This window comes from Cervus elaphus, chromosome 17 (assembly GCF_910594005.1).
Source record: "Cervus elaphus chromosome 17, mCerEla1.1, whole genome shotgun sequence".
NCBI lineage: Eukaryota > Metazoa > Chordata > Mammalia > Artiodactyla > Cervidae > Cervus > Cervus elaphus.
This window is the reverse complement of record NC_057831.1, coordinates 26,106,520-26,167,467: the sequence shown is the minus strand read 5'-3', so window position 1 is coordinate 26,167,467 and position 60,948 is coordinate 26,106,520. Positions and strand designations below refer to the sequence as shown.

General features: G+C 35.4%; 3 protein-coding genes across 6 annotated transcripts in view; all 3 read right to left on the bottom strand.

Moving 5' to 3' along the window:
* Positions 1-391: 391 nt before the first annotated feature.
* On the bottom strand, positions 392-11,865 carry LAMTOR3 (late endosomal/lysosomal adaptor, MAPK and MTOR activator 3). The gene is made up of 7 exons (XM_043870950.1): positions 11,724-11,865; positions 11,368-11,413; positions 8,444-8,478; positions 6,184-6,242; positions 4,533-4,666; positions 3,112-3,175; positions 392-1,400 (listed from the first exon to the last, which is right to left on the bottom strand). Exons 2-7 carry the CDS (start codon positions 11,374-11,376, stop codon positions 1,327-1,329), a joined length of 375 nt encoding a protein of 124 aa, XP_043726885.1. The 5' UTR covers positions 11,377-11,413; positions 11,724-11,865; the 3' UTR covers positions 392-1,326.
* A 5,308-nt stretch (positions 11,866-17,173) lies between these two features.
* On the bottom strand, positions 17,174-59,468 carry DNAJB14 (DnaJ heat shock protein family (Hsp40) member B14). Of its 4 annotated transcripts, none has more exons than XM_043870946.1 (8): positions 59,093-59,445; positions 43,522-43,693; positions 38,345-38,490; positions 30,896-31,081; positions 29,278-29,372; positions 27,599-27,708; positions 26,584-26,760; positions 17,174-22,125 (listed from the first exon to the last, which is right to left on the bottom strand). In XM_043870946.1, exons 1-8 carry the CDS (start codon positions 59,223-59,225, stop codon positions 22,089-22,091), a joined length of 1,056 nt encoding a protein of 351 aa, XP_043726881.1. In that variant the 5' UTR covers positions 59,226-59,445; the 3' UTR covers positions 17,174-22,088. The 4 variants fall into 4 exon arrangements, with proteins under 4 accessions (XP_043726881.1, XP_043726880.1, XP_043726884.1 ...); XM_043870945.1 differs by having other exon boundaries at positions 26,588-26,760; positions 59,093-59,432; XM_043870949.1 differs by lacking the exon at positions 43,522-43,693 and having other exon boundaries at positions 26,588-26,760; positions 59,093-59,196.
* A 1,348-nt stretch (positions 59,469-60,816) lies between these two features.
* The window catches only part of LOC122673469 (histone H2A.Z), a 2,308-nt gene continuing 2,176 nt past the window's right edge, over positions 60,817-60,948 (bottom strand). The window contains exon 5 of the mRNA XM_043871271.1: positions 60,817-60,948. This exon is cut by the window's right edge and continues 308 nt beyond it. The gene's annotated coding sequence lies outside the window, so the exon portion shown is untranslated.

Genomic DNA, 60,948 nt, shown 5'->3' with positions numbered 1-60,948 from the left:
TACATTCTTTAACGACAGGTACCACAATTTAGTCTCTTATTTGTAGAGGATGGGAGGAGAGTGGAGGAAAGAAGGGAAGGAGGGAGGAAGAAGGAAGGAGGCAGGCCCAGCGCCCAGCCAATCTCATTGCACAACCTGAGGGACCGCATTCACTCATATGCCATGTAAAATGCATCCTTGGAGCAAGAAATATAATGTACACCTGTGCTCCTTAGAATTCTGCAGTGTGGTACGTCTAGTGATCAGTACACATTTGCTGCTCAATGCCAGGTACCAGTGATGAACTCTGTCAAAGAACCCAGGAGGAAATTAAAGCCTTGAATGATGGACTGCATTCCTAAAAATGAAAAGCACACGCTAGAACTGTGATACCAATTACACAGAGATTAAATTAAGCTCCTGGATGAGGTTTATTTTCCAACTGACAACTTATATTAGGTAAAACAGTCTCCAAACTAGACAAGAAACACTTATGTATGTGGTTGAAGGAGTGAATTAAATTACAGAGTTTAAACATTTGAAAACAGTCTGGGGGGGAAAACCTATATAGTGCTCAAACTGTACCTTTAAAAATACTATTTTATTTATCCTCATGTATGAAAAAAGGGGTATACTACCATGTGTACATACATACCAATATTGGAAACAGAATTCAATAATGAATCACACATAAATTTTACAAAGAATAAACAAACATTAAAAAAACACTGATTGGTTATAGAAAGCAGAGTGGAAGAAAAAACCATTAGCTGTCATCTTCATTTCCATTAAAGAGCAGCACCCTCTGAGAAGAAACAAATTAGTAAGACTCACCTACAGTGCACAATAATATATACAAACCCAAGTTAGTGATTGTACTGGTTTTATTCACTTTTCCTAAGCCACTTTATCTTCCTCACGCTCAATGCAAAGAAAATAATATGAAGAAAAATATGTCCTCATTATTCACAATAAAAAGAGTCTGCCTCATTCTGCAGGCCTGGCATATGGTATAAAAGGGAGCACTTCATGGCTCAAGGGGATCAAAGCATCATTGTGATTCTGAGCCACCAAACAGGATCTCATGCATATTTGGTGACTGGACTAACTCCACAGGAGCTGTGATAGACTGAACCATTTCTGTGGTATCCCCAAATCTCACTAAATAAGAAACAGCCTTACACAAAAAAAAGATAACCATCAACCTGTCCATAAATTCTATCTGTAAGGCTCTTTTTCTAGAGTAAGGTGGAAAAAGGGGTCCTTGAGTACATGGATACAAGTGTCACTGTGGCCTAAAGATTGCTGGATTGATACTGTGTCTGATATGATGAAGAAAATTCCAGATTAAGAAACTTCCACAACTTGTCTCAATTCTTCAAATAACGGAGCAAGTTCCTTTTCCAGGCTGACAATTAGTCCTAAAGCAAAGAGATTAAGAAATTTGAACATCAGAAAAATGCTTATCAAAATTTGTATACTAAAAAGTAAATGAGACATAGTTCATCCTCTATAACTACACTTAAAATACTGTAATTCTGAACAAAACAATTGAAAACCCACACTTATTATGAAGTTTACTTTCATCATCTATTATTAATGTAAATAAATAAAACTATTTATATGTATTAGAAGATGTAAAATGAATTATATATGTGCTATAATTTTGCTGGAGTTTTATGAAAAACTTTAATTCATTTAAACCTCATTTCAAAATTTGCACCAATTCAGGAATAATACACATGATTTTTACTAAAAAAGAAAAAAGACTTTTTTCCTGAGACAATTTTAATGAACTTTATCAAAGATAGATAGCAAAGAAATAATCATGATACTTATTATATAAATTCAGTAAAGCTAAGGCACAAATGGATATTTCAAAGGCAAAAATTTTTAAAGATGCCTCATAGGAGTATAAAACACACAGTGAAAGAAGCAAGCTAATCTGGTAATCAGCACATCCAGCTTGTTAGTTTCCTAGGGTAGAAGGCTGTATATCTTCAATACTGCTTGTTTGTTGCTCAACTAAAGATCTTCCTGTCTCACACAGCATTCAAAGCACCTGGGATTCACAAGGAATGTTCTACTACTAGAATACAATTCTGGAGATTATCATAATTTATAACAACTGATGATTTTATAGTATGATAGTGATTTACCACAACTGAGGTTTAACATATTTAAAATACCGACACCACTACTATCCTATTTACAAAGAGTTTTCACATACAATATTTTACAGCTTGAAAACATTCAGAAATGAAAAACACCCAACAGTTCATTAAATCTAAACCCCACATTTTAAAGATGAGCAATCTAAATATAGGTCTCAGTGACACAGCTGGAAACAAAACTGGCTCAAATATCTTGGGAAGAAGAAAACAGAAAAGGAGAGAAAAGCAGTTTTAACAGTGGTGAAATCTGGAGATAGACCTTTAAAAAATTCCACTTAAACTAAAACAGAGTAAAAAAATTGTAATTCAACTGAATACTGAATACTGTTATGATTTTACACAAAAATATCCAGTGAAGACCACTGGATATAATGAGATCTTACAATGCTCTCTAGAAAGTACCGCTTCCAAGTGTTTGTCCTCAAATTCTTCCACTTTGAAAAAGAATTGAGTATATTCATCCTAGTCACACTCTTTATATTCCCAAACACATTTACCTTGCCCACTATTGTTTAAGATTTTATAGATTGGTCCTTATGGAAATGAATTCATCCGTGATCATTTTTATGTTCTGTTTGGTTATATTCTCTACTGTTTTTTTCTTTTTGCTTTCTGAAACTGTTGTAATGTGAGCAAGATACTGTATTAAAGAGGTGAAAATAACATTTAATTTTCCTTTCTAGCTTAAATGATCACTTACCTATACATCATCTCATCTGAACTAAAAAATAATAGCACAAGATCAAGATCAAGAAAGCAGTTCTTAGCTCCATTATACAGATAAATATATATATAAACAATTCAGAGAAGTTATATTTCCAGAAAACAAGGAATAGATGGCAGAGCTGGGCCATGCATTAAGGTTTTCTTACTCTGAATCTGTATTTTTATCATATTAGACTGTTCAGATCTGGTATTATAAAGATTAAAAGCTGTATTTAAGGTAATTAAAACATACCTGTATTAGCACTGCTGCTGGCTATGAAACTCACTACCAAAGGTAAACGATTGAATTGAACCACCTAAAAAGAGAAAAAGATCTAAAGTATACTGTTGTATAGTGAAAAGGCAGTAGAATTCAAGTAAAATATCTTAATCTTTCTAAAAACTTTATATGTGTAAGATACTAGCTTGACATCATGGTATTATGTCATCAAAGAGCTGAAAATAATTATTTCCGTAAAACAGACATACTAATTATCTCTTAGAGACATTAATACCACTTAGCCTGGAAAGTTTCTAAGGTGGGGCTGTGTCTTCCTCATCTTTTTTATCTTCTAAAGCCCTGCAGAGTGTCAATTACATAGTAGGGCTCAATAAATATTTGATAATTAAGGAGCTAAAGGCATTATTTTTCAGTCATTCAAGTGGTTATAACATTATGATCTTTTGCCTCCTCTGTGCCACTATCATTTAATTTACATTTAAGTTAACTTTAAATCAGCTATCTTTTTAAAAAATTTAGCCTAAACCTAACCTTTACTGACTAAATTAAAGGTTAGATGAGCTAGTTATCTTCTGCCTAACAGACACTATATAACATTTAAAATATGTAACTTTTAAATTTTATATTTTATAAATATATAACTTTTAAAATGAAAGTATACATGTGTATATATTTATATATTTTATAAATACATATTAAGTATATATAACTTTTAATATAAAAAAATATCAACATGTATCACTTGTGGTGGATGACTTACACCCTGGGAAACACCGCTCTAAAGCAGTGCGTGCTCAGTCGCTCAGTACTGGAGTGGGTTGTCATGTCCTACTCCAGGGGATCTTCCCGACCCAGGGATCGAAACAGTGTCTCTTGTGTCTCCTGCATTGGCAGGCAGATTCTTTACTACTGCGAACAAGTTACTGATTTATTCTAAAGAAAATACAGCTGGAGATCAAGAGATCTGTAGCAACTAATTTCTTTCCCACAAATAATAACCTCATTTATTTTATATATTTATATATTTCAAGCCAAATGATGGGATTAGTAGCAATAACAAATAACTATCATTTGACTTTAAGGAAAATCCTGTATCTGTCACAACAACAGTGCGTCATTTGAGAAATCACAGCTGTTAAATAAGCTAAGGGCACCATCTACTGGAGGTATTAATAACAGTGACCTGACTTACCCTTTTCAGGATAACATATATTTTACTATTTAATCTTTTAATCTAATTACTCATATTAATTAATTCCTGAAGTAAAATGTGAAAAAAAATCACTACAGTTTAACATAACCAATCTGAAGGTTAAGGTGTTAAAATTCCATCACTTTGGAAACCAAAATTTAGAATTATAAAAACAAACTATTCTACACAGAAGAGATAATAATAGTTGAAATCATCAGCCATTTGATAATTATGAACTTACCTGGTAGGTGTTATAGTAACAGATGATACTTTTATTTTTTGAAAGTCCGAGTTTGCTCCCTTGGTCTGTTGCAAGGGCAAAAGTTGATAAGAAACCAGGTCTCAAAGCATGCTCTGGAGCGTTATCATTGGCCACTGGAAATACAAGTGATTTAAGTAAAAATTATGCAGGATATACAATGGGAAGAGATTTAAAAAAAAAAACAAAACATAAACTTGTAGGGAAAAAAACCAGCACAAGAGTTACGCTTCACAGCACTGAAGTTCATAACACTAATTGGGTCTTGTCAATTTAGGTGAGAAAAACCATTCAATCAGAAGTTGAGTAATCACAATTAAGGGAATAAATGCTGCTTCTCACAATTTTTCAAAAAATTTCAAATGAATACTAAATGTTTCTATTTTCTTAATATCTAACTTAAAACAGGTCATGATTATCAGCACAATTAATAAATTAAATATTCTGGTTAACTAGGAGCAAAGTGAGAATACTGAAAAAAAGCTTCAAAAACCTTTGCTCTTACAAAACCCACAGAAGCATCATTTGTAGATGATGATAATTCTACACCTGGCCACTGATTTAAGTTTTTTACACTCACTGAAAGGTCTAGATGGAGCTGGTTGTACCATATGTGCTGAGCTTAAGGTTTTAAACACTGAGATCCTCAAAAAGAACACTGGAGCTGGAAAATCTGAGATTATTTTGTTCTAAGTCCTCATTATGGGACTGAGAAAAGGAAGTGATTTGCCCATGGCTACATATGTTCTGTGCTGGGTTAGGAAGCACACTGGATCACATATCAGAAGATGATGGGTTCTATGACTATCTTGTCCCTGACTCATGAGCAACTTGGAGCTGACAATGTACTCTTTGCATCTGACCATTTTCATTAATAAAATGAAAAGAACTACATTAGCTCATTTCTAAACTTTGGTTGAATTCTAAAGTCTGAAATTATCTCACATATATGATAACCCCAGGTGGAGAATATATTGTAAACAAAATATGCAGAACATTATTTAACCTTTCTGTCATATCACACATACTTTTAAAAAAAAGAGCTAAACCTTAGGCAAAAGGAAACCTTTTCTTTCCTTTTTTTTTTAGGTCAGCCAACTTTTCTTTAGGCAAAAATTCTTGCTAGATTCTGGTTAACTAAAGTAACTGTGAGGTTAAAAGTTTTTCAAAATCCTATTTCCAATAAGGAAGAACAAGAAATAGTAAACAAAACAATAAATTTATGTTAATTCAAATGTATGGCTGGCTATCCTAAAACCACCAGCAATACTGATGAAAAATATATGCTGGGGGAGTCCGTGGGTATAATATGTCTAGCTGCATATATGCTCATTCTCATCACTCAGATTTACTAATCATTTATATTATACATAAAATGTCTTTAATGGGAAACTGGGCCTTCCATAAATCCTTGCTTACACTCTGCATGCTACCATGATATAGTTGATATATAATAAGTTAAGATTCCAACCTAACCTTCAACACACAAAATCAAACATTTTCTTCCAAACTAAGACTATGTCCTTAATGTTTTGAAATCGGTTATTTTTTGCTTGCTTTTTGTATTACTCAGATATAAATACATTTTTATTCAAAAGCAAACATGGCACTGACATGTAATGCGGCATTTTACCTTTAATGACAGGCACTCCATCTCTATCTGACACAACAATAGCATGGAGCCCCTCAACACTAGAAAGAAAAAGTTAATATATTATAAAACATTGTCTCAAAATATGTACCTTCAAAATCATAATGATAATTCTCATGCATATTTCTGAAAAACCATGAGAACTCAATCACTGACATAAGCTCCTAAAACATGTTTGCCAAACTCTTCGACCATAGGAAGCAAAAAGAGACCCAGTTGCTGCCTTCACACAACTTACAATCTAAAAGGAGAGTGGCTATCATTCAGATTACCTCACACAAATGTAAAACTACAACTGTGAGAACTGCCATTAAGAGATGTGTGAGGCTACAAGAGAGCTTATAAAAGGAGGGGTAGATTCAGTTGGTGGGTCAGGGAAAGCTTCCCGGAGGAAGTGGTACCTCAGCTGAGACGTTATGGTAATAAAAAAAGTGGAGTGAGGAGATCACTGAAAGCTGAGAGAACAGGACAGAAAGAATGGAGGTCACAGGGCAATCCTTTCAACCGCGCCTGCACAAGAAGTAAACAGAATGGTCAAGACCACAGCTCTGAAGTAAGACAGACCTGAGTTCCTGTTCAGGCTCTGCTGCTTACTGTTTATGCTACCTTGCATCAGTTACAAAACCTCGCTAAGCCTCAGTTAATATGAAAATGGGGATACTTATACTCATTTGTGTGTGTAAGTTGTTTCAGTCGTGTTCAACTCTCTGTGATCCCATGGATTGTAGCCCGCCAGGCTCCTCTGTCCATGGGATTCTCCTGGCAGGAATACTGGAGTGGGTTGCCATGCCCTCCTCCAGGGGATCTTCCTGACCCAGGGTCTCCTGCATTGCAGGCAGATTCTTTACTGCTGAGCCTTTGGCTGCTGTGAAATTTAATACAATGATGCATGCAAAGTGGAGGGTGGCTGGTACACAATTAATATTCAAAAATATGAATTAATCAATGTTGTCATCCATACACATTGAGAATAACATAATTTGTCCCTGCAATTTAAATATGAAGTTATTAGAATTCCTAGAGCCCCAAAATGTTAAAAATTATAATGGGGAAACATTCAAATCGTCATCATTTACACCGGGTTTCCACATGGTGGAAGAATCCACCTGCTATTGCAAGAGACATTGCCACAGTCACCCCAGTCTTTAGCAACCACTTCCCAGACTGGTCAGCAGCCATCAATACTGAGGCAAGATCCTCCACCAGCCAAAACATTAAGACTCATTAAAGGCTCAGATGATGGTTAGCACTTTTCAGCAATAAAGTATTTTTTACCTAACAATGTACATTGTTTTTTAAGACATCATGTTATTACACACTTAACAAACTACAGTAGAGTGTAAACATAACTTTTATATGCAACAGGAAACAAAAAAAATTGTGCCTCGCTTTATCTCAATATTCACTTTACTGCAGTGGTCTGGAAGCAAACCCACAATCTCTCTGAGGCATGCCTGTATCTTAAAATATCTGCAAACTGCAACGTTTGCTGTTCCTACTATATCCCCGAATAAACGGATGATTGTTACTAGCTTAAGAAAGAGAAGTATTAACTTAATATTTTAGCTTAGGAATGAGGAGTATTACTATTAACTTAATGTGCAGGTGCATAAAATATTTCTGAAGGTAACAATGGGTGTCTCAGACAGGGATTGTGTGGCTGGAGGACAGGGATAAGAAGCTCCTCACTCCGTGTCCTTCAATTAACGTTTGAATCTTGAACTTTATAAATATATTGCCTACTCAAAACGTGGTAGTGTATCCAACTTTCTGTGACTCCATGGAGTGGGTAGGCATTTCCTTCTCCAAAGGAACTTTCTGACCCAGGGATTGAACTTGGGTCTCCTGCATTGCAAAAAATTGTGAATCACTATACTGTATATCCCCATGCAGACACAGCAATTAGGCTTAAAAACAGTATTAAAAATAAAGGCAAGTTCTTAGGTTTTTTAATCCAGTAAACTGCTATGAAAGAACTCTAAAGTGGCAAGAAACTGGGTTCTAGCACTTCACGTTCACTAGCTGTTTAATTTGAGACAAGTCATATAATTTCTCTGGGGTTCATGTTGTTATCTGTAAACTCAAACTGTATCACTTGTGCTACCTAAGATTATGTTTGGTATTTGAAAGTGCTAAATAACAGCATAACATAATATTAGTCTAAGATAAACAGAAACAAAATACTAAACAAAATCAACACGTTAAGCAGAATTTATTTAATAACAAATGAGTAATTTTTTACCTTGGTAATTTTTTATACAGGAATCGTTTTAGATCCTGAAAGAGAGTATAAAAATTATATTATAATAATATGCCTGGAACTGGTTCTCTAGACACTGTCCTATCCACATCTCAGATACCTTAAGTATTCATTCACAACCATTCTTGCTTATGCTTTCTCATTCTGCTTTTGATGCTTTAAGGAGTGGTGTAACTTGCAACGACTAATTTTTTTCTCTAAGCCTCAGTTTCATTATGTGTTGAGTAAGCATAATTAAAGAACCTACATTATAAGACTGTTACTAAAGTTTATTGAGAACACTCATGTCAAGTGATTAGCATATCCAGCAGCAGAAACACAAATACATATTAGCTATGATATTAGATCATACGTCTCATACTACTGTACATCTTGTTGCTAACTTTGAGTTCACTTGAGAATATATTATATTTTTCCACATGCACAGACTTTTTAGATCTGAGCTAAGTTGACTAACTTCGTGAAACTCAGTTTTCTTACATGACTAAAGACAAATGACAATGTGTGTCAAGTATTCAGCATGGAACATAATTATGACTTAAAAAAAAAATAGAAGACTACTTTGTCTCATTACACTCTCTCATCTGGGGAATTTCACTGACAATCCAGGTAGCAATCATGAGCTCTACATAGACAAATCAGATACACGTTGTTTTGACCCTCTAATTCCTACTACTCTCCAAACCTGAATGTTCATTTTATTTCATGGTATCACCACCAGCTTACCTTTGCTCTCATCTTAAACACAAAATCACAAAACTCAGCTCATCATTTTTCATCCAAAATCTAGATTTCCCCAATCTCTTCCTGTGTCCACTAATGGCACCACTATTCCCTGTTACTTAGCTTTGAAACTTAAGGCAATATAATAACCCTAAACTCATATGTGTCACTTTAAAAACCACTTGTGAAGTCAAGTATTTTTAAACTGATGTTCTTCTCTCCTTTTCGGATGACATTACAATTTAGGTTCATTTTAATACTTATGACTTACACCAGCCTCCCAGTTGGTATGACAGTCTACCACTTCTATCTCACACATTTCTACACAATGCTAATAATCATATAATTCTCCTTCTCTAAATGGACAGTTGCAGTGACTCTCAACCCTGGCTATGGAAAACACCAGCAGAGTATAAAAAGAACTCTGACGCCTGTATTGGAAATGCTCCCCAGAGGATTCCCCATGCAGCCAAGATCAAGAACCAATGTTTGAATGGCTCTCCACTGTTTACCGAATTATGTACAAATCCTGTAGATATCTGAGGCTCTCTACAATATGGATAGTCTACAACTCATTTTATAGTCCTGCTTCCTACCACTCCCTCATACATTTCCTCAGCCCCAGATGAAATGGACTATTCACAGCTCTGTGACACACATCTTTCTGTTTCCTATCTTTAACTTTGCTAGTGCTTTCATTCCAACTATTAATAGTAATACCCTCTGGATCTTACTTAAAAAAAATTGCTATTCATCAATTAGAGCTAATCTCAACCACCAAACACTCCAAACAGGCTTCCCTGATAAAGACAAACTGATGTAATCCTTCTCTTCTCTGAGTTTTCATGCAATAATGTATGCATATCTATGATCACTTGCCTACTGTACTTTTTTTTTAACCTTTAAAAATCCTTAAGGGGAGAAATTATACCTTAGTTATCTTTATTTCTACCACAGCCCTTATTAGAACAATCTTTTCAAGCGAGATGCTCAAAAGAATTTAGTGATTTGGTTATGCCTGGAGAATAAGGCCTCAAAAATATACTGGAAGACATCCAAAAATGGAGGGATAAAGACATAAAAAATTGCTAAATGTTGAAATACATAATCCTGCAACCTAAAAGAAAAATCAGATTCATACTGTTGAATAATCATTTAGTGTAGTTAAGAGCATGGATTCTGGAGTCTGCCTCGGTTGGTATCCTGACTCAGCAACAAACTAGCTGTGTAATCTGAGGAAGTTACTTGATCCTTCTGTGACTTAGCATCATCTATTAACACAGTGATAATAACAACAGTGCATATCTCATGAAAGTTATTGTAATAATTAAATGAGCATATGTTCAATGTTCCAAAGAATATTTAGCATGTATGTAAGCAAAATGTTTGTGTGTTAGTTGCTTAGTCGTGTCTGACTCTTTGCAACCCCACAGACCGCAGCCCACCAGGTTCCTCTGTTCATGGGGTTCTCCAGGCAAGAACACTCGAGTGGGTTGCCATTTCCTTCTCCAAAAGGAACTATAGAAAGAAAGTGAAGTCGCTCAGTCCTGTCTGACTCTTTGTGACCCCATGGACTGTAGCCTATCAGGCTCCCCCACCCATGGAATTTTCCAGGCAAGAATACTGGAGCGGGTTGCCATTTCCTTCTCCAATATAAGCAAAATAACAGTATGTAAAAATATAACAGCATGTAAAATACAAACAAATATAAATATTAATAACATTAATTCCCTGTTTTCAGAAACTAGTACAATTAAGTTTCCTAAATGTAGAATTTTAGTTGTATTGCTGTGTTAAAAAGGCAATGGTTATAAATCATCTGAAATTGCTACAGTGAACCAAACAGACATAACTGGAAAAAGATTCAGAGCAGCAAACCATCATTTAGAAACTGAAATGGTAAATATGCAGAACCTGTCTTATGCCCGCAGAACTGGGGCGTGGGAAAAATAAAACTGTCTCAACCTCAGGCACCTTTAGTGTCTTCTACCCCCATTCCAGGCAGAAACTCAGGGCCCCGAGAATTACTCCTTTAGTCTCTGACTTCAGATCCTAGACAAAGTAATTGGAGGGAGCGGTAAAATGAAACAAATTTCTATTTGGGAAGCGCTACCTCTCCCCACCCAGTAGTCTCAACCTACTCTCCACTCTCCCCTTCCTATTATGTGGGGGTGTTAACTCACATCCGCCATGATGAACCCCTTTCTCCCGCAGGATCAATCTCCACGCCTGAAAGAGAAACTCCAGGTGACTCTCCCCTCAAGACTTCCTCTCCCACCCCACCCCCAACCTAATAAACAATGTCAGCTCTCCGCTGGGTCAGGCAAGGATCCACGGCTCCAGGGCTCCAGCCAGGGAGGCTGATTAGAGTCAGAGTTCCCAAATACTCAGGCGGGTAATCGAGATGCCTGACAGCCCACTCCACCCTCTAACCCCTCAAATCCAAGCTCAACCAGGAGGCGAAAGCGGCGTCTTTTCTTACGTCTCACCGCCCTCACCACTTGCGGCCTAAGCCACCGGGCAAAGTGGCTGCAGTTACCTGGGTTTCTGGGCTGCCTGGTTCTCTGAACTGTCAGGGACAGTTGTTCAGGGACAACTTCTGGGACAGGTTCCTCTAAAAGCCGCAGTCACATGATTTGTGACCTCTTCTGTGCTCCCGGAAGCACTTCCCAAGGCTCCGACGCTAGGTGACGCGAGATTTCCGGGGAGGTACTTCGACAAGGGAGCGCGCATTTGCGCTATAATCCCCGGCCCACTCCCCGCGGGTGCTTTTTGCGTCTGTGCGGAGTTCCAGCTGTCCTGGACCTCTGCACTTGAATAGAGATTGCTTTGAGATCGCGGAACCCTGAAGATTCCCAGAATACGCAAGCAAGAAAACGTATTTGTTTGGGGAGGGTGCATAAATTTCATTATTTTTTTTTAAGGGCCCGTTATCTTAAAACCTCTTCTTGTAGATGAATAAATTTAAAGGGGGTGGTGTTACATACTGAACAGCAAGCTCCAGATTGCCCGTGGTTAGAAGCCCAGGTCCGTCGGTCTCTGATCGTAATTTAATCATCTTTCGGCTTTCCCATGCGAGCTACCCTCGGACTGTGACTTGTCTGGATTGAATCAAGGATCCTTGAGCTTTCTGGAGATCTCATTTATGTGTGTACATCAAGCTTCTACATATGCAGACATGGAGCAACCTTCTGTCATTGGCTCTTGATTCAGAAGACCGTACTTTTAAGGACTGTCTATAATTTTTTATTTGGTGCATTGCTTGTTTGCACATTGAAGGAAAACCTACAGTAAGTGGTAGGAGAATGAGGTCTCGGGGAACTTCTTTTCCACAGATGACCAAGTTCAGTTCAATTGCTCAGTCCTGTCCTTTTTTGCGACCCCATGGACTGCAGCTCGCCAGGCTTCCCTGTCCTTCACCAGTTCCCAGAACTTACTCAAACTCCTGTCCATCTCATCCTCTGTCGTCCCCTTCTCCTCCTGCCTTCAGTCTTTCCCAGCATCAGAGTCTTTTCTAATAAGTCACCTTCGCATCAGGTGGCCAAATATTGGAGCTTCAGCAACAGCGTCAACCTTTCCAATGAAAATTCAGGGTTGATTTCCTTTAGGATTGACTGGTTTGAGCTCCTTGAAACCCAAGGGATCCTTGAAAATAGAAGTGCAAAAGGAACCAGCTACAGACCAAGGTGTGGAAAGATACTAATTTGCTAGTTACCCTTAGGAGGATGAAATGGTAAGTTGCAAAGCACCTAGATATTACAAATGATCTTTGTCATTATAAGAGAACTTGACAGTTCCATAGCAACTGACATTGAATACCACTTCCTTTTGCTTCCTTTGATTTCTTAGCCTCTAGAACACTGCACTTATTTTACTCACCCAGTCTCCTCACTCTTACAGGTTGTCTTTGATTCTTTTGCTGTTTTTCTTTCCACAGTATCCTGAGAATGTTATTCCTAAATCTGCACCTTTCCTGTGAGTTCGAGGTTCACATTTTCAGCTGCTTGTTGGATATTGGATATCTGTACATACCTCTGTCAGTTCTAACCCAAAGGTACTAAAAACTCCAGTAATCCTGTTTCCTGATCTGTGTCCTTGTTGGTTCCATGATTCTGTCAGGTATCATGTTTGCTCTTTCCTTTCTCATGTCCTTTTCTCACTTAACAAAGATTTTTTACATCTATATTTTTTTCAGCTCTTCATTCAACCCTTAGTGTATTCAGAAAGACTATATCAATAGACACTTAAGGAAGCCCAGTTAAACCTTTCTAAAACACTGTACATTACTGCCGACCAAACAAATCTTTAGTGACATACTACTGCAGACAATAGTTGACATAGTCTTTAATAATTTTATTTTACTTGTAAATGCAATCTAATGTGAATCCTGTTTTTTCAGCCAAATTGATTATCTCACCCTTCCATCAAAATGACTCACTATCCCAGGCAGTTGTGGAGGTTTCTGAATTTGAAATGTTTATTTCTCCTGTAGGAGAGGAAAAACTTCCTTATACCTTATTAGATTTTGTGGCTGGGGCTAACAATGAAATTAACAGACAGATTGACAGGAGCAAAACATACAAATTCATTTACTATTTTTACATGTACATGAGAGTCTTCAGAAGAAAAATGAAGATCCAAAACTTCATTAGGCCCGAAAATTTATATGTCATTTTACACAAAGAACAATAAACTGTGAGGATGAGACAAAACAAGGGGCTTAGGCTAAGAGCAGTAAATTGTATGACGGTGACTATTAAACATATGGAATAAACTAATGGAAAATAAGGGTTATTTTAGTGGGTTTGTCTATAGAGGTCCATTTGTGTCAGTCCCATCTCTGGTAATAAGAATGTTCTTCTCTTTCTGGTAGAAGGAGGGCACATTTCTCACGGGAAGTTTTACAACAAACCTTTAAGTGAAGGTGGGAGGTCAGGGAGCCTTTCATGTATTTGCTGTGGCATATTTCAGGGTGGCATGTTCTAAACCCCTTCATTTTCTACCTTAGCTATTTAAATCTTGTTTCCTTATAACACCTTCTATCACATTCTCTTGAATGCTCCTATATATTACCAAGAATAACTGACATTTATTTGTGCATAATTATGTGTCATAGCTTTAATTTGCTTACCCAATGAGACCATAGGAGGGGTCATGGTTTCAATTTTTTTTTCAGTTCCTTACAATGCCTGTTTCTTGTACTCTGTAGGTAGGCATTCAACATTTGTAGAATGAAAGTGATTATGAGAAGTCATGAGTCTTGACCCTGACTAAAACTCATTTCTCATTTCCCCCCCGTTTCTCCCCTCCATTTGCCCCTAAGTTTGGAGGCAAATAAAAATATGAACTCTAGCAAGACTTCTAATTTCTGGAAGCATTACTTTTCATTTTAACAAAATCATCCATCTTAATGACATTATTACATAGTAGTTGACCTGGAAAACATTGCTGATTTCTTTCTTCCTCTTGAGTGGCAAAAAGGGAGAGCACAGCTTTCCAAGATCTTCAGATACCAAATACCACCACTAATGTCTGCAAATTGAAAAATCTAGGAAGATTTTTAATTTCCAAGCATGGTGGTTTCTAAATTATGGCACGTCAGTAGAGTTCCTTATGTACTCAGACTGATCTGTTTGCATTTACCCACCAGTAACACTGCTGTTGGTCCAGGACTAAGGGAAATATTTACTGACCTAAAGGATTATCAGCACGATGTGCCAATTCTCCAAAGTGGGATGTAACAGATGATTGCTGAGGTTCAGAAAGAAACAGACATTGTATGCATGCCTATGCACATAAAATTTTTCTCATTATACAAATTTGCTGTTTTGCATAATAGTACATTATATAGTTAACATACACATGCTCTGACTTTGTTATATCAGAGCCTTTGTTTCTGCTTCTCTTTAGCGTAAATTTCTCTCAGCTGTTGAATACAGTCTTAAAAAAAATTTTTTTTTTAAAATTCTCAATTTTAAAAAAAATTCTGGTTTCCTATCAGAAGATAAACAGTCATCTGAATTTAGGCTGGTTCCACTGTCTGTGTAAAAATTCTAGCTGGTATGCAAACTCAAATGGGAAGGAGAGGCTTGCCGATTCTCCAACATACAAAAATGAAAATTTTATAACTTACACTGGCCGAGTTGTTAAATGTCTTATAAATTTTGATTCTGCCTGTGGTCTGGAATTTGGTCCGTGGAAAATACAGTTTAAGATCTATACAAAACTTTCTCTTCTTCTGTACTATCATCCATTGTTGTCACACACCAGTCACTTCAGAAATCACTAATTCCCTTGATCTCTAGCTTCCATCTAATAGTGAAATTACTCACTTGTCAACATCTTAGACACCCCTGCCATCTTTCCTGCCTGACATAACCTCAAATTTGGATGAACTAAATAAGTGTATTCTCCATGTCTATGCCAAGGCTGCTGAGTTAAGCTGGAAAAAATATACAACATTTAACGGACTGTAAATTCTGTCACTAGTGTGGTAGCCACAGAAATCCTCCTTTTCACTAGTCAGCTGACTCAGTGAGAATGATTCCTTCAAACTGTCTTCATTCTAAGCATCTGCTTATCATCCTTTCCATTCCCCAATTTTACATAAATTGCTTATTTCATTAAGAAAATACAAGCCATAATACTGAACCACTAATGCTACAAATCTGCTTTTGTACTCATCCTCTGTATATTCCTTTCTGAAAGAATGCTGGTGGTGTCACATAGCTAAAGTAATTATTCCATCTTTGCAATGGCTCCAACATCCTCTGGAGTATCAGGTACTTAATGCTATTCTTCTTCTTTTTCTCTATCTTTATTCTTTCACTTTATACTTGCCCCTTTCCATCAGAATACAAAGAATTAGTAAGGTCGCTCATGTAATAGTAAGTCTTCGTGTAATAAATAGTAATTGAAAAAATAAAAGCCTTCTTAGAAACCACATCTTCTTCCAGCTACCACCCTTTTTCTCTACTTCTGTTCACAGCCAGATTTTTACAAAGTTTTTTAATTGCTGCCTCCATTTATCCCAAATCTAATCAATCAAATAATTCTCTTGATTCTACATCCTATCTCAAAATCAATCACTATATCTATTTCTACTCTGGTGCAAGCCATTGTCATCTCTCCCGGACAATACTTCCTATCATTCCTACATTAATTTTTGCCCTCCAGTCTTCTTTGCACAGCAACTAAAATGTTATTTTAAAAACGCAAATCTCATCAGATTAACTCCTTCATTAAAAGTCTCAAAGATTTTCTTTGAACACACATCCTCATATATATATAGTTGCTCTGGTAGCTCAGACGGTAAAGCATCTGCCTGCAATGCAGGAGAACCAGGTTCGATCCGTGGGTCGGGAAGATCCCCTGGAGAAGGAAATGGCAATCCATTCCAGTACTCTTGCCTGGAAAATCCCATGGACAGAAGAGCCTGGTAGGCTACAGTCCATGGGGTCGCAAAGAGATGGACACAACTGAGCGACTTCACTTTCTTCACTTTCTTATATATATATAGCCTCATGGGATTTGGCCCTGAATTCTCTAACTTAGTCTTACTCCCCATGTCATAATCTTACAAGTTTGTTTTCACTTCTGTAAAGTTTCTATGACCTTATCGACTTAGCACACTCTGCCTGAAATACTTATCTAGCATTCACCTCACTCTGACTTATCTCATCTTATGGGTTTCAGCTTAAACTCACTTTCTCAGAGAAAACTTCCCTAACCTCCCAGAGTAAAGTTTTCTAGATAAATGCTTTCATTGTACCTTGTAATTTTCTTTGTAGCATTTATCATAAGCAGTTGTTTACTTGACATTTATTTCCCTTGCTAGATGTAAACTTCATGAGGATTTTTGTATTGTTCAGTGATTATTTCCCACATTACTTCCTGGGTCATAGCAAATAATACCGTTTGTTTGTTGACTAGTTGAATGAATGAAAGAAAAGAAATAGTAAGAATATAAAACATGCTAAGAACAAATCCTTTACAGTGAGAACAGATCTTCTTTTATTCATATATTGAGATAAACTGCAAAGACTGAAAGACAAAAATTCATCATAAATCATTCAGCAGAACATTGATTAAAAATCAAATGCATTTTCTTTAGTGGAGTTCTCACACAGAAAATTTCATTTTATGTAAGTCTGATACAACATTAAATATTTTACAAATCAGACATTTTGTTTTTAAATCTAACTGTATAATCTTGAATGCACTATAGACAAATAAAATAAGATCTTTACCAATTTCACTTCATTTAACTTATATAAGGCTTCCATTCCATTAAAATTTCATCACGCCTTGAAAATTACCTGCAGCTTTTAAAAAACACATGATCTAAACTTTATATGGAAAGAAAAGTCTTATGTAGCAATCCAAAAACTGAAAAAAAAAAACAAAAAAGGTAAGAAGCATTTCTTAATACAAATAAATTACAAAAGTACCATTTATGTGTGAGTTTCTTTCTTTTCACTGATACAGTCATCCACCCAGAGTCCAAAACAATTCACTTTAAAGTCAATGCTTAAAATACTCCAATGTCACTGAAAAATCTATTATTTTAGTGGTACAATTAAATGGCAAGTCGAATATCAGATTAGAATGTCCCAACTCCTGTACTGAAGTGAATGAGACATTCACATTCATGCCAGATGTCATCTGTTATGCATTACCAGACAGTTTGGCAATCAATAATCCCAATTTTTTTTTTTTAATAATCCCAATTTTTAATGAAAACTTACTAAAACATTGCAAGAAACACTTCTTACCCCTACATATTTCCAGACTGCTATAGAAAATACAATTATATTTGAAGTATGGGCCTTATAGTAGGAATCTCTGTTAAAATATGGAAAAGATCAACAAAAAGAACCCACACCAATGAAATTCTATGGACTGATTTTCAAAGTTAGAAATAAGAAAATCCACTGCTAATGGAAGCCCTGCACTGTGCAAATATAGTGTGGTATATATTAAACAATCACACATTTGAGGTATTAGCTGGAAAATATATATGTATTTATCTATATATATACACCTATACATGGACACATCCACAGAATATCCACAAATCTATTGGCCCCCAAACCAGCAGATAATAAAATTAAATGAAAAGAAATGACATACCAACAGGAAAGTTACACACAAGGAATTTACAAAAGATGCGGTTACATAATCCTTAATATAAGGAATATGATCTGAACTAGTGTTTTGAGGGAAAATGTTTCCATTTATATGAAACTGTCTATTTAATAGTAATAAAACCAAAAAGGAAGCCTGAATTCAAGGACTGTATTGCCTGCCAGATTATTAAAGGGCTGTACAAGAGTTCTTGAAGATGCTCATTCTATGCACTTTTTCTTTAAAAATTAAATGAAAAAACCAAACAAACCAAAAACCTTTGAAGTTATTATGAGACTATATAGAGAATTTTATGAACTTTAAGCAGTAGTCCAATGTGGCCAAGAGAAAAGGTCTTTCAGCTATTTAGTACAGATTAAAATTAAGATCTATTGTTCATTTTCAGAAGGTTTTCTGTTTAAAAAAAAAAAGATTATAAATGCCCTTTCAGTTGGTTCACTCAGTACGAGGACAGAGTATAGCCTTCAACAACAGTAATATATTACAACAGTATAGTAATACTGAACACAAGCTATGGGTAAGCTAAGTAAGTGCACAAATTCTCCTTTTGAATCTTTTGGCCTTTTGACATAATTCTTACTTAACTAAAAAGACGACTTATTGGTCCTCAGGCCAACATCATGGAATATTTCACTGCCTTCACACAGGTGGGAGATTTTTTTTAAATGAAATCTGTTGAATGCATTATTAAGTAATATTAACATGTCACATCTGTTAAATAACACTGGCATTTAAAACTATTACAGATCAACAAAGGGAAGTCAAGAGGTTAATCATTTCTCTCAGTATCTATTTTACATACTAGTGTAACTAAAGATGCAACAGGAAGAACACTTAAGCATGAAAGTGCAATTAAAATAAAGGGCTGGAATTCTATCTTCCTGTTCTTAACAATAAAACCTGAGGTGACATAGAAGCAGAGAGGCCTAATGCACTGGCACACGTGTACCTTAAAGATTCACTTTTCTCTACCAAATCTTTGTAGATCATAAATAAGAATGGAATGATTATGAAAGAAATACTTATTTAACCATTCAAATGCAGTCTGTTCCCAAAACATAGTTTCACTTATTATTTCTCATTGTTGAGAATTAAATTCTCAGATTTGCTCACAATAAATCCCAAAACTTACAAAGGACTAGCACCTATTGGGAAACAAAAAAATCAAAAGAGGAGCAGAAAAGGTACTATTTTCTTTCCCCTAAATTCCTGCAAGAACACTGATGTCTGTGTGTGTTTAAGAGGGATAAAAATGTAAAGCATTAATAAATATAATTGCTTCCAAACTTCTAAAATACCAGTCAGAGAAGCTAGTAAAGCAATATTCAAAGACTGACAGCATTTATGCAATGATTAAAATGAAGAGGAGAAGTTATCACATTACTGGAGAGCTCAGGTAGCTAAAAATATGATGGTAAAACATTGGGATTTTTGTTAGAAGAGCAGAAAAAAAGTCTTACATTTCAAGATAGCTGACACTGAAAATCAACTATACTTTGATTACAGAAACAAACAAACATAGATTAGGTCATTTTACTTCGTAGAATTAACCCAAAATTCTAAGACACTTACTTGGACCGTTACATCATGACATAGGTGACATTAAGGACTTACTCTTTACTTGCATACTTTACATGTAGCTTAAATTGTTAGGCACTCGATCAGTCCTTTACCAAAGTCATTTGAACATTTTATCAAACACATTTTATGAAATTTAATGTAATGCAACTGAAATATAATACTGTCCAAAAGTCATGTATGACTTCATAATATGTAACTTCACTTAACATGATAACTTCACCTGTTCCTTTAAAATCAGGATTAAGGGAAAAACAATTGGTCAACAAGAGTTCAATTCACATAAACATCAATCACAATAGTGTAAATTTCCCATTAAAGCCAGAAAATTAATGGATGGAATTTTTTCATTTAAATTTTTATAAGTTTTTTGGTGAATATAAACTTTCAGTTACTTAGAATGCTATTATTTTATTTTTTTAGAAACTAATTCTATAGGCTGAAGAAAACATTTTAGATTATATTTTCTTTTAGGCACGCTAATTTAAGGTTACATTTCTAAAGAGAGTTGGTTAAGCTGTCCAGTTTTTCTAGGACAGTATCTTGTTTAGTTAAATGACTAATTCAATCAAGGCATTTCTACTGATAAGAGAACATTTAAAAAAGAATGGTCTTTTCAGAAGCTCTATTCAACAGACGCTATATAAATTATACTCAGGAAAAAAACTTTAAAAGAACACCACACTGTAACTAGCATTCTCCCACACACAGAAAAAACCAAAGATGTGTTTATGTTCTGTTAAATGAGTATGAAAGCAAAATCATTAGAATACTACAACTTGTTAAAACATAGAAGACTAGAAATCAAATAGCTTCATATCCAATATATAGGCATCAAAAACTTCAATTTCCAGCTGATTTTTCTAATTTACATTTTTGGATGTAACTGTAAGGAGCTTATTCCTATAGGATTAATTGAATTACTAATGGTGAATAAATTTGAGCTCAAATTTTTGTAAAGATAACCTGCTATAAATCACTATTCTACCTGCTGCTATATTTCTGCTCACTGTTGCGTATGGCCAAACAGATCATGCTCTGATCAAGTAAGTGTGCTGTAATCTACGTAAATGTTTAAGAGTTGGCAATCAGGTTAAAAGGCACAAGCTTCATTTTAGTAGTAATTTTTCTTATTACTTAGACAATAGTAAAAACCCATTTACTTTTGGATCCTGCTTAAATGATCACTACTGCAGATTTCCATGGGGCAAGGGGTAAAACAGGTAGGTCCTTTTCTTCATAAATTTTAACAGCCTTCAAAGATGTACGTATGAACATTTGGGGGCCTTTTAGTTATTGGAATTGCAAATGACGTAACTGCAATTTACTGTTGAAGACCCTTTTTGGTTAATATTTATATAGCCATTTCCTCATATTTTCTTTAAAATCTATCGGTATAGCATTTCATGTCTATGCATGGCTTAGCAATTCATAAAACTAAATAAATAGCAAACTGATACTTTACACCAGTTCATTTATCTCAATATACTTTAGAATATAATGGCAATATTAAAAATATCAGTTTTCTCTAAGCTGATAACGCTATAAGATTTTACACAAGTTAAACAGCTTTTGTTTTTTTCTTCTCTTTTTGATAAAGTTTCATTGTAAACTCCACACATTTGACATCTGACAAGAAAAATGTAATTTTGTCATAAAACATTTATTCCATCAATTTAAACTAAAGTGTCTCATGGAGTTAAACCCAAAAGAATTTAAATAAAAAGGCAATAAACTGTATATACACAAAATGATCATTCCATAAATATTTACATGACAAGAGGAAAAAATGGAGGATCTAAAAACCAGAAATTGCTACAGGTATGATAATCCTTTCTCAAGACATTTTTAGTTAGGAATCATAGAAGCTTTTAAAGTAAAAATAATTACAGAAGCATAACTAAAATAATAATTTTAGTTTTCAGTTTCTTACTATTTAACGGAGCCAGAAGACCATAAACAGTCCAAGATTTCAGGATCAACTATTCAGTTTAGTTTTCAATATCAAATCTTTTTCTTTAGCTCTCATGATGAAACTAAACTTACAGAAAAAATAGAAAGTACTCTAAAAGGTATAAATAAAATTCCCATTCATCCTCCTTTATAAATACTGGTCAGTCGCTCCAACTCTTTACAGTTGTCCATGCTTAAGGCTTCTGCCTTCCTTCGGAGTCGTTCATCATGGTAAACTTTTGCTGCATACTGCATATCTGTTTCTGTTAACAAACAAAAATATTTTGCTAAGTAAATAATTTAGATCAACCAGTTGTTTAAACTCATGATGCTTCATAGAAGCCCTTCAATATATTTCTATTAATTGTTTTTTATTTTAAAATTTATTTGGCTAGGCCAGGTCTTAGTTGCAGCACACAGGATCTTCAACCTTCACTGTAGCATGTGGAATCTTTAATTTTGGCATGTGAACTCTTAGTTGCTGCATGTAGGATCTAATTTCCTGACCAAGGATCGAACTGGGGACGCCTGCCTTAGGACCTCAGAGTCCCAGCCACTGGACCACCAGGGAAGTCTCTTATTATGTTTTTTTTTTTTTTTAAAAAACCCAAGTACTAGACCTAAAAGCCATGTGGAGTCCTACCATGTAAAAATAAATACAAGTTGCTCTAGAAAAGAAATAAGGATAGTATCATATCAACCCTTTCCCTCCTCCACTCCTGTCCCCAAAGGTTTAAAAACAACTGCCCTAAAGCATCCTCTTGATCTCTTTCCCCAAAGATATCATATGCTATTCAATACTGTCAGTGGTTGTTTTTGCTGTGACCTTTATTGAAGTTCCAGATTAATTAATTATGCTGAGATCTGAGAAGAAAAATTTACAATCTTGTTCTGAGTTTATTTGAATTAATGCAGGGGCCCAGGTTCCATCCTTTCATGCCACAGCTAAAGATCCAAGTGCTACAACTAAGATCTGGCACAGCCAAATAAACCAGTAATTTTTAAAAACCATATATACTAAATTTATTGAAGGAACACAAAAAAGAAAAAAACATTGCTATACAATCGGAGTAGTGGTATTTAGCAAATAAGTACTTTTGAGCCTTCCTTCAATATGTAGGTAACATTAGTAAAGAAATATAGACTAGAAGTCAAACATTCTTCAGGGAACATATTCCTTGTCATTTTCTTGGTAGTCTCAGCCATTTTACTATTAGCACTTCTAAAGGGTGGGAGCAGTTTAGATAAGATGTAACCAAAAACAGTGACTAAATTAGAAGACATCAATCAGGACCATATTCAAAATAAACTCATAGATAAGAGTATAATCTATTTGTAAAAATCTTCAGAAACAGAAATGATCAGTTAGGTTAGGATTTAACCAATCAATCGAAATCATTCCACTGCTTTTATTTATAAGTGAGGCACTTGTAAAATCCATCTGCAGATGATTCTTTTCAAGTGAGGTAGATAAACCAAAGTTCACAGAGCTAGTAAATGGCAGAATCTAGATGCCAATTCAAATCTTTACCTCCTAGCCTAATATTCTTTCCATTACCTCAAATTACTGCTTGTATTTTATAAAACACCCATTTTACCAATCTAGACCTCTGACAGTATTAGAAGTGACTTCAAAACAGAAAAATGCTAGTAAAAGAGTATCCAAGCCTTTAACCTATAGATATGCTGAATTTTAAAAATTTCAAACATATACAAGTTAAAGAGTACCACAATAAACACGCTAAAGCCCTTTACCTTGACTGACTAATTTTTCACATTCTGTCAAATCTGCTTTAGCATTCTACAATAAAAGCTGCTGTTACTGTTGTGGTGGCGATTATTTGGAAGAACTTTTTGAGAGTAAGTTACAGGCATCATGACCTTTCATTCCTAATACTTCAGCAAGTTTCTCCTAAGAACAAGGGCATTCTCTTATATAACCACATTACAATTTTCAAATCCATAAATTTAACAATGACATAATACTATTAGACATAATACTATTATCTAATACATAGTCCATATTCAAATTTCACCAATTGTCCCAATGATGTCCCAATTTATAATTGTTTCCTCTCACCCAGGATTCAATTTAGGATCACATACTATATTCAATTGTCATGTCTCTTTGTCTTTAAGAGCTTTGTCTTGTTTCATTGATATTTTTTAACACAAGCAAGTTGTTTTACAAATAATGATATTAAAACTGATTTACCAAAAAATAAATAAATAAATAAAATAAAACAGATTTAGCTAAAACTTCTGATAGTAACTTTAAAAGACACATGTAAATGTGTACAATATAGCTATAGACAATGTGATATAGTGGGCAGGAGATGGACTGAAGGGTCCATGAAACCAATTGATAGCAATCTTGTTGAACTGTTAAGAGATTAAATTATGCCAAGAAAAACCACATGGCTCATGCTAGGGAAGGAGTAAAACAAAATGATAATAAATAATAATATAGAATACATATGGATACAAGGCATTATGCTAAGTGTTAACAAATATTATCTGTTCTGGTCCATATTTTAATGATGAGATAACTGAGATTTAGAGAGGTTACGTAACTTGGCCTAGGTAACTGTGTTGCTGAAGCCAGGATCTCACAAGGGATTCCCAGAGCCAACACTTAAAACATAACATTACACTTTCATCCATAAATGTGAGTATCTTTCCTTCTTTCTATTTTTGCAGTCACTTCCCTATTATTTAAGGTAATAGAATATAAGCATGCAAAACTCAAAAATCACCCGTTTTTAGCTGGGGACTAGAACTTGTATTTGAAAGTGATATATCTAATGTGCTCATTTTTCTTTTAGCAACAAAATACGTAGGCCTTTCACTCATTCATTCATTCATTCATCATGTGTGTGTGAGTATTAGTTGCTCAGTTGTGTCTGACTCTTTGCAACCCTGTGGACTGTAGCTCATCAGGCTCCTCTGTCCATGGAATTCTCAGGGCAAGAATACTGGAGTGGGTTGCCATTCCCTTCTCCAGGGGATCATTCTAACCCAGAGAGTGAACCTGGGTCTCCCACATTGCAGGGAGATTCTTCACCATCTGAGACACCAGAGCCCTGTCATTCATTCATACGAATCCATTACTCATTCATTCAATAATTGTGCGTGGTACTACAGATAAAAAAATTAAGTAAAATAAAATTAAATAAAGTTTGATAAATACTTCTCTTAAGACATTTGGCTAAAGCAGTTTCTCAGCCTCAACAATACTGGCGTTTAGGGCCAGATAATTTTTGTTGTGGAGGCTGTCGTGTGCACTGCAGCATGTTTCAGCAGCACCCCTGGCCTTAACCCATTCAGATGCTAGAAGCGATCTCTTCTACTCCAACCCCATGCTGATGCACATCAAGTTTCCACATATCATCAAATGTCCACTGGGAAGTGGGAGCAAATCATTCCCAGTTGAAAACCACTAGTCTAAGGTAACCTTCTCCACATTGAGAACATACTGACTCACAGACTCAGAAACCAGGGAGGTTTCTACTCTAACTATCAGTATATAGATGAAGAAACCAAGGCTAGAGAGAAGAACTCTCTGAGAAGTATATAAAGGTAATGTTTTATCAAATTTTCCCCAGTAGATAAGAGATAATGTTAACTGCTACCATTTTCTGAGTATTTACTGCATGTGAAACACTTCAGCTATTCCCTGATTTAATTTTCATAACAAATCCATAAAGTTAGGTATTAATGAGAAGACTGTAGAGCACACTGCCTAGATTCTGAAAGGAAATAGGTTTTGAATCACAGATTACCTTAATGACCTTGGCAAGTTATTAATTAATCTCTCTTTGGCACAGTTTCCTCATATGCAAATTGGGTATAATAACCTCACAGTGTTGTTGTAGATTTTAAATAAGTTAATATATATAAAGTGTTTGGGACAATGACTGAGAAAATAGGTATTATATAAACTATAGTTATTTCTCTTCCCACTCATCATTATCATCCATCTTATACATGAGGTTAGAATATCTGGTACTAATCACTCAGCTAAAAATTTCAGAGCTAGGATTCAATTTCAGTCTATTTAATCCCAAAGTCTATACTATATAATCTATGTTATGACTTGGAACAGCAAGAAAAATAAAAAACTATAATAAACAGTTCACAAGGAACATCTCAGCATATTCTTATGGTCAATCTTTTTATAGATACAACTACTTAAATTAAGGAAGCTGAGGCTGGAAGACGCTAAACAATTAAGTGTTCACAAGAACTTCTCTACATACAAAATAAGTAACGGAAAATGAATTGTCAACAAAACTCATTGTACACTGACACTGCTACGTGTTGAAGCTAAATTAATGAGTTTCAAAGTTAATTCTGAAACAGGATGCATATTAAAACTGATGACATTACATTGTTTATGCCAGGACCTTCTTTCTTAGTGGTCATAAAATAATGATGCATATTACAACCATCAACATCTTAAATACAATGAAATTTGACACTATCTACTTATTCCACCTATAGTTACTAAGAACAACAATAACACAAATACCATTGTCTTTGCCATGTGCCAAATATTGTTATAAGGCTGCAAGTACATTAAAACACATTGTCTCACTTAAGTACCAGGCTCCGGGTAGGTGCCAGGCAATTTTAGAACATCTCTTGAGTAAGGAAATCTTCAGTAATCAATTCCAAGACTCTGAATAAGTTTTTAAATGTTAAACATTTAAAATGTAAACTTACTTTGTTGTCTTTCTTTCCAGCAATTATTTCGAATATTAGTCACATAATCTTCTTCCACACTCTTTTCTACCTTTTGTAGTAACATTCCTTTGTATTCATTTTTAAAGTCCTTGTTGACATAATAAACAACACCCAAGTTTTCCGTCTGCATTTTAATTGTTTGTCCTGATCCACTGTAAAAGAAATGTTTGATCATTATTTTTTAATTAAAAGTGTACATTCTGATCTGCTTCTACAAACCAAGCTAACAAAAACAATTAAAAATAATTTAAAAATTACTATTGGTAATCAAGTAGTTATATAATTTCAAATTGCCTAAAGCTACTTTTTAATGTCATAAAAAAGTAATCATATTTTAATACATTATGTTCTTATAAGTTCTCTCAATTTTTAGTTAGCAAAAATCTTATTTGGAAGAAATAAATTATTTGTAGACCAATCATTGTAATACTATAAAAGAACTAGTAATATGGTTTTACAAGGTTTCCTTTATCTTCATTGTATTACACTAAAGTTTTTTAGAATGTATACTGCATTAAATTTGCTTTGTCCTGATCGCTTATAGAGTACAATATATTGTGGAAAAATACATAAAAAGTAATATTTGCTTGTATTTAATCAATATTTTATAAAGAGAAGAGTAACATCATTTCCACTTTAATGACACAAATCTATATAGCATCAATCACAATTCTACTTTTGTCTTTAAACTATTTTTGTCTTCTGAAGGTTTTTGTCTTTGATGTCAACCCATTACCTATTATATTAAATTGCTATCAAGTTTGAATATAGCACTTCTGTCCTTATCCACAATAGAACAGAAATGTAAACTAACATAATACAAACTTACTGCTTAGGTAAATTCTTTAAAATTAAAGATTTTTAAATGGTACACATAAAATAACAGAAGATTTGTCACTTAAAAGTTTAAAAGTGCACAGGGCCCTTTAAAGTTATCCAAGTTAAAAAACAATTTTTGGGGGGGAGGTAAAACTTCACTTAGCTACTTACGATCTGGGATATAAGGAATAAGGAGGATTAGAGACCATCAACTGGCTTAATAATGAAACGAGGATCAATACGATAATGGGCATCAGCTGGATAAACACAGAAAAACCTCCCTGTAAAAAATCATCAAAAAATAACAAATTTCAATATAACTGTAGTTGTCAATAATCCAACAGTTGTCAAATATTTTTAGAGGCAGAAATGACATTTGAGATCATCTGATTCAGTGCTTCCAAATCTGCCTGATCAAACCAACTTCCTGGGATGATTCTTAAAAATACAACTTTTTAGGTGCTTCACCTAGAGATCCTGACACTGATCTGGAAAACACTGATATAACCTGTTCATGGGGTTCTCAAGGCAAGAGTACTAAAGTGGTTTGCCATTCCCTTCTCCAGTGGACCACGTTTTATCAGAACTCTCCACATGACCCGTCCATCTTGGGGGGCCGTACATGGCATGGCTCATAGTTTCAATGAATTAGACAAAGCTGTGGTCCATGTGATCAGTTCGGTTAGTTTTCCATAATTGTGGTTTTCATTGTTTTTTCTACCTTGGAAGAAAAGCTATGACCAACCTAGACAGCATATTAAAAAGCAGAGACATTACTTTGCCAACAAAGGTCTGTCTAGTCAAAGCTATGGTTTTTCCAGTAGTCATGTATGTGAGAGTTGGGCTATAAAGAAAGCTGAGCGCCAAAGAACTGATGCTTTTGAACTGTGGTATTGGAGAAGACTCTTAAGAGTCCCTTGGACTGCAAGGAGATCCAACCAGTCCATCCTAAAGGAAATCAACCCTGAATATTCATTAGAAGGACTGATGCTGAAGCTGAAACTCCAGTACTTTGGCCACCTGACGTGAAGAACTAGCTCATTTGAAAAGACCCTGATGCTGGGAAAGATTGAAGGTGGGAGGAGAAGGGGACAACAGAGGATGAGATGGTTGGATGGCATCACTGACTCGATGGACATGAGTTTGACTATGCTCTGGGAGCTGGTGATGGACAGGGAAGCCTGGCGTGCTGCAGTCCATGGGGTCACAGAGTCGGACACAAATGAGCGACTGAACTGAACTGAACTGATATAACCTGATCTCATTTTACAGATGAGGAAGTTCTCTGTCTCCCTCTTTTTTTTTTTTTTTTCCATACATAGACTCTATCAATACGCAGCAGGTTGCAAAACTATTTTTACCTTGGATTTGAGGGTGGAACGTGGACACTGATGAAAATGGCAGAGCTGGGGCCCAGACCTTTTAATTTCTAGTCTAGAGCTCTTTCCATTTACCTTTCTCCATGTAATTTAACTGCTATACGCAATGAAGTATAACTGCATTAGAACAAGGAAAGTTACTTCTAATTTAAGTTGTTCAGTATTAATCCTAAATTCTTTGACCCAACAATAAGAATTTGCCTTAGGGACATGGACATTTGAGGTTTATCTTCATTCAGACCATAGAATATCAAATGTGAAGGTGTCATATTGCCCAACAGCCTGCCACCCTGACTTCTTCTCCTGGCCCCCAATATCCCTAGGGGGTTCTCTGGTCTATACTGAACACCTCTGGCAAAAGAAAACTCATTACTTCCTTTTAAAACAACGTAATCTATTTTCAGACAACTCTATCCTTTCCCTGAGCTGAAATTTGCCATTTTCTGATTTCTAATCATATCATAAACATACATCTCCTCTTTCTTCTTCTCTTTCATGTCCACTATGTCGATGCTGATGTTGATTGCTATAACCAGCTCGTCCATTTGAAAATGAATGTACACTACCTAGAAAATTAAAAGCAAGGTTAAATTAGGGAGAAAAGTTATGATCAGAAAAATTATATTTTCCTTTATATTTTTTTTAATTACTAAAATAATGCACATTTGACTAATGAACTTTTATTGCCCTCCTGTGTATGAAGAGTGGACAAAACCTGGAATGATTCTTCTTTGTTTCCCTTAAAGTAAAGGAGAAACTCTTCTTTGATGAAAACTTGAGTAAGAATTCCTCTCTAATACTGCATACAAACAGGACTTTTGTTGTGGTTGGTTGATTTTACAAACCTGGGATCATTAATCTGAAACTCTGCCTTCTGCATTTATCAATGAAACACAAGTACCTCTAGAAATCAAATGATACTACTTTCATTCATTAAAGAAAAAACAGCTGTATAATATACTATGGTACAGGTGGACTACAACTTTCCAACATTTTCTTGTTGATGACATTCAAGTTGTTTACAAAAAAAGGTGACCAATGAGCAATGGCTATCACTGATAAAGTAAACTATGTTAAGACAAGCAAAAAAACTGCAGATCAACTATCAGAAAGTCACTATTTCCTAAAAGATTTCTAATTGTTCCTAGCATATTTTTAGTCAAAATTATCAGCCTGAATAATTTTTCTATGAGAGGGAATTATATATCATAATATGTCAAGGTTGTATTTTCAGTCATTAATTTGTTTTACATATCCTCTTTCTTTCAAGGATGTTTTACAAAATACCTTATCAATGACCACAATGTTTCTCAATAATATCAGACAGTGCTACCATGCCAAATTATACTGCTACATTCATAAAGACTCTCCTAATTTTGAATGGGATGTTTAACTCAGCACCTTTTTAAACTGTGGTAAACAAGACTAGAGCTACAATTTTAAACACTTTAGAGAAGCTACTCTTAGAAAAAATTAATTTCCACACAAGCAACTCACAGTAAATGTAAGTAAAACTCAATACTACATATGCTGTCTATTTATTTAGTAATACTTCTACAGTACTTTACTTTGATAGCCTAGTTCAAGTAATTATTTCTATCTTAATGTAATGTAAGTTGTTAAAACCCACTTACTTTATATAGAACCAATGTTTCAGACATTTTAATATTTCAATGGAAAGTATCTCCACATGTATTCATAATATATCTATAATGCTATTAATGAAATATCTATGAAGATCTTCAAAGAACCCACGTCAAATAGTCCTCCAACAGACAGATTACTTCCTATAGTTGTAACAGCATTTAACTAAGACGTTGCCACTGGATTTCCAACTTATAGATCCTTTCTTCAGCTTTATGTAAAATACAGAACATCTTTTTAAAATTAAAATATATTATGGGAAAAAGACAGACTTACAATAAAGTTAATAAGTCTACATTTTTCTCCTATTTTATGAAGAACTATCACAGGATCATAATACTATAAGAAATGTCAGAGAGAGGTACATAAATCTCTAAACAGCCTAATTGGTGGTGAGGATCTCTAGCTTCATAAAATATAATATTTATAATTAATACTAAAATACCTGAAGGAAATCCTCCACCAAAGAATATATTAAACAAATCTTCTGGAGTTATATCAGCTTCACAACCTCTATGGAAATTAAATCTACCATTGTTCTGCTGATTACATGCTTGTTCTTCATTGCCTGTGAGGTCATACTGCTTTCGTTTTTCTGGATTGCTTAAAACAGCATAAGCATTTCCAATCTCTGAAAAAGTAATGAGAAGTTGATAAGCAAAGTTTTTACGTTAAAAAAGACTGTACCATATAAAAGCTACTTGTCAAACAACAACAAAAAATACTTGAGGCTAATCAGAAAACAAAACACAACAGTAACAATTTCTTTTAAAGGTATTATATACATTGCTTGTAATTATATGTATTACCTTCCAATACAATTTTTTATACAGTAGTCTCCCTACTGCCTTGAACATAAAGGAATGCCCATCTTGCTTTCTTACTATTGTGCTCTATCCCCTAATAGCCTGCTGTTATTTCCTGTTTGAGTATCCTAATCTAGTCACTCACTAGTGCCCTTCAAACCAATAATAACAGCAATAGCTACCAACTGCCAGGCTCTGAACCCAAATATCTTATTACATTATCCATTATTATCCCCACTTTACAGATGAAGTTCCCAAGTTTCAAAAAGGTTACAAAACTTGTTTAAGATCAAATTTATTTTAGCATAGTAAGCTAACTCTCTGCAACCTACACCATAAAATTTTTCTTGCACATGCCAGCCCAGAGTGAGCTATTCTCCATTCTAATCCTGAACAATTTATTTCTCTTAAACTGTCAACTCCATGAAGGTAGGAATTGTGTGTTTCATTGCAATATCCCCATAGTTTAGCACAAAGTCTGAATTTTTAAAAAAATGAATCCATATAGTCTCTAGTTTTCCTATCTTACTTTGCTACTTTTGTGATATTCATAAAAAGTTTGATTTCCTATATCGCATTTCCATGTCCAAAAGAGCACATTAATTACCAAAATGTCTTCTTGAGGTAATTCACAAAAATTGTACTGCTTTAATCTAACAGCAGGAATTACCCTATTCTTATTCTGAAACTTCTAATAACTAATCATTTTATAAATACAACTTGCTTCTCAAACTAGATCATAAGCCTCTTACATATGGGATTATTTTTAAATACTTTATGGATCCCATGTGGTGGTTGTCATAGGTACTGAGCAAGCAAATAGATGCTCATTAGGTAGTTGTTTCTGGATGACTACATATCACATTGAAATTAATTATATGCAGATACTCTGGAACTTTTTTCTGATTCAGAGATAGCTTTCCAGTCATCTGTGAACACTATGGAATGAAAATTTAGGTGAATAGTCCATTTATCTTGAGGAGATGGCCCAAAACTTTCCTTAGATTTCCAAACAGATCTATGACTCAGAAATATAGCAATCATTTATAATGTTGATCCAATGGGAAACCATAATCAGAGATCCAAGTAATGTACTTATAAACACCACCAAGGTACATACCCAAAAAAGAAGCATATCTATCAATATCTGCCAAAGTTGTACTTCCAGTATTAGCAAACAGTTTTAGGATTCTTAACCTCTATACACTGAACCTATTTCAGGTTCATAATGCTATTACTTTTTAAACTATATATTGGCAACTCAATTCCACTTCTAAGGCTTTGCTATAAAAATAACTTCCAAATGCTATGATATTTCAAAAGATATTTGTGAACAATTGTCATAATTCATAATTGTGTATGTAAGACAATTTAGTCTATCTACTGTGACTAATTTTCTATTTATTTACCTTGTGCTATACCTATAATCAAGACTTTTTTCAGATCTTTATTATCTTAATAATTAAAATCAAAATTCATTTTGGTATTCAAAGCCTCACAAAATACATTTCCAACTCAGTGTTGTTTACTTCACAAAAAGATACATTCTACTTTATTCATTTTCCTTTAGTTACACTGTTTATTTTGAGGTTAACTTTAGATTCATATGAAGTTGTAAAGAATAATATAGGTAGACTCTTCTACCCATTACCTAATTTCCCCCATGGTAATACCTTACAAAATTATTATATCAAGGATACTGACATTGATAACAATCAGGATATAAAACATTTGCAGCACCATCTCAGGCTGCCCTTTTATACGCACACCTACTTCCTTCTCCTCCTTCCCCCTTTAACTCCCCACAACTACTGACTTGTCTTCTCTATTTCTATAATTTTGACATTACAAGAATGTTAAATCAATGAAATAACACAGTATGTAAATGGAATGAAATCTCCTGGACTGACTTGTTTCAATCAGCTTAATTCTTTGGAGATTGAACCAAGCTGTTATGTAAGTCATTCATTCCTTTTATTGCTGATTAGTTCTCCATGGTATGGATGTATCACTGTTTCACTAATCACCCAATGAACAACATCTGAGTTGTTTCTAGGTTTCGGTTATTACAAATAAAACTGCTATGTACATTCATGACCAGGTTTGTGTATAAATATATATTTTTATTTCTAGGATAAATTCCTAGAAATGCAATTGCTGGGTTGTCTATTAGTTAAATACTTAGTTTTGTGAGAAACTGCCAAACTGTTTTACAGAGTGACTGTGTCATCTCATAACCCATCAGCAATGTGTAAGTGATCCAGGTACTCTGCATTTGTACCAGTATTTGGTGTTCCTACTTTTTAAAATTTTAACCATTCTGATAGGTGTGCAGTAGAATCTCATTTTGGTCTTACTTTGCAATATCTCTAATGGCTAATGAATGATGTTAAAAACTTTTTCACATGCATACTTGCCATGTGTATAAAATCTTTAGCAGGATGTCTCTTCCTGTCGCATATCCATTTTCTAATAGGGTTGTCTATTTTTTTAAATTGGGAGTTTGGGGGAGTTCTTTATATATTCTGGACATTAGTCCTTTGTCAGATAGGTATGTGCTTGGCAAATATTTTCTCCTTCCTTGTTGCTTTTCTTCTACTTCATAGCATCTTTGCAAAGCAAACAAAAAAAATTTTTGATCAAGTTCAACTTATCTACTTTTTGTGTTATAAACTATCTAGTGTTAAGTCTTAAGAAGTCATTGCATAGCCTAAGAGCCTAAAAATTTGCTCCCATGATTTTTTGCTAAAAGTTGAAGTGTTGTTTTAGACTTTATAAGATTCATGTTGAACTCATATAAAGCATGGGACTTATTTCAAGGTTAAATTTTGTTGTTTGTTTTGCCTATGAATCTCCAGCTGCTCTAAAACTATTTTGTTGAAAAGGCTATCTTTCCTCCACTGAATTGATTTTGCATCTCTGTCATCTGTCATCACAGGAACCCATCTCTATGGGTTCCCATCCTGTTCCACTGATCTGTGTGTCTCTCCTTCTGCCAATTCTATACTATTTTGCTAACCACAGCTATAAAGTAAGTCCTGAAATCAGGTACACTTATTACTCCTACTCCTTTAATGAATCATTTATTCAGGTTCTTTGTATTTTCCATATGACTTTTAGAATAAACTTCCTTTTGTCTACAAAGAAGTCTGTTAAGATTTTGACAGGAACTGTATTAAATGTGTGTATCAACTTGGGGAGTCTTGACATCTTTACTATTATGTCTTTCAATCTATGAACATGATATATCATTCCATTTATTTAGATCCTCTCTGATTTCTTTCATTAATATTATATAGTTTTCAGCAATACAAATCTTATACAAGTTTTGTTAAATTTACACCGAAGTATTTCTTGTGTGTGATTATAAATGGTAATGCATTTTTTAATTTCAGTGTCTACATGCTAGTGTGCAGAAATATACTAAATAGTATATATTAGTATGCAGAAATATACTAAATAGTAATTGATCTTTTTATGTTTATCTTATACCCTGAAATCTTGCAGGATTCACTTATTGGTTCTAGGATTTTTTTTCTTTTCGATACATTCCTTAGGTATTTTATACATGATCATATTATTTGCAAATAGGGACAGTTCATGTGCCTTTCATTTCTTTCTCTCACCTAAATGTAGAATTTTCAACACTATGTTGAACAACTTATATTTGATTTGTTTTATAACTAATTTTCAGTTGTACTTTAGTGTGAATAACAGGGAAAAGTCCTCCTGAAAGTGGAAGTCCTCATTGACTTTTAAATCACTTCCCTCATTCTCATACCCAAGTTTCTGCCATCTTCTCTAACCAAAGAAATCATACTCATCTTGAAAATACTTCATTCTCACCTATAATATGAAGGCTGCTTCAATTACTCTGATTATAACTCTACTGTATCTTTCTGACTTTTCTTTGGATATTTTTATTCTATGTTTTGAATTTTAATTACATTCAGTCTTCTGGGAGATCCTGGGTAAATCAGTTAATCTCTTTGAGACTCAAATTTTCTTACTTGCAAAGGGATGACACTGGTCCCTGTTTACTTCAGAAGATTTTTAATAGCATTAAAGTTTTAAAAATGGGAATGACCAGAAGTGGGATTGCTGGGTCATATGGCTATTATTCCAAATGTTCTGTGTGAGATTTGTCTCCTCTTCATAAATTACAAATTCATTTAATAAGAGGATATCTCATATTTTCTTCTTGTATTTCTCTAGAAGAACTAGCCCATAAGGTAGACTGACTTCTCTACTCTTAGAAATTCACTCTAAATGTTAAGAATACTGAGGGGCTTCCTTTGTGGCTCAGTGGTAAAGAATCCGCCTGCCAATGCAGATGACACAGGTTCAATCCCTGGTCCAGGAAGATCCCACCACATGCCTCGTATCAACTAAGCCCATGAGCCACAGCTATTGAGCCTGTGCTCGAGAGCCTGGGAACCACAACTACTGAAGCTCATGTGCCCTAGAGCCTGGCTCTGCAACGGGAGAAGCCACCGCAATGAGAAGCCTACTCAACATTACTAGAGAGTAGCCCTTGCTTGCCACAACTAGAGAAAAGCCCATGCAACAATGAAGACCTAGCACAGTCAAAAAGAAAGAAAGAAAAAAAAGAATACTGAACTACCAAACCTGACATAGACAGTAGCATCTGATCCATTGTTATTTAACAAGCAAACATACAAACAGCTAATCAATGCCCTTTGTAATCAGATTCACGTGTATGTCAACAGGCACCTGTATTATTCAAACAGTCTATGAAATACTTGGAGTCTTTGAAGATAATGCAGACAGGGCATGTTTTGAAAATATCCACATCAGAGAGAAGGAAAGGGATCCATTTCAAATATTTTTAAAGGTGTGTTTATATGTATTATGCAAGTTATTGTCTAGATGTAAATAAAATATTCCCTGCCTTGAGAAATTCACAAACCTAGTTAAAGGACAAAGAGTTACATGAACTTAAGAGTTCATTTAATCTACCCTCTTTGATGGTAAGCTTTTGTTTTTAAAGTTTTACAAAACACACAATGAAAATATCTCTTCTATCTAATCTCATTCCTTAACTAATTGTCTTTTTCTATTCTAGAAGGAAATTAAAAAAAAAATGGTTTCCATCTTCTGTAAAAAAGTATTTTAGCAATCACAGAGCAATAAATCTATACTTATCTCTTATACAAACAAAAAACTATTAGACTGAATAGCTTGGTACCCCAGACACAGAAGTTAAGATCAATTGATTAAAGAGAAAATAAGATGATTCAGAAGGTCATGAAAAGATCCTATGTGCTGAATGAAGGAAACTTGCCACTTCTCTGTGATGAAATACTAGCAATGATACTGTCTAATTAACTACCTCTGTTCACCAATCTTCTGCGGCTTACAGTCTGGGTTTTTTTTTATTTCTTTATAGCTGTACCATGAGGCATGCAGGATTCCCCATCCAGGGATTGAACCTATGCCCCTTGAAATGGAAGCAGAGAGTCATAACCACTGGATCACCAGGGAAGTTCCAACAATCTGGTTTTCTGTGTAGTTTTACTCAATGAAAAATGGGCTCATCAACCCCCACCCTATTATGATCCTCTTTGGGATTAATAAATCAGCATTCTGATTTACAAATAACCTTCTGTGTATTGAATAATGTGCACCTTTCCTCTACAGATGAGTCACCACCCAGCATGTTGATAAATATTGCTTCTAGTTTTGCAAATCAGAGCATTAGACTCTACACATCAAAGTAGTATCACCTTTGTAAAACTTCTCTGAGTGTCTGTGTGGGGTGACATTTATGTTGCTCATCTCTTCAAAACACAACACAAGCTGTAAAAATATTGGTAGATCCACTCACTGTTATTCTAAGACCAATAATGCTATTAATAACACAACTTCAATACAGAAATGGGAGAAAGAAGCATGTTCTTAGCATTAATGAAGAATTAATACTGAAATCATTAATTCACTGCCAAACACTTTAAACATCTTAAAAACACAACAAAATTTAAATTAAATGATTTTAATTCAGAATGTGAAAAAAAGTTTTTTAACTTTGTGGGGGGAATATGTGGTAAAAGTTAGTGTTTTTGAGTAAATAAGCCTTTTCTATACTTTCAATATGCTACTTTTAATTTAAGGAAACAATCAGAGAAGGTTCTTACTGTCACAGTGATATTTTAATTTCACCAGTACCACTTTGGCAGCTGCTTTTATTGAACTATATTAATAATCCTCAAATGTATGTTGATTGGCAACTTCCTTTAAGAAATAAAACCGTTCTGGAAACAATTTTAATGGGATTTTATTGAATCACCAATTGAGTCATCTATTTTTTTTAGGAAAATTTAAAAAATTAGTATCTCCTTTCTGTTATTCCAAGACCCCAGCACTTCACCGTAAAGATCATACATTGGCTCTATGAATGCCAAATTCGCAAAAACAAATAATTGCAAATTTAAGGATTTTCTTATTAACCAGAAAATAACTCTTATGAATAAATTATAATAAACATGAAATTATAAAATCAGTTCTCTCACGCTTGTTTACTAAATTGACAAAAAAACTGAAATAACAAAGAAAAATGAATAGTAGTCAAGAGGAAAGAAACATTCTTGGAGAAAAAAAAGTCATGTTAGAACTACATATGAAAAATGCAAAAAATTGTCTGGAGTTAACAGAAATAGAAGAACACTGGACAAACAGTGATCCTAAGTAATTTTCCAATTCTAGATAGTCTGTAATATTTTAAAAACTCACAGAAAATATATTTTGCTTTTAATTCCTTTAGAACCAGCTGGTAATATGCTAGAAGCTCATGCATAGTCATCATACTACTTGTATGGTAAACAAGAAAGCATGCTTGTGTATCTAGAAAAGTTACTTTGAAATTTGCCAAAACTGACATGATGCTTTTGTGAAGCCAAACATTATATGTTTGGCTCTTGGTGTAACAAGTTAAGTTTTAAAGGCTTTTGAGGACCCATGCTTATGCTGGTCTTAAATGCACCAGTCTAAAGGTAGGACTTAGTATCTGAAATACTGTAAAGTAAATTCTAAAAAGAGCTGAGAAAATTGCTTTAAAAGGTTTACTTTACTTTTAAAAGCATCTGTTGCTCCAGGTGCATGGTTTTTGTCTGGATGAAACTTCAAAGCAAGCTTTCTATAAGCTTTTTTCAAATCTTCATCACCAGCATCTTTGGTTACTCCAAGTACTTCATAGTAATTTTTACATTTGTTTATGCTGTGAACAAGAGAGTGTGTTATAAGTAAATTTCAAGGAAGAACTTTGAGTAATACTAATTTTTTATTGGTTAGAATAGTATAAAGAACTATTTGTGGATTCTTTCCTCAATATCAAATGATCGTTTATCCATCAAGGGTCACTGCTCCATTCTCTTCAAGCACAGACCATCTTTCCAACCTCTCTCTAACTCTAAGAAGAATTGGCCGTGAGAATGTCCTTGTACAATTTATCACAACCACAGAGAAGTAAAGCAGAGCTCATAACAAATATGGATGGAGGACAGAGCACATACTAAAAACGAGAGAGTAAGAACAATTTCATAGCACTCTTAAATACCTAAGAAATCCCAAAACTCCTCTCAGGATGTCACAGCTAAGGATTAACAGACATTGCATTTCAAGAGTTTTGTTGTTGCATAATGCAAACCTAACCAAATATCAAAGCAACAGTTTGGTGCATGTAAAACAACTACTGTATCCTATGGCTTACATGTCAAAGCAAGTGAATTCAGCTAGGCAATGTTAAAGAGAGTTCACGTGTATCACTCTCTATGAAAGATAAAATCTCATAATAAAATACATTATGGGACTCAAAAACATTTGTTACACCTGATTTTCATTTTGATGAACACACTCTTAAAAGACTACTTACATAGTTTATAACCCTAAATATGCAAAATTTAAGCCCAGAGTCTCTGAAGTAGGTTAGAAAGGAAGTACTGCGAATGGAGCAAAGAACATTAATCCTTTTGGATGCTTACATTTTCTCATGACCTAATAATTTTCCTTCACTAAAACACAGATATATTTTACATATTTTTTGGTGTGTACTTTATGACTTTAAATGTGTTCCATGTATGAGTGGCTTGATGACAGGGTAGTAAGAGGTTAATGGATCTGAGGCACAATTGTTCACTGACAGCTAGAGGACTGCAAAGACTGACTCTAAGTGTTCAAAGAAAAGAGAAAAGATTGACCTTCTTTCACTACTAAACCTATCAATCATCACTGTGCTTGGTAAATATTTATGGAATAAATGAACTTCAGCTTTCCTTTCATAATGAAAGCATTCATCATTTGTCATATGAACAAGGGTAAAAAGAGAACACACTGAAAAGATTATAGAATTCTTTTCTAATCACATCAACAAAAATCTGTCAGGCAGTCTTCTTCATAATAGTAACAATTAAAATTAGACTTTTCTACTTTTGATAATAAATACTGACACAAGTCAATTTTATTTCATAAGCATGGCATTTCCTTTATTTAGGAAATAATATTTATTGAGCAATAAATAATTAATATTTATCAATTCATTATTGAGTCAATAATATTTATATCCCAGGGCTTTTGAGATCAGTTAGTGAACAAAACAGAAGATGATTACTCTACCTTTGTAGAGACTCATTTTCCTAGATAAGTTAAGAAAGTATGTGACAGAAATAAAGGGAAGAAGGACATGTACAGAACACCTACTGTGTGTCCAGAAGAGGAGAAATTCTTTGAGAAGCCAGTAGAGAGGTATAAAGCCAATGTCACCAATGGACAAACTGTAGACTACATATTTCAAGTAATGCTAAAAATACACTCATTTACTTAAATTTTCACACCTAAATAAGAAATTACCATTCACGTATCACTTTTAATCCACATATTGTTTATCATACTCCTTTTCACCAGCTAAATGCATTTATCACACTTTTTATAGTTTGCTCCTTCTTCGCCATCCTCATCGAAGAATTAAAAAAGAAGGAAAGGAAGGATGGAAAAGAAAATAAATTAAAAAGAGGTAAACTGTTACCTGCGCTGGAAGGAAATATTGTGGACAAAGGCCAGAAAGATTTGTCTAGGAGCTCAACAAGGGAGAAGTATGAATGGCTCAACTTTTATGTTTTCCTTTACGTGCTAGAAAGCATATTGGCTGGGGCAGGGAGGCCTTGTTCTATTCTTTTTTCATATGTTTTAGATGACTTTTTGTTATTGTTATTATAGATGATTTTTAAATATACTCCAAATTTAATTGGTATTTAGGAAAATAATTCTTTGTTCCTGAGACAAAAGATTATTGATTTTATAAATTTAGCAAAATGACTCGTTTCCATTCAAAGAACTATAGCTTAAAATCAATCCTAATGAAATCCCCATAATTCAGATAATTTTAACAGTTATACGAAAGTGTTCCTAACTGATAAAATGATGGCCAGTTAATGATTTCACACTGATCTTATATTTTTAAAACAAAAAGATGGGCTTTTTTCCCAATGAGATATTAAAAATCTCTTCAAATAAGATCTATGACACCTTTTGCACTGTGATTTTTCAACACATTTCAACACTCAGAGACAATAAACAGTGCTTAGTTTCACAGAATATGAATTTTACAAAGTTACACACTTTTTGTTCAGTCTTACTGTATGCTAGCTCTTACTTATGCAATGGATACAGTATTATTGCATGGCTTCTCCCTTTGAGCCATAATGTCACTGAGCAACTTGTTTGCATAATCATGCTAACCAACAAGATAACATGGCTTTCTTCAGAAAAATCCCCTGTGTATAGGTAAAACAAAAACACACAGCATGTGTTTGCTGGTGATCTGTTACCTCACTAAAGCAACACTTATGAAGGCTAATATGATGAATAAGTGTTACATGATTAGCTAAAGCTAAGCAACTCTTATATAAGGCAGCAAATGAAATACTCTGAATAACTCAGGGATTCTATTAAAGAATGTTCTGATCATATTAATCCCCCCAAAAACTACATTTATGTAATACAATAAAAAGGTATGCTAAAATTGACCAGAGAAACAATCTCTAAACACAGGCATAAAACTAAGCTAATTCTTGTAACTCACTAAGAATTCAATCTGAAACTTGGCTGGCTCCTCAGTGCTAGCCAGCAATCCTCCCTTCCTGTCTGCCTTTCTGTCTGCAAGTATTCCATACTTTCACCATTCTTCTCAAGCTTTCAAACTCATATCTTTCTTCTAACCTCAGAGGATAACTTCATCTCCAATTTCAAAGAGAATACAGACCCAACAGACAGGATCTCTCTCAACATTTTATTTCCATCTGCCCAATTCTGGCCACATACAAAAGTGGATCTGCACCCATCATCATCTTTCATTCTTCCATTCTCAAAATGTCCCCCTGCCTAGCTACTAAAAAAGAGAGGAAAACAAAACATTGCTCTTCTTTCTTTATTTCTACCATACCTTGAGCTACTCCTCTTTTCCTTTCAAGGCTGGAGTAGAAGAAATGAAGAAAAGAGATTTTTAAAAAATAATATCAGATTTAGGAGATTCCTATTCTCCAAAATTTCAATTATTTGGGGGAGGGGGTATATTTTCCAATATATAGGTGATTCTATAGTCTTTCTTTAAAAACAAATTATAAAATAATTCTAAATGAAAATCACATATAACAAAATTCACTCTAGGTCTTTTACTGAGAATATGTTCTCCTGGTAAAAAGTAATTTCTACCAGAAAATACAATTTGGTTTTTGGAGAGATATGGCTTCCTGGAACACATTTTAGCACACTGTTTAGTAGAAGCTTTTTCTTAAAGGAATTCAAAAGCAAGTCTCTCATTTATTCACTTATCTCACCTATTCAGCCTCTGACGCAACACCACAGTTATAAAAGTGGTCACCAACATTATTTATAATTCTTAAAGGACTTCACTACCATTCAGGCCAATTGAATACCTTTATATCATGACTTTATCATAATTAGGGAGTCTTTGTTCTTATTGTGGTCACATACAGATAAAATGTTACATTTAAACTTTAGCATAGGTATGAAAAAAAGTAAAATATAAATACATTGATACTTAATTTTAAAATAACTTCAATTCCAAATAATGCTGAGTTAAAAAGAACTAACTAAAAATAAGAATGGAGTAAAAAAGGAAAAAAAAAAAAAAAGGAAGTCAGGTTAAAAGAGGATAAGAAAGGGCAAAAGAGAAAGAAAACTAGCTTTGCCTACTCTTCACTTAAGCTGGTTCACTGCTATTCACTCTCCAAGTTGAATTATCTGATTAATCACTGTTCAGAGTCCTTCACCCTTATACTTTAGACTTCCTAGAGAGCAATTTCAGTACAACATCAATACAGCCTCCGTAAGCTGTACAAGGGAATAACAGTATTTTTTCTAGTGTTTCATAGTCAGTTCATTTTCTTTCCAGAAGATATTTTCTTAATTACAAAATTAATAAAGTTAAATCTCCAAAACCCAGTTCATAATTTACCAATTCTACCTAATTTTTTTGCTTTAAGTAGAGGTGTATCATGAAGTAAAAATAAAACACTGAAGCAGAATAATGAGAATAAGAAAAAATACTAAAAGGAGAAGACATTGTAGTACTTGCTATATATAAAGACAGCGTTAAAGAAAGAATATAAATAGAAAAAAAAATTATCCTTCATTTATATAAGTAGAAAATTGAAAATGCTTTGCAATTACCCACAATATGCTCCTCATATGAAATTATCCTTCATACATACATACATACACATTTGCTGTTGTTGTTTGTTTTGTTTTTTGCTTAGTTGCTAAGTCATGTCTGTCTCTTTTGCGACCCCCTGGACTATAGCCCACCAGGCTCCTCTGTCCATGGGATTTCCCAGGCAAGTATACTGGAGTTGAGTTGCCATTCCCTTCTCCAGGGGCTCTTCCAGACCCAGGGATAAAACCCATGTATCCTGCATTGGCAAGGGGATTCTTTACCACTGAGCCATCAGGAAAGGTTTCATTGTACTGTGTCAAAAAACTGAAGCAATTTTCCTAAAAAAATTTTTTTTTGTAATTGGTTTTGTGCCTTATATTTAAAAGATGGAAATTTCAATAGAATTGGTAATTTACACTACTTTATAAAGAATATAAAGCATAAGACACCAAGAGTTTAACTCCTCAATGTCTGTTCTTCTATTGAATTGTAATTAAAACCCATTTTTTAGGTGTTACAACATTAAACTTACATTAGTATCAACTACAGCTGACACATATAAATCATATTCATTCCTACCTGAGAACTCCATCTACTTGGTCTTTGGTGTAGCCTTTTCCACTTTCACCACTACCAGATGAGCTGTCCTTTGTGCAATTAGGTTTGCTTTGATCACCACTACCTGATGGTTTTCGGCAACGAGGGCTATTTCCAGCAGTGCTTCCATTTTTCATGATTATTTCCAACAGTGCTGTAGAAAGATATGGAAAGCATACTCCATCTGTTTACATCAAGGTACATACACATAGTCTTAAGAAGAAAGTTATAAAGCTGACAAAATGTGTACTCCAGAAAGATATACCACAGGGCCTTTTTAAATAGATAGTAAGCACTCTCTTATGTACTTAGCTGTTCACAGATCACTAACCACTATTTAGAAGTAGAATAGTAAGTTTAATGTTAATAACTCAAAATTACTATCACCTAATTTCTTATGACATACTTTATTTGTAATAAAATGGTGAAACTGCCAAATACCAAGGAAAACAATAATCCTTAAAGTAGTCGATGAGATATCTACAAAGAAACAGAAGTTAGACTTCCTACTTATTTCCCAACAGCAACAATGGCAGCTAAATTGAGTAATAGCTTCAAAATGCTCAGGGAGAATAACTGTCAATTTGAGTTTCGCACTGCTGCTGCTGCTGCTGCTAAGTCGCTTCAGTCATGTCCGACTCTGTGCGATCCCATAGACCACAGCCCACCAGGCTCCACCATCCCTGGGATTCTCCAGGCAAGAACACTGGAGTAGGTTGCCACTTCCTTCTCCAATGCATGAAAGTGAAAAGTGAAAGTGAAGTCACTCAGTCATGTCCGACTCTTCACAACCCCATGGACTGCAGCCTACCAGCCTCCTCCGTCCATGGGATTTTCCAGGCAAGAGTACTGGAGTGGGTTGCCACTGCCTTCTCCGGAGTTCTGCACTAATTTTCTGGAAATTATATAAGATTAAAAACATTTTCAAACAAACAAAGACTGAGAAAATTATCACTAAGATTTCACTAGAAGATACTTACTACCTTGAGATACCACTGTACATCCACTAGGATGACTATAATCAACAAGGTGGACAATAACGTGTTGGCAAGGATGTATTACTAGGAACATTACTAGGAACACTCATATATTGCTAGTGGTAACAGGAAATGGGGTGCTTGCTTTGAAAAAAGATCTGGTAGTTCTTTAAAAGATTAAACATATAGTTATTATCTGACCCAATAATCCTATCTCTCGGTGTATATCCATGAGAAATGAAAACATACATGTATACAAAAACTGGTTCACATATGTTCATAACAGTATTGTTCATAATAGGAAAAAAGTGGAAACAACTGAAATGTCCATCAACTGATGAGTAGATGAATAAAATGTGAAATGTCCATACAATGGAGTACTATGACAATAAAAAAAAATGAAGTATTATATGCTGCAATGTGGCTGAACCCTGAAAACACACTAAGTGAAAAGTCAGTCACAAGAGACAATACACTGTATGATACCATTTATACAAAATGAACAGAATAGGCAAATCTAGAGATAGAAAGATCAGTTGTTGCCAAGGGCTACTGGGGAGGAAAGGATGAAATTTGGGAGAAGTAAGAAGTGATTGCTAGTGAGTATGAGGTTTCTTTCTGTGATGAAGAAAATGTTCTAGAATTAATGGTTGCAATGGCTGCACAACTCTGTGAACCCACTGAATGGTATACTCTGAATGAGCTGTGAGATATGTGAATTATATCTCAATAAAGCTGCTATATATCTTCCCTTGTAGCTCAGTTGATAAAGAGTCTGCCTGCAATGCTGGAGACCCGGGTTCAATCCCTGGGTCGGGAAGATCCCCTGGAGGAGGAAATGGCAACCCACTCCAGTATTCTTGCCTGGAGAATCCCATAGACAGAGGACCCTGGCAGGCTACAGTCCGTGGGGTTGCAAGAGTTGGACACGACTTGGCGACTAAACCACCACCACCAAAGCTGCTATATAGATATTTAAAAAATCCAGCAGTCATTGCCACATAGCCTGTGGGATCTCAGTTCCCTGACCAGGTACTGAACCCAGGTCATGGTAATGAAAGTGCTGAATCCTAACCAGTAGATCACCAGAGAACTGTCAGTAATTATTTTTAATATTCCAGAAAAACATCTGCTTCATTGAATACACTAAAGGCTTTGACTGTGTGGATCACAGCAAACTTCAGAGAATTCTTAAACAGATGGGAATACTAAACCACCTTACCTGTCTTCTGAGAAATCTGTATGCAGGACAAGAAGCAACAGTTAGAACTAGACATGGAACAACAGACTGGTTCCAAATCGGGAAAGGAGTATGTCAAGGCTGTATACTGTCACCCTGCTTATTTAACTTATATGCAGAGTACATCATGTGAAATGCCACGCTGGATGAAGCAGAAGCTGGAATCAAGATTGCTCGAAGAAATATCAATAACCTCATATACACAAATGACACCACCTTTATGGCAGAAAGTGAAGAAGAACTAAAGAGCCTCTTGATGAAAGTGAAAGGGGAGAGTGAAAAAGTTGGCTTAAAACTCAACATCCAGAAAATTAAGATCATGGCATCTGGTCCCATCACTTCATGGCAAATAGATGGGGAAACAATGGAACCAGTGACAGACTTTTATTTTTTTGGGCTCCAAAATCACTGCAGATGGTGATTGCAGCCATGAAATTAAAAGACGCTTGCTCCTTGGAAGAAAAGCTATGACCAAACTAGACAGCATATTAAAAAGCAGAGACATTACTTTACCAACAAAGGTCTGTCTAGTCAAAGCTATGGTTTTTCAGTAGTCATGTAGGGATGTGAGAGTTGGACTATAAAGAAAGCTGAGCGCCGAAGAATTGGTGGCACTGGAAGACTCATGAGAGTCCCTTGGACTGCAAAGAGTCCAACCAGGCAATCCTCAAGGAAATCAGTCCTGAATATTCATTGGAAGGACTGTTGCTGAAGCTGAAACTCCAATACTTTGGCCACCTGATGAGAAGAACTGACTCATTGGAAAAGATTCTGATGCTGGGAAAGATTGAAGGCAGGAGAGAAGGGGACAACAGAGGATGAGATGGTTGGATGGCATCACTGACTCAATGGACATGAGTTTGAGCAAGCTCCCCGAGTTGGTGAAGGACAGGAAAGCCTGGCATGCTGCAGTTCATGAGGTTGCAAAGAGTTGGACACAACTGAGTGACTGAACTGAACTGAACATATAAGAGAAATTTCTTCCAAATCTTTTTCATAGCTCATGCATTCAAGAGGTCACCAAATACATAAGACATTTAGTTTTTATAACAATTTAGTTGTAGATGGTACAGAAAGGCTCTTAATTAGCTAGCTATCTAGTAGTTTAACAAGATAATAACATATAGTTTATTTTTAATTATAGTTCACTTTTAATGCGATCACATTGACCTTGAGAGTAGAAGCCATCATAGTCTAGGGGGTAGTGGTTCACAACTTACTACTATGAAAAGTTCTGTGGAAATTCTGGGAAGGCAGAAGCTTAAATTTTAAATCTCATAAAACCAGAGCAGTTAGGTAACAAAATCAAAACATCATGTACAAAATCCCAAAATACAAGAAGCTGGGACAAACCACCAACAGTCGCAAGATCTATGTGGCTATTAGTATTTGTGAGGGGAAATACAGAGGATAGTAACAGGGCATTTTATCAGCCCATAGAACAAAATAACTCCAAAAGAGCCAGCAAGGACTCTCTATGAAACACAGCAGGCAAAAATGAGAAAAGGGAATAAAAAGAAATGGGTTTTGCTCACTACAATAGCATGTGATTGAAAGGATCTATAATAAAGTCTTAAGGGCATACAGTACTCCAGTCACTAGAACTCTTAAAACGAATCAGTCAAAGCTCTTCTCTAGAGCAAAGCCACATAAAGAAGAAATTTCTAGGAACAGGATCCAAACTGAAGAGGACAGGGGAATGGAGAAAAGAAAACAGAAAATTCAGGTCACGTGAGGAAGGAGAACATGAAGAGATCTTATATATCAAGGTGACATATTTTCAAACACTACATAGAAACTGGAGATCTCTGTGTATTTTGACAGACTAACTTCATATAAAAATAAATAAAATGATAAAAGTTAAATCTGATACAAAGTTACAAAAGATAAAAGAAAACAGGACAGATCTCCAAACACAATGAAAGCACAACACAAAGACTTGCAAACAAAATAGGTAAACACTACAACCTACTATTTCAAAACAAGCTGAAAAGACTTTTTAAAATTATACATTATACAAAAGAACAACATAAATTTGAACAAAAACAACCCCCCAAATTATCTACCCATTGCTTAAGTGATAAAACTCGGGGTGGGGGGTGGTAATAAAAGGAAGAATCAATCCAAAAAAGAACTAAACTAGAAGAAACAAAGAGTTAATAAACACAACAGATAATGTTGTCTAGGTAAAAGAGAACATAAAAAGGAAGGAAAACTTTTTAATTAAATGAAAAAGACAAAAAATTAGAAAGAAATGGCAAATACTGAAGTCAGTTAGAGAAGATCCAACATACACAGGAGTCCTGAAAAAGAAAATTAAAGAAAATAAAACCAACAATAACTGGAGAAAACTTTTCTGATATAAAAATAAAAATATCTGAAACCAAATAATGAAAGGGCAAATTACATATCTAAGAATACAGACCCAGAAAAACCAACATCAAGATATATTCTAGTAAAATTAATTGGGCATCTAGTCAAAAAGATTAAATGGCTTATAAAGGAAAGAGTATTAGATTGTCAGTCTTTGCTCATCAGTAGTACTTGTATAAAACAATAGAATAATATGTATCCAGAGAAAGAAAATTTGAGCCAAAGATTTTGTATCCATCAAAAACTTCAAGTATTAAGACCCACAGATGAACTGTTTTCAACATTCCCCAGAACTTAGGGAACACAGTTCCCACAAGGCCTTCCTAGAAATCTACTATAGGCTTTAGGAATCCAAAATAAATAGATATACAATGACAAAAGGACCAATGGTAAGCATTAAATGTACAGTGACCTATTGAATTAAGACTGAATGACAACTAAAAGAGAGTACATAGTATGTAGTGATAATGTGCTCTGACACTGTAGATAGGTTCAATAATTTTTAAATGGCAGGCTTCCTCTGACTTTCCTTCTGTGGTCGGGGGCGGGGGGAGCGGGAGGCCAGAAACTGTCTTCTCTTCCTTTTAAACTTGGCAGCTGAGGCCTGGACCAAGACAACTTATTGGGACCAACGTAATACTCAAAGCCTAAAGCATGACTGAGCTTGATAGGGAATGTACCACTGAGGTCAAAAAAGGCAACTCATTACATATAGGGGAAAATGAACAAATAAGTAAACTGATGGTAACAAGAGTCACATTTCTTGGCTGTCAGAGAATGGAATTACAAATATGAAAATGCAGAAGGCAAGAAAGAACCCTATGGACTTCAGAGGGAGGTGTGTGAATCTTTGCACAGACTGCGAAATTAATATAGAGTAAATTACTATAGGTATGTGTATATCCACAAACGCATATAACACACAGATACACATAACATACATTCATGCATCATGCATACATACATCTCTTAGCTCTGCTACTAAGAGGGTCTAGAGGCAATGACACACTTGTAGCAATGAGTTTATCAAGTGTCTATATCTTAGTTTCCAAGTATCATTATCCACTAAAAAGAATCAGAACTCTTGGGGAAAGAATTGATTCCCAGGGCAGAGAATATGAGCTTGAAAACTTTTTTGTGTTTGAAAGTAAAGAAATTCAAAGAATGATGAGGACATGTCATAAGACATAGGAGCTTGAAGGGGCTTGAAGGGGCTCCTACTGATTAAATCTGAGGCAATCTGAGCATCAAAATGAACGGTAATAATGGATTAAATAGGAATCCATGAATCCATATTAATAAATAAGGTTGAATGTCAACTAATAAACTGTAGAAGGAATAATGGAATAAGAAAACCAACATTTGGCAACCATTAGAAATTTATAATGGAAAGAATCATCAATGGATGCTAAAAGGAGCTGGTGGAAATTTGTTGCAGAATAGGAATTCAGAGTTTAAAAGTATTTTCCCACAAAATACTTATTAATTACAAGAGGGGAAAAAAAGTAAGTTTAGAGTAGACAAACCCGGTAATACCAGCTTCACCAAGTGATCAAAGTTAACCTCACCAGTAAGGACCAAGTCAACATGTTCCCTGATATGTTACACTAAGAATGCAACATCACTTCTATGGTATGCGTGCCAAAAATTCCTAAGGAAATGTCAGCCAAACCTAAATTGAGGGAAAATCTATAAAATAGCTGGCCTGCATTCATCAAAAACACAAAGATCAAGAAAGAAAAGAGACTGAATGCAAATTGGTACAACCACTATGACAAATTGTATGCAGGTTCCTTAAGAAACTAAAAAGAGCTACCAGCAATTCCACTCTTGAGCATATATCCAAAGAAAAAATGGTTCAAAATGATATGTACACCCCAGTGTTCCCTGAAACACGGTTTACAATAGCCAAGACATGAAAACAACCTAGTCCATCAACAGATGAGTGGATAAAGAAGATGTGGCACATATACACAATGGAATATTACTAAGCCATTAAAAAGAATGAAATAATGCCATTTGCAGCAACATGAATGGACCTTGAGATTATACTAAGTGAAGAAAGTCAGACAAAGGCAAATATCTTATGATATCACTTATAAGTGGAATCTTAAAAAAATGATACAAATATACTTATTTACAAAACAAAAAGACTTGCAGACTTAGAGAAGGAACGAGGTGGGGGGAAGTATAGGGGAGAGGGATAAACTGGGAGTTTGAGACTGACAAACTGCTGTATTTAAAACAGATAATCAACAGGGATCTCTCTGGGCAAATGGGAAAAGAATTTAATAAACAGATACATGTATAACTGAATCGCCTTACTGTACACCTAAAACCAACACAATATTGTTAATCAACTATACTCCAATATAAAATAAAAATTAAAAAAAGGAAAAGAGAAAAGATGGTATCTAGATAACAAAATATGCCAAAAAATGCAATGTAACAGGGAGAACTGGCAGAATCTGAATGAGGTACTTGCATTAATTTCATGACTCTGACAGCTATACTGAGTTATGTATGAGTGTCCTTATCTTAAAAAAACATATACTGAATTACTTAGGTGTAATAGGATATTATGTCTACAACTTACTCTTGATTGGTTCTGGAAAAAAATATAAGAACAAACTGTATACCTGTGGGGGTGGAAGAGAGATAGCAGGAAGAAAGAAAGGGCATGATAAAGCAAATGCAGTAAAATTTTATCAAATAGGAAGCACTGAGTGAAATGTATATAAGAAGTGTACACTGTTTTTAAGACTTTTCTATAAGCTTCAAAGTATTTCAGAATTTTTAAAAAGCTAAAATGAAAAGGGAAAATGGAGAAAGTATATGCAAAGAAAATTTAACTGTTTTCAGTAATTTTATCAGTGAGGTAGTACTGGTAATGTTACACTGAAACTATTACATATATCATGTGGCATAAAGCAAATAAATAATCATGACATATTCTACCATTTGCCATGGCCTTGAAAACCAGGATTACTACTGTAGAAGGAAAAAGATAGAAATACATGCAAGAAAAGTTTAAAGACCCCAAAGCCAAAGTGCTTAACTCAAATTTCACTTACTAGTATAAATGTATAAGCTGTTTTAACTTAAAAAAAAAAAAATTCCCTAGTCTGTACACCGAAAAGGCCCAGAAACAATGAACAATCTATTAACCACAGCATCATTATTACCAGACTATGATACTAAAACACAATTTTCCACTAAAAGAAACCATGGCTTATTGGAGATACGGTTGATTCAAGATCTAGTACAGGGAATGTATAAGAGAAACCTGAAACTTTCTGTTATACCAAAGAGAAAGAAAATTATTAAAGACTATTAGGAATGTGTCTATGAGACTCAGGAGGTAACCTGAAGAGGTTCCACTGGCCACGTCTAAAAAATAATATTATCTGCTTTTGGAAAACAGGAGTCAATTCCTTTTATTGAAAACTGATAAAAGCAATCAAGCACTTACCATATCTTGCCTTTCCTATATGAATTGTACCACTGTGTAACCCTAAGATAGGTGAGGGGAAAGTGTCTCTTTATAGAAGTATTTCAGCCAATAAAAGAAGAAATTCTTTTGAAAAAATTGGTAAACCAGATGGGAAAGTGGTTATATGTATTTATATTTACAGGTGGCCACAAAGTCCCTATGCATGCTAGTTAGACGTTATCTGTACATTCCCTTTCATTCTTTGCACAAACACATTTTCTCAGTTTTTCTGGACATTTTCCACGCTAACAGCTAGATGCTGGATATTGCTAAAGCAAGATCATATAGTTGTTTTAAATTTTCAAGTTACGATGATACTGAAAATCTTTCTACAGTGCCTAGGGGTTCTGCTTAACAATGGCTATGTATTTTCGTGCACTCACATCAAGCACTTTGGCTCCAAACAGTGAAAATGTGAACAAGCTCTATTACCTCTGTGTCTCAATATCCAGTTTTATCATCTTACAAATGGAATCAGCAAGGTTTTCTTGCTGATTTCTTCCACAATCACTGGAACCAATGCCTGAGTAGGTAATGTGGTTCAGTTCAAGTACTGCCAGAATTTGGAACTCACAAGCTTTTTCTGATTTATTAAATGTCTTAGCTATTAAATGAGATCACATTTACAATAATGCGCAGTATTACAAACATTCGTTGGACAGATATAAGATCTGTTTATAAACCGGATTACTTTTGGTTTTAAAACTATCCAACCTTATTTTGTATGTTCACTTTCCAGACATACAGCTTTGCTTGTATGTCTTAATGTAATCTGTATGGTTTTAATGTAATCTGTACTTAATTTACACATATCCCATATTAAGGACCAGTGAAAAGGTAAACATAGTATTAAAAATGTTTATGTGGATAATCCAAAAGTGAATAACCAAGATCTACTTTTATTTCATTAGGTTCTGCTGCACACCTATTATATATAATACCCATCACTAACAAAACCTAAGAATATATAATTTGGAAAACAGATTTTTTCACTCCAGGCAAACAGAAAATAGCTTTTATTTGTGTGATTATAAAAGTAATGTTGTTCAGTTCATTAAAAAAAGATATAACAAAGTAAAGATCTCCTATAAATCACACACAAAAAAATCACTCAACCATTGTGGTATATTTAACTCTAGTTGCTCTAGTTGGCTAGCTGTTTAGCTTTTTAAATATTTTGAAACAAAACTAGAATAATCTACATATGTTGGTAGCCTGCCCTTAATAGGTTTATAATTCAATGTATATATCATTTTATAGCAATAAATCTAGGTGCATATCATCTTTATTTTTTAAGATCTTATTTAGGACTATTGCAACAGGGAGTGACTACAGGCTGAACTCTGAATTCAGTAAAGACAACTGGAAACTTATAGTCAATGAGCAGGGTAAGGTGGGTCACTGAATAGAAAATTACTGAGGCACATCATAGTTTTTAAGTGCACAGTATATGTAGGCAATTCAATTTATTTGATCAGTTCCCAGTGATGGACTCTTTCCAAATTTCTGCTATGATGACAACCCTTATATACCTTTTTCCATACTTGTCTATTGTGGGAAAATTTCATTTGTGAATATATTATCATGAAAAGCCTTACAGCTGTAACTTTTTCATATATTTATGAACAAATTGTCTTCACTGATAAGAGATAAAACTACCTAAACAGGTATCATTCCAGAAAACCAGGATTTACAGATGCCACAATACATGCAAAAGACTGGTAGACACCACATGAGTAGAAAAGACGGTAACATTAAAATAGTTCCTGACAGCAGAGGAATTTTTAATCTAGGAAAGGAAGAGCTATATACATAAATAATACAAGGAATAAATGCAAAGCAGGGAGAACTACATATTAACTAAGAATGGAATGAGTACCTGAATTCACATGGAGATTAATCCTAACTTAAGGCATTTTTTTAATGATAAAAAATGACGGAAAAGAGACAAATATTATATAAGTAACTCCAAGGAATCATCCAAATACTTTTGCCATTGTACTAATACATGAAATTCTTATAGCACTTAATAAAATAACCTCATAATAATCCTGTGAAGACTACAGATGAGAAAACTGTAGCTCAGGAAAGGAAAAGCGAATGATAGGAACTGAGCCATTTTTGTGTCTAGCAGAGATTTCCTATTCCATTCCTCTAAAATGTAAGCTCCAAGAGGACAAGAACTGTCTTATTGATCACTGACTCGCTAGTTCTGAGAACAGTGCCTGCCACAAAGAAGCATGGATTCAGTAAATATTGCTGAATAAATATATCCCCATCCTACAGATGTAAAAATCGAGGCTCAGAAAGACAGTTATGGATATAAACACATAAAACCATTAAATTGTGAAGTTCAAAACTAAGTTTAGTATTCTTTCTTCAACTATAATGTTTGAGACAGTTTGGTTATTAGCTGAAATGTGGAAATCATTTTATAATATTTAACTAGTGCTACCAAAATAACTGTTTTGAATGTATTATTTACACTCATCACTAAATTTTGATTAAGTCAGAAACAGAAAGAAAATGGTATTGTCTTCATAGGAATAGGCTGGATAATACTGCAGATGTGAAATGACAGTTTTAAATGTTTTATTTTATCATTTTAAGTGAGACTAAAGGGAACAGAACTTTGAACTTTTTATTAGGTTTAAATTTTAAAATAAAGTAGCAAAAAAAGGGAAGAAAAATCTATACATATAGCTCTCACCTGAGGGGAAATAATAAAAAGAGGACTATTTTAATTTGCTATTGTACAGATAGAGGCTGCAAATTATATGAGTTATCTATTCATTAGAGTAGACACAGGATGGCCTTTTTTGAAGCTGTAGACTGCCATTTGGTTCAAATTACTATGAAACTCTTGAAAATAATTAAAATGTTTTTATCTGAAAAAAATCTATACTTCAAACTGCCTGACAATTAGAATTAAACACTAACATATTAAAATAGTAATATAAAGCATTAAAACTGTGAGGCTGAATCTCTCTGTAAAAATATAAAACATATCAATAATCCAGTAAACATAAAGTTTAAGAAATCAAAATGCAATTTACTTCCTCTCGCTGATATTTTCCCAGTTTATATTTCCTATGTAGCATCATATACATATATTAATCCTTTCAAACATAAACCAAACTCATAATATGAAAATATTTGAAAGTTATAAATCCAATTTGCTTACAAGTCCATTTAAATAAACTGTAAAATAATATCCTCAACTAAATACTTAGAAAGCAACAATGTCCTAGATTCTTCTGAGGATGCAGTTTTTCCCTAAGGAAAACTCTTGCCAATTTTTTAAAGTGGTTTATCAATCAGATTCCTTACCTAGCAAGAATAAAATGTAAAGGGGACAAAAACTCTGGAATTTAGCTAGAATTTAGTCTCACATTTTTGCATTCACTATATAAAAATAAGAGAAATCAAAATGCAATGTTTTATTTTGCCTACCTTAGCATGAAAATACATCCAAGAGGAATATTTTTAACCAAAGCTCTAAGTTATAAAGATGTAAAAGTGGTCTAGAATACATGAAATTCAGGGATAAAAGTTTTAAATTTCATTTTAAACAATAGCTTCAATTCCCTTCTACACTAAATATTTTATCAGGAGCTTATACAAATGTTCTAGATCTTTTCCTCCTCCTCTGGATTCTTAAATTATTCCAGTATGCATCTGAGAACATTCTATGTAAAATACACTTTGTTAAGTATTTGCACATGATCTATTTCACCTAACATCAACCCTGTAATGAAATCCTCATGTTATACATAACTAAACAAGGTTTGGCAATAAGTAACTCATCCTTGTCAGAGTAACTCAAATCTGTCAGAGGCAAAGTCCATATCTGAATAAGGTCTTCAGACTACACCACAACTGTAGCTAATCACTTTATGTTGTAATCACGTGTTGCCTTACAATCACGTGTTGCCTTACAATACATTGTACTATTAACTTTCACTGTTACTGTCTTAATTTTCCCTATGTTCATGTCTTTAAAAGCAACAGCTATATTGTGCTTTGATATTTTACAGTATCTTTAGTAGATTGATTCAAGTTGCTTGTTTCATAGAAGAATTACAGACTATAGGTTTAAAAACTCTGTCTCACACTTGTTAAATGGAAATGACACCAAAATAATCAAGTGCTATTAAATGCTTCCCATGTATTTACTCATTTAATCCTCATGCCACCCCTATGAAATCGGTACATTGTTGTCCTATTTTGCAGACAGAAAAGCTACAAGCTAGATAGGTTATCTAACTTGCCCAAGATTAAGGTTACAAGCTAGTTACGGGTGAGGCTTCAAAAGCCAAGGTATTCCATCTGGAGTGGTTACATGTTTAAAGTTAAAACTGTCCCTCAAGTCTGTGCGTGCATGTGTGCTAAGACACTTCAGTCATGTCCAATTCTTTGCAACCCTATAAATAGTAGCCTGACAGGCCTCTGTCCACGAGATTGTCCAGGCAAGAAGACTGGAATGGGTTGCCTTGCCCTCCTCCACAGAATCTTCCCAACCCAGGGACTGAACCTGTATCTCTTTCATTTCCAGCATTGGCAGGTGGGTTCTTTACCACTAGTGCCACCTGGGAAGCACCCCCTAAGACTACATCATGACAAAATGAAGTCATGCATTCATACAGTACAAAAATTCAAAAAGTTTTAACTCTTGGCAATGATTTCTTGAATATGAAACCAAAGTGAAGTGAAGTTGCTCAGTCGTGTCTGACTTTTTGCAACCCCATGGACTGTAGCTTGCCAGGCTCCTCCATCCATGGAGTTTTCCAGGCAAGAGTACTGGAGTGGGTTGCCATTTCCTTCTCCAGGGGGATTTTCCCGACCCAGAGATCAAACCCGGGTCTACAGCATTGCAGGCAGACGCTTTACCATCTGAGCCACCAGGGAAGCTCTAAAGAAACCAAAAGCATAGGCAATAAAAGCAAAAATTGACAAATGGGCCTATATCAAAAGGAAAAAACTCCCGTGTATCAAAAGAAACAACAGAATAAAAAACAACCTACAGAATGGGAGAAAAAAAATCTTCAAATCAGACATCTTGTAAGAGTTTCCTAGCATGAGTGGCATGAGTGGTAAAAAAAAAAAAAAAACCTGCCCGCTAATAATGCAGATGTAAGAGATGTGGGTTCAATCTCTGGGTTGGGAAGAGTCCCTGGTGGAGGGCATGGCAACCCACTCCAGTAATCTTACCTGCAGAATCTCATGGACAGAGGAGCCTGGCAGGCTATGGTCCATAGGGTCACAAAGAGTCAGATAAGACTGAAGCAATTTAGCACACAGGAATAACTCAACAACTAAAAATAACCTAATTTAAAAATGGGTAAAGGACTTGAATATTTCTCAGAAATGGCCAACGAGCAAATAAAAAGATCCTCAACATCACTAATCTTGAGAGAAATGCAAATCAAAACCACAATAAGATATCACCTCACACTTGCCAGGATGGGTAAGTCAAAAACCAACAAAGAATCAAACAGAAAATAACAAGTGTTGATGAGGATGTGGAGAAACAAGAACTCTTGCCCACTGTTAGTAGGAATGTAAAATTGTATAACTCTTACAGAAAACAGTATGGCAATTCCTCAAAAAATGTGAAAATAAAATTACCAATATGATCTGGTAATCCCATTTCTGGGTATATATCAAAAACAATTAAAGCAGGATCACAAAGAGGTATTTGTACACCCATGTTCTTAGTAGCCTTATTTACAATATAGACTGTGATGGTTTCCAAGATATAGAAACTATCAATACAGTCTAGTCATAGATGGTGAATGGATATTGAAAATGTGGTATATGTACACAATGAAATACTATGAAGCCTTCAAAAAGGAAATATCATATTTATGCTATAACATGAATAAACTTCAGGGACATTATGCTAAATTAAATAAGCCAGTGAAAAAAGGCAAATACTAAATAATTCCACTTACTATATAATAAGCATCCAAAGTAGCCAGAGTACTACTTAAAAGAGGAGAACTCTTTTTTAAAAGAGAGTACAGTGGCAGTTTTTTTAAAAAGAGAGTACAGTGGTGGTTTTTTTTAAAAGAGTACAGTGGTGGTTACCAGGGGCTGGGTGGAAAGGGAAAACAGGGAAGGGAATTGTTTAATTGGCATAAAGTTTTAGTTTTGTTAAGACAAAAAATCCTGTAGATCTGTTGTACCACAGTGTGAAAATGTTTAGCGTTATGGAGTTGTACACTTAAAAATGGTTAAGTTGGTAAGCTCTGTTTTTGCCACATTAAGAAAAAAAATCATTCACTTATTTTCTTTCATTTCCCTCAACAGCAGGGAAATAAAAAGGACAAAGAAAAGTAAAGAAATTCAAGGACTTCAGTAAGTAGAAAAAAACTAAGAAAACAATAAAATGAAACAGGTAACCCCACACTCTTACTGACTTATTGATAATTTTCTTAACATGGAAATATCCTGAACCTCAAGTGAAACTGTATCCTATGGACCAGATAATGGAATGTCGTGGTTAAAGGCCTTTTGGAGCTGGAGAGCTCAAATACTATTCTGACTTTGCTACAAATTACTGTGTGACCTTGGGTAAGATACTTTCATTGATTCACTCATTCATTCATTCACTCATCAAAAGGTCTGTTTCCATATGAGTGAGCCTGGTCAAATGAATCCTAGGATCGATTTGAGGAATAAATGAAATAAGTCATATAAAACAGTAGGTATTTCACAAGCACTCACTAAGTGCTGGCTATAATTACTTTAGAGCCTAGAGAGCAAGAGAAGAGCAGGATTTCGACTAAAGGAAATCCAATGCTCTGTTCCTAAAGATGTGCCTCATTTGTCGATAATTATGGTGCTATCAAATCGGATACTATTTAGCAAACCCTCACTGACTCTTATCATTCTTGTGGTCCTCTCTTCTAAAGAATTCTTTCCCAGGGAAAAGCAATGTCATCTCAGGTGTTCGAAAATGTTTGCTTTGGGAACAACGTTTTCTACCCCAGAGGCGGTGGAACCAGGGACCTGTACATTAACCACTGAGTTCCCTGTTCCTCTCACTTCACTAGGGACCTAGGCCTTAATCGCGGATAAGGATGAGGAGGGAGGGGGTCACGCAACCACACATCCAGATATAAAGCCCCATCTGGTAAGACAGGACCAGATGAATCTCCTGGGAGAATGACAGCTGGATATTCATGAAAACCGATAGGGGAACCGGCAACTCCAGCCGGGTGCCTCAGAGCCGGCATCTCGCAGGTAGGCCGGTGAGGAGGGAGTCTCGCGGAGCCCACGGCCGGCTCGGCCGGGATGTTCAGGGCCCGAGTGGGGGTGTGTCGGCGAGGAGCGTTCTGGGGGTCCGACCGGAAGGGTCGGGCGGGTGGGGGGCTCCGCGGCTCCCTGAGGGGCGAGGGTGGGGGCGGGGCGGGCTGCGCGGCGGCCCGGGGACAGGGCGGGGAGGAAAGGGACCGAGGGCCTCACCGCGGGCCGAGGGCAGTGGGTAGAGCTTCTCGGCCTTCTGAAGGAAGCGCTGGGCCTTCTCGCGGTTGCCGGCGTTCAGGGCCTCCCGGGCGATCTCCACACATTTCTCCGCCTCATCCCGGTTCCCCTCCATGGCTTGCGCCTTCTTCCGTTTCCTGCGGGAGCTCAGCAACGAGGGGCGGAAGCCGCCGCCGCCGCTGAGGAGGCAAGGCCGGCCGGGGCTGGGGGCGTGCGAAGGCGAGCGGGGAGGAGCGCAGGCGACCGCGGCGGCGGGGCCGGAGCGCACTGGCGGGCTCGCAGCTCCGCCTCCTCACGGCGGCCTCCCCGCCCCCCGCGGGTCGCTACGGCACGAGCCGCGTCTCTTTGGTCCCCGGACTGGGCTCCACAACCGGGCCGTCAGAACCCGCTCATTGGTCCTTGCCGGCGCGGACAGGCTCCGGGTCGACCGACCTGGAGGGTGAGGGGGGTGTGCGGGCGGTATCAGGCCGGCTGGCCGCCGGAGGGGCTCCCCTGAAGGGGTTTCGTCGCGGCGTGGACCCAGGCGCCAGCCTCAACAACGCGGTGCCCTCCAACCCCCAGCGCGGCCCGCGAAGGCGGCAGCCCCCCTTCCTAACGACCGGGCAACGAGTAAGGGGGGACATTCGTTTTCAAGAAAATTCCCAGGCATCAAAGGCCCCGCCCCCCGGCCCCTCTCAGCCTAGGGAGAATTCGGTCAGGTGTGGACCCAGCTGCCAGTCCCCGGGACACCGCTTCCGGCACAGCTGTTCAGGAACCTAGTAGGGCGTCCTTTGACCCTAATTCCTGTTTCATTGCCTTATTTCATTCATACTCCACTTTTCTGACTCAGTGCCATTAAACGCTTAGTACATCCCAAGAGGTACAAAGCGAACACTTAAGATAATGTGTAGCTCGCACTTATTCTGGTGAAAACCAAAACGCTAGTAACCATGACCAGAACAGGGCAGGAATCAGCTCCTTGGCAATGTATTACCTTTAGGTGAACTTGGTTTTCTCCCTTCTCCCATTTTAATCATCACCCTTGTGAAATACTCGCCATGTTGGTATCCTCAGTGAAGGCAAAGGGCCCACCTTTTGCTTGGTATTAAGAACGTGCCAGAAACTAAGTGTCAAAATGATCCACTTAACCTAATTACAAAGTAACTATTTTCACACGTTCTTCGGTAAAGATATTGTCTGCCATAGCAGCAAATATGTAACTCAGGACTTTCAAAGAAATCTTGATTCTTCTCTGTTAAATGTGAATAGTATGTTCCCCAAAGATGTTACTACATACTGAACAATTTAATACAAGTAACCTTCAAAACAGCGTGTAGCACACTGAAAACATTATCAGTCTAAACTGAAAAGTGCCTTCCGTGTAGGTAGCTACATACAGGACTTTCCTACCTGGCCTCTGCTCCCCACCCCCACCCAAGTCCCCACAGTATTCTGGTGTAGTGCTGCTAACACAAACAGCAAAGCTAAAGAACTGATATGGTTAAACTTAGCCTAAAAAACATCAACTTGTGCTGAAGTTTTAAAATCTTTTAATAGTTCATTACACAGCATTTAAAAAAAAATACTTGGGCCTTTTAACTTTGTTGATCTACAGACAGAATTAACAGTGATTTCAAGGGAAGAAATGTGCTTAAGTTATTGCTAGGTAAGATAACTATTCAAAACAAAGCTGTTCCTACTATAATCAAGCAAATTTTATACACAACTAGTTTGGGATATGACCTTTATTGAGCTTATCCACCAGAGTGGAAATAATGTCTGTACAAAACCAAATGTTTGTTACTATAACTTCTGCATCACAATTAAAATCCAAACAGTTTTTTAAAAACAGTCAACTC

Bases quoted from the DNA above. Each gene is read 5' to 3' on its own strand.
- LAMTOR3 (XM_043870950.1), bottom strand. The intron at 3,176-4,532 runs GTAAGTTCATAA...TTCTCTTTTTAG, and splicing joins GTTACTATAACACCTACCAG to GTGGTTCAATTCAATCGTTT. The intron at 1,401-3,111 runs GTATGTTTTAAT...TCTTTGCTTTAG, and splicing joins CAGCAGCAGTGCTAATACAG to GACTAATTGTCAGCCTGGAA.
- DNAJB14 (XM_043870945.1), bottom strand. From the start codon at position 59,225: ATGGAGGGGAACCGGGATGAGGCGGAGAAATGTGTGGAGATCGCCCGG. The intron at 26,761-27,598 runs GTAAGTAGCTAA...TTTCTTTTACAG, and splicing joins TATTCCTTATATCCCAGATC to TGGATCAGGACAAACAATTA. The intron at 22,126-26,587 runs GTAAGTTTACAT...GTTTGTTAACAG, and splicing joins CTGGAAAGAAAGACAACAAA to AAACAGATATGCAGTATGCA.